Here is a 72,089-nt window from a genome sequence, read left to right as displayed (position 1 = left end):
TGCCTGAAGATGGTACAAGAAGCCACCCAAAGACATGTACGGTTTTCAACAGACATCATTGGCCTGCTTTTTTCTTTGAATAACACATATTTTCTAAATAGCTGTTTAGTGGTGAAACTCCAATCTCGTGAAGTGTGGTTGTCTCTTGTTGTTGAACATACTTCTATGAAGATTTCATTTTTTTTGAAAAAACTATCAATATAGGGCAAAGATATATACATCGTGGATATGTATGTGGTTCCTACCTGGAAGTCCAAAACAGCTGACGTGTTGGCCAGTTTTCCAGTAAGTTCCTGTTGCTTGAGACCTATGTTTCTTGAAATTGATATACAGCAACTTAAAATCCCTTGTTTAAAATACTAGGCTGACCAATTGGCCACCAAGGACATGGTTTTCATCCCTGCCTGGAGTCGGCAGCAAGGAAAGGCAGATCACTATTTGCTTTGCGTGAGTCTGTTCCAAATGATCTCACCAGCATGTACAAAATGAACATAAGTTGTGCTGTGTGGTTTTCTTCTGGTGTTTGATTATGTCTAATTTCAGCTATTTTGTCAATGGTTGACAGGTGATCAAGCCAGCAAAGAGAGAGTTATATTTGCTCGACCCTCTTAAGCCAGATGGCTTTGGGGACAATTCCTACAAGGACATATTTAGGTTTTTGTAACATGATTACCCCCCTCACCGTTCTGTGGCTTGTATGGGAGTTCTAAATAGTTTATAGTATTCTAATACTGCAGTAACCATCTTGTAGACCAGGGGTCTGAATCTGATCAAATTCATTTATAATATATCTCCATTTCCACAAAGTCTGGAGTGTCCTTAGTGGAACCAAAAGAAAAAGAGTCTGCAACAGGATGCTATGAATTATAATATTCATTTTGTTATAAGCCTTGTTCAAAGGTTGTTTTCAAGTTCAGCTTTGTTCAGCGGCTGGTAAACGTATTTTTGTTTGTTTTATTTTAGCCCCGTTCAGTGGCTTTCATAACTTTCCTCTTTTAAGGCATGCAATAGTTCAATGTAAGGAAATCCAAAAACATGAATTATATTGTGTATAGCGTTCCTTCACCAAATCAATTCCCATGTCTTATCATTTCTTTTGACAGTGACCTAGCGCACCGCATTGCTCCAGGTCAGTGGACAGTAAAGTTCGGCAGAGACGTCAAGGTACATTTCTCCACCATCTCATACACCTGCTTTCACATGTCTTTATTTTCCATTTGACCATGAACATCACTGTTATATTCCAAATTCTTACAGGGTTAGCCTCACCAAACCACGGGCAATGACTGTGGTGTCTTCATACTGATGGTAAATTCCTCCCTTGACACTTTTTTTTAAGGGGTTTTGTTAGTTTTTGAAACTCATAACTTAACAGATCTTTATCCTTTCACAGTATGCACTCAACTTCAGCACAGATGCTCTACTTTGGTTTACCGAGGTCAGTATTTATCCTCTGAGTTAGTATTTCAGGGGGAAGAGGGGGCTAACATTGAGTAGACAAATGATGAGGTTCCATTCATTTTCAACTTTATTATTGTTACATTTTCTTTTAGCGGGACATAGCACAGATCCGGAAATGGTGGTGCATTATGCTCATGGAACGGTACCAGATTGAAGGGTAAATCATACATTTTAAATGTTACTTTATAGACAACAGTTTCTTTGACACTGATTTACATTTTCATCCTGATATTATGTGATTTTTATAGCCACGGACAGATCCAGATTATTTAACACATGCATACATATTGATAATTGTATACACATGTAATTAAACAATCACATGACCCACACCTTATATTTTCCTTCAAAGGTCCAGTTTCAAAAGTCCGACATGTGCTTCATATTGGAGGTAATATCTTTCAGTGAAGCAGTAACTGTTTTTTGTTTAAAAAACGACCTGTGATCACGGCAGAATTTCCAACTATTATGTCTCACTGCTTTTTTTTAACTTTATTGATAGCTGTTTTTTACCTCAAGGAGAAGAATAACAAAACATAAGAAAAATGTGTGTGATATATTCAACATTAATATTAAAAATGTGTCTTTTTGCTACCTGAAGCCCAAAGAATCTTGGTATTTCGATTGTGCTGGCAACAGTCTAGTCAATGTGTTGTTAAATATGTTTGATCTAGTCTGACCAATACTTCACAGCTGCCAAACTGTCTTCTCTCGGACCTTCTGATGGAAGTGGTTCTCCAGGAAGGTGACAAAGCGTACTCATCACTCACTCTAGTGTGTACCACCTTCAGAGACACAATGTCCACTGTGTCTTTCAGAAGAGGGGCCCACTTTCGCTGGCTTGAGAGTAAGTGATTCAGTGAAGGTGCAGCAGTATACGACAGCTGTGGTGTCTATGCATATTTTTAATGGCTCTATTGAAATGCTTGTTTTACACAGGTGTTGCTACATGGAGTTTGTTCTCTGCTTCATACAAGCAGGATTTCAACGTCATGTACACCATTGACACCTGCCGTGGATGCTTGGAGCCTTACAAAAACTGCAAACCAGGTAGACTTCTTATTCTGGATAATAATGTTTATGTGTCATTACATATTTAGTGTGTTGTGGTCCTAGTGTGATTCAATTACAATATTTTCTTTTTCTATTCATAGGATATGTTGGGAAAGGTAAAAGAGGAGAATTGCAGGGCATCTACTCTGATGACCAACATCCAGGCTATTGCAGTCCCTTCTGCAACCAGATATCATAGGTAAAGATTAACTCACACAAACAAATGTCAGAATAGACTAAATTGTCACTGCAATTAATGAAGATCATCATTTGATATCTTACCTTCAAGTTTGGTTTTCCCGGACGCTGCCCGTCGTGGACTTCGGGTCGTGGACTTCGGGTCGTGGCTGAACCTGTCTCTGCAGTCCTGCCTTGGGTCATGCTGCTTCCCTGATGGCTTCCTCATATATTCTGAACAATCTGTGCTGTTTTCCTATCCACATGTAAAAGGAACTAGAAGGATTTCTTGATACTAAGGGCTGTAGAGAAAAGTTTGGAGCTTTTTCCATTAACGTTGAAGTTCAAATTCTCAATAAACACTTGAATGCTGTGCTGTCTTTCTATTTACTTGAATGTGTGAATTCATTCAGTTGGGTAGGTAAGCTTGGGATGGATATATGAAATATATACATACAAAAAATTAGAGACTCTTTCCAATGAAAGTAGCTAGCCGCAATAGCTCCAAGATTGCTATATCTAGTTTGTAGGTCGCCAAGTTGGCATCATTGACAGTTCGTCTCTTAAAGCCTCTAAAGCTCTGCAACAAAAAGGATCATTATGAATGTAAATACTATACATGGTAATGCAGCAGGGCATAGTGCGATGAGGCAGGCAGGCAGAACCAGATTTATTTCTAAATATTTGTCGATCAATATTAGGCTACACTAATATAAGGCTACTAGTATTATGATATTACTGCAATAATATTCCAGTGGCGGCTGCTTAAGGTTGTTTCTGGCTCGTTTGATCCAAACATTGTCCAAAGCTCAAAATGTATTGTAATAGATGTAAGAATTCTCAAAATGTACAATATGTTTTGATCCAACACAATATTCTGATTCAATCCATATATGTTAGGGGTTTTTTTTTCACCAAAATAAATAGACTGCCTTCTCTCCAGCTCACCGCACACAAAGGGGGGGGGGGGGGGGGGGGGGGGGGGCATCTGTATTAACGGGTCAGTCTATAAGCACTCTAATAGCACCATAAATTACATTTAAATAACCACAAAAAGACAATTATTGTTTCCGATATTGATTTAACGAGATGCTGTTATAACATGGAAACGGCTTAATTTAAAAAAATAAGCTTCAAAAATGTTTTATGAAGCACACTGGGTACAGCCCTGTAATACATGTGTTCCGTGTGTATATAGTCTTACGCAAGAAACACATAGCATGAACAGACTGCAACAAAACCAGTCTTACAAAACAGCCTTCTGCTAAACTGGTGCAGAAGCAAAGCATCTACCTTAGATGAAGTTCACACAGAACTGTGGAAAAGGGAGAACATCTGTACTTGCTTTCAACGACATGATCAGGCTTATATATTATAAAAGTGTTGGCTAAAGTAACGCAGAATATATATATTTTTTAATTGTAAATAATTAAGTACACACACATAACAAGCTGTACCGAGTTCCTCCGGCTGCAGTTCCGCAGACGGCCGGTGTGTGGCAGCATAGCGCTGGGAGCAGAGGGAGGTGAGTATATGACGGATATGACGGATGACGGATGCGACGGAAATACACCCGAACATATTTGGTAGGCCGAACATATCTGGTACTGACACCGGGATGCGGTGGTTTGTTGATATATGTCGTCTTCTTCTGTTTGCTTTAATCGAGGCTGCGTAGTTATGCAGCGCCCCCATCGTCAGTAAATGGAAGTACTACAAAGAACCCCTTTTAGTGCAGTTATTTCACAAGTTTTGTTATACACAGCTCGGAAAATATTACCGAGGTCCGGACCTCGGTGACCTCAATGGTGGATACGGCCATGTGTGACACAAGTGACGGTACGCATTTCAGATTGTTGCCTGGCATTCGTACCTGCGTACCAGTTATGTGCACCCCTGCATATACAGTAGAAAGGACCAGTGGCGTTTCTATATGTACACAAGTGGTGGGGCACACAAAATGTAGATGTCTAAGCTTCTGCAGTGAGGTTCATGGCTGGTGAGGCTCTGACTCTTCAGGTTTACAAATATTATATTTTGACCTAAATCAAAATATAATATTATTTTCAAAAGCTTTTTTTTTCTGATGCTTCAATTAATTTTAAACAGACAGTTCAACAGAAGGATACCCAAAAAATGTAATTGTATCATTTAAATATTGAATTGTTCTCTCTTAGTAAGATCCCATTTTCAATAAAATTGCAGTCTTACCTTGACTTGAAGATGAAGTCCATTTGCCTATCCTTCTGGACAAAAATATCTATTACTTTTTTGTAAAAGTCCTCCTTATGTTCTTGTAGTTTCAAAAGTCTATCATAAATCTAATCTAATCAATAGATTTATGATTCGAAAATTATAAAAGTAGGGTAGACATGTGGATATTATCCGGCTGAACAAAACGTGCATTTATCTAACAGCTACGTTTCCCACAGATCTTATTTTGAGCTATTTTCTAAAATCCTATGGAGAAATATCATTGCTTTTTTGTGGAGGGAAGCCATGCGCAGCTTACTTCCTGGTTTTAGGACGCGTCTCTCTCCTCCTCTTCACACACCACACTTTTCGCGGCACACGTACTTACAGCCAATCAGCTCTGAATGATGTGAGATGACGTATGGTGGGGATGGCAGCTCTATGCCCCTATGGTCATTATTTTTTGCCACACACATTAAATAGGAAAATACTCTGAGCATGCGCAGTGTAGTTTTTACAGTCACCATTGACTTAAACAGGGAGAGGGAGGGGCAGGATCGGGTTTTGTCCCACATGGCTCTAAACAGCTCAATAGGCACACACTGTAGACACTAATTAGAAGAACACAGACTAAAACAGCAATGAGACGAATCAGATGATTAAACATGATCTTAAAATATATTTGATATATATTTTAATTTATTTTTTGCATTTTGTTGTAATCATTATTTTAATACTATATGCTGACACTAGGTGGGGCTGTGCCCCACCTGCCCCTAATGACCAGTCGCCACTGGAAAGGACACAATGAATATTATAACATTTAATGTAGCCTTACTCTGAAGGCTAACCTAAATACGGTGCTTTTCTACAGATTACTTTATTACTGCACTGGTAAGGTAAAATTAGGCCGATTAATAAGATGTGAAGTGCTTTGTAACTTTGACCCGCTTGACTGAATACACAACACACAATGAAGAAAGAGTTTTATCTGGGCTGTTTCGCTGCCAGCTGCTCCCCCGGGACCCGAAAGTGGCGTAGGCTATATATAGCCTGTACTTCAACATCAACGAAAGTGCTCGATATATGGTATATTGAACCAATAAACTAACACAAACTAACTGTATCACTATAACATGATGATGATGATGATGATGATGATGGTGAAGTAAGAATGCATCTAACGTTCCGCTGTTCATTATAATAAAAAAACAGCACATTAAACAACCATCATGCTCTTACTTTGAAATCATGCGGAAATGTCCTCATCAGCGGCCATCACGTGGTTTCCGAAAATAACCGAGTGACACGAGTAGATTTTAGCGAGACCGGCGGAAAGTATGTCTCAAAATTCTGTGTGTGTAAAAAGACGATCCACAAGCAGAAATGTGAGATTCGCGAGCAGAGATTTGAGATCTGCAAGCGCATTTTTGGTCAACAAATACAAAATGGATTCACAAATGCCTGATCGAAAGTTGTAAATGTTAAAGAGATATTCAGATCTTTTTTTTATTTGTGAAAAATATTTAGCGTATTTGCAGATCCGTTTTACACTTGCACATTTATTTGTGAGTTTGCAAATCTTTTAAATGCATTTGTGGTGTTTTACAAATCACATATTTACACACAAATTATTTTTATGTTCACACAAATAATTATGAGACATATCTATGCCCATAAGTCCCTCTCTCACTTTGTTTTGTTCAGTGCAATAATTGAGCTGGAGCTTGTTGTCCTGCCAGGAGTTTAGATCTGGGCTGAAATGGTGTCAGGGCCATTCTCATACACATGCAGGTGCTCATTGGTTAGCCTCGGTTAGCTCATTGGTTAGCCTCGGTTAGCTCATTGGTTAGCCTCGGTTAGCTCATTGGTTAGCCTCGGTTAGCTCATTGGTTAGCCTCGGTTAGCTCATTGGTTAGCCTCGGTTAGCTAATGGATAGCCTCGGTTAGCTAATGGATAGCCTCGGTTAGCTCATTGGTTAGCCTCAGTTAGCTCATTGGTTAGCCTCGGTTAGCTCATTGGTTAGCCTCTGTTAGCGATGCCATGATCTTAGGGCAGGAATACCGTGAACATAGTTAACGTGACAGAGGAATAAATACACACATACACCATTATACGGTGGCCCTGAGAGCAGGGGCGGCGCCAGGGGGGAGCTAGGGGGTGCTGAAGCACCCCCCAGGATTGCCAAAGCACCCCCTAAGCACCCCCAAGAAATATGTGTTTTTAAAAAAAAAAAATTATTATTATTTTCATTAAATTAAATTAGAAATATTATTGATTACATCAATGCATATGTGAAACAAACACATTTTTGACCAAAAACATAAAGCCAACACAGGTGATATGATTAGGCCAATGGCCAGCACCCATTCGATTTTTGACCTACCCATAGGCTAAATTACTTTGTGACACTTGAGTGACTTCCTGTTAGCTAGAGCGCCAAATGATTTGCTAACAGCAAAGTGAAAAATTGATTGATCGTTTGTTAGTCCTTAAACGTCCACGTGTGGACACTCAATCAAAACCAACTGAAAGCGAGAGGGATTCTGCACATAATAGGTTTCGTGAGTACAAGTAGCTTACTTCTGGGTCTCTGTGTTTCATTCAAGCCCTGCTCTGTGTGTGTGTGTGTGTGTGTGTGGCACGAGCCATTTTGTGTGCGTGCGTGCGCGAGAGAGCTCGCCTCGCGCACCAGTGGGTATCTACCGGAGATCGTTGTGGTTAGCATCTGGTGCTAGCTAGCCAAGCTAATGGATATAAGGAGCTTTTTCAACAACAAGGTGGAGAGAGAACTCTCTCCTGTCAGACGGAGAGTCTCAGGTAACCTCAACTCAGGTGAAGTAAAGGACTCTCTCAGTGTTTAGATAGTTAACTTTAGTCTAGTTATCTCAGTGGGTCTCAAACGGTTTGATTTAAAAGGAGAGTGATTTGTAAAATGTCTATAAAGAAATAGAAAATCTGTTTACAGTTCTGTTTCATATGGGTGATGAGAGATGTATCCATAGATCTCTTAATGTTGCTCTCAAAGTGCACCAGATTGATGCTTTTAACTTCAATATTTAACAAAAAATCTTCCCGGGGGAGCTAGCCCCGGACCCCCCTAGAGGAGGTGAGGACCCTCCTAGAGGAGGTGAGGTCCGCTCCCCACTTGTAAAAATAGCACTTTACCCCTGCCTATATGCCGTGAGCTGATTATCGAGCCTTCATTGTAACAGTCGCGGGTGCACTGTGTGTGTGTGCGTGGGGAGTGTTGCAGTAGATAATTCAACTGTAGCGCTGGTGCATTAATGGGAAACCCTAAATGTTTAAGCACCCTCTATGAAACGTCAAGCTACCCCACAGCACCCCCTAGAGAAAATCTCTGGCGCCGCCACTGCCTGAGAGGCCAGGGTGCTGCAAATAAAAGAACGCTGCAAATTAAAAAAACGCTGCAAATAAAAAGAAACAGAAACGCCGTGCAAATAAAAACGCCGCGATGCAAATAAAAAAGCCACAACGGAAGTGAATTACCGGGGACTATTATTGCTGATGCACATGCGGTTTTTTATGCGAGAGAAGAAGAAGTCTGGGGGATCTCCAGGAAACATCTCTTGGGTAAGTTTATAATGTTAAAGTTACACAGGATGTAGATAATATCTGTCGCTGCCGTATTTATAACTTTAAATGACGTTATTTTGTGTGTGGGAGCAGATTATGTGTGTAGTGTATAATGTTAGTAGAACATAGCTTTGATCAAAACTGCAGAAAGCTATTTTGAAGTTGTTTACTTGTCTGTGAAAACTGATTCTGATTCTGCTCGATTTATCCGTGCAGCTTGAACCGTTTTAAATCTAGACTACCCCACACACACACACACACACACACACACACACACACACACACACACACACACACACACACACACACACACACACACACACACACACACACACACACACACACACACACACACACACACACACACACACAGTATTATTGCATGTTTAACTGCCTGAGGCTTGTCTTGCCCTTGTCAGTGGGGAATGTCGTGATTAAGACACACTTGCAATCCATGTTGGGATATTCCTTGTATTAAGCCAGCGTTGAAAGTAGTACTGATTAGTCTTTCCAAATGTGTTCGTGTTATTTACAAACTAGTGCAGTGCCCGTTCGGGGCATGGCCGTTCAGAGCTTGTGCCCGTACTAAGCGGACCGATTGTTTGGCTCCCATAATTGCTGCTTGCAATGTTGTCCGGGGGGCGTACCCGATCGGAGCGCGTAGATTCGTCAAAAATAAAGGTTTAGAAAAATTAATCCCAAAAAATTCTAAATGAAGGATGCACATCATCGTGCAATCCGCAAGCCATATACGAAAGTTTAGATCGATCTGACAAACAGTCAGAGAGATATGAGAGACACACACACAGACATTTCTTGCTTTATAGATAGATAGATAGATGTTCATGCAATTGAAGCGCAAAGCAACCTAATGATACTTTATTTGTTTTGTTGCAGGTCATAATGTATTGTCCTTTTTGTGGACAGCAGCAGGCTTCTAAATCAGCCTTTGCTGTTCATGTGGCAAGGACATCAAATTCCTGTGTGATGTTGATAAAACAGGCACAAGTGGAGGTCATTTTAAAAAAAAAAATTTTTTTTATTAGGCTTAGGCAATGTACACTCTATATCTTATGAGTATGGGTGAGAACACTGTATGTCTCTCTGTTCTTTGTCATTGACGATTGATTGGACTCTTATTTCAAGCAGAGGCTACAGGAAAAAGCACACTGGAGTTATTTCGGACTTTCCGGAGTGTAAAAGAGAATGAGAGACAAGCAGGTTTTAAGAAAAAAAAAAACACCATCAAAAGACAACCTGAAGGTTGTGAAGGTACATTTTTTTGCTGAGATATACTAATAATTTGCCGACAGTCCATTCTGTCATGTATTTATAGTGTCACTGAACTAGTTAACAGTCGCCTATTTCATTGTTTCTCTGTAGATTTCAGTAGGCCTTATGAGGCTGAAAGATGGTGTACTGAAGACTGTAAGAGGAACAGTACTTCCCCTTTTGATGCGACCAGAGTCGGATGCGGACGAATTGCAGAGAGCTGCTGAGCAAAAAATGAAGACCTTCGACAGAAATTTACATGGCGGTCCCTACGTACTGCTCTACCCTGACGGTACAAAGATAACTACTATACCAGGAACAGAAGTACCCTTCACTCTAAACGAGTACAAAGAAGTAGTGGGGAAGGCCTACCAACGTATCACACTGTACATTTGTACAGCTGAAGATTTCTTTACATCTTGTAAGTAATTGTGAAATGAATTACCAACCAAGAAGAGCTTTTTTAATTGATTTGTTTGTCAAGGAAAGCACTCTGTTGTTCTGAGTAGTCTAAAATCCTCTTATACCTGTTCTTGTATTTCACAGCTCAGGAAACCAGCTCTGAATCCAACTCATCGGATTCAGAGGTGATCATCATGAGTCCAACTTCTGCAGAATTCAATGCAGATTATACATTAGTGAGTACTACATTTGTTGTATCTTAGATCGCTTATATTATAAATTATATCTGGAAGTGAAAATGTTTCTAGATTTCACATAGAAGGCATATTTTTACGATGAAACATGTCCCAAAATAGCATTTTAAATTGCGGTAAATGTTGCAGCGTCCTGGCCTACACATATTTTACAAACTTAAGAAAACAACTTTATTTAGTGCAGATCCCTGCAAAATCACACCATAATAATTTGTATGTTTTTCACTGAAAGTGATGATGTAAGAAGGATCATTCCCCCTGTCGCAAATCACATACACTATCAGTCAGAATAATATAATTCAATATTTATGTTCAAATGTGTTAAGTTCTGTCAAATTTGAAGTGTCACACTGATATATTGTTTTTTACTTCCAGGTATGGGAACTTGCAGATGGAGAGTCAGGCACTGATTCAGCAGCTCCGGTAATTGTGGCTCCTAAACATTGTCTATTGTTCACATTCAGCCTTGTCTGAAAATATTGTCACACAATTAATGTCTTAAACTACATGAAATAATGTGTCACACTGACCCAGAGATCCACGTTTGTGTACATTAGAATAGTCTTTTCTTTCTAAATCAGCCCTCTGATAGCCATGATTTAAAATACTTCAACTTACCTGTCACAAACCATGGTTTGTGATTCAGGTCTTATTTTCTGACTCACAAGAGGGCCCAGGAACATCAGGAGGTGTGCTGGAAACTGCGTGCTATAGGTATCATACTTTCCTTTCTACAATTCAAGTATGTTTTATATGAAAACATCAACAATGTAAACTTGTGTATGTCAATTTCTCAGCAAATATACTCAGCTGTATGCGCCCATTGTAATAGAGGATAAGGATGACTCAGACAGTGTTGAGTGCAGTCATGACATTCCAGAGGATACAAAGTAAGAGAAAAGTTACCCTTACTTCAACTGTGGTTGTTATTTTTCCTGATCAAAAATGTGTGCTATGGTGTACCATTTAACATGGTCATAATTTATCTGATGACAGGGTGGACCAGCAATCACTTTCTGAGATAACTGCAAACCTGGCCCTAGAGATTGACCATCGAGCTGTCAGCAGATTTAACATCTGTCGCTCGAACATCTGGGATGGAGCAGTCAGAGGATTCAAAAGGGCAACATTCTCAGAAAAGAAAGACATCCTGATGAAATTCTCTGACGATTAAGGGAGGTTTGAGGAAGGTCTCGATACAGGTGGCCCCAAGAGAGAATTCCTCTCCCTTCTCATGAAAGAGCTGAACAAACGGCCCATATTTGATGGACCTGTGGAGAGCCGCTACCTGGTCTACAATTCAACAGGTTCTGTTTTGTGTATAATATTTTAAAAGAACCCATATTTCAATCTTGCAGTGTTTTCAAATATGGAAACTGATTTAATATTTCTTTATTCTGCATTATCTTGGACAGCTATCAGAGAGGATGAGTATTATTTAGCAGGGAAGATGATTGCTGTGTCCATTGTGCATGGTGGACCTGGTCCTAATTTTCTGTCAGAGGATCTGGTCAGCTACATCTCAGGGCAGAGCAGTTTCAAGGCATCTGTCGGAGACATTACAGATGAGGAGATAGGGAAAGTCCTACAAGAGGTATGAGAAGGGTGTGAAATTCTAGAATAGGTAAAGAGAGAGTTTTGTCCACTTAAACCATTCTTTCAAGATATACTTCTGGCATTACCATTTTTTATAATTACGTGTCATATTTGAAATGTGTGGGACTCTGTTATCTCTTCTTTTAGATTCAGAATTCACCCTCAGTGGAGATCCTTCAGGACTTGATGATACGGAACAGTGCCATGTTGCAGACTGCTGGGTGCTTCAGACATGTCAGGTCATGTGAAGAAAAAAAAATGATTGTAGAGGATTACCTGAAGTGGTACATAATCCACAGGAACAACACTGCAATCGAAAGGTAGGTTTTTGTATTTCATTGTTATTGCTAAAATAATTATGAAAAACGTGTTGCTGTTGTCCCATTTTCTTGCTTACATGATGCACATGTATCTTTGCATGCATCTTTTAATTGTATTTTAGATTCAAGGCTGGACTTGAAAGTTTGCAGTTTCTGACAGCTCTGCAGCAGCATCCGACGGTTCTGACCCCTGCTCTCTGTCATGCCGATGTGAAGCTGTCTGCTGCAGAGATGGAAAATCTGTTCCAGCCTGAATTTAGTCAACAGGGAAGCAACAGAAGGGCTCAGGAAGAGAAAGCTATGAGTTACTGGGCAGACTATCTTCTCGATTGTGAAGGTTAGTCAATTTGCTCTTGTCTGATTTTTATACACACAGATTATAAAAAGTTCCGGTGTTGATGTAGATAGTATTTACTGTCAATTGATTCCAATGTTCTCTACTTTTTAGAAAATGACAGCTCAGTGACCTTGGAGGAGGTGTTAATGTTCGCTACAGGTGTGCCATGTGTGCCTCCTGCTGGTATGAGTCCTCTGCCACGCCTTCAATTCCTATGTTCTACAACGTCAACATTCCCAATGGCAAATACCTGTGCCAACATTTTAAAGCTTCCTCTTTTGGACACTTATGGTGCCTTCAAAGCCAACATGAACTTTGGCATTAATAATTCCCCCGGCTTTGGGTGCCTTTAAACAATTAAATAACTTGTGGTAAAAGTTAATGTTGCCACACACAGTCCGTTGTTTTAATGTTGCGGTCTGTCCGACCAAAATGTTGTGACGTAAGAGAGATGAGTATTTTTCATGGCAGATTTGTCCTATTTCATATCTAACATGTGAACAACACCACACATTTGTATTGTATTGTTATTGTATTCTCGTTAGGTAAGGTAGACCGTGGTTAAATCAAGAGTTCAGAACATGTGTTAAGATGTTTTACAAATATTTACATAAACAGTAAATAAAGACTGCAAAAGGCACCTTATCGTGCAAATGTGCCAATTTTGTTTTGGCCATTTGATCATGTTTTTACATGGACTTTGTGAAAGAGTAAAGCTGAATGACTCTTCATTAAATGGTTTAAAAGTGTTTCATTTTAACGTAAGGACTTGTTTTCTACGTATAGCATATATGTTACACACTCGCTACAAAGATGACACGGCTGTAGCTGGTTCACAAGATTGTATTCTCAGATCCACTGTGAAAACAGAAATAACAGTAGCATATGTGACTGATGCAATGAATGTTATTGTTGATTCATCAATTTGTTATGGGCTGTGTCTGAAATCACTCACTACTCACTATATAGAATTCCCTATAGTGTGAATGAGTGATTTCGGACACGCCTTGGTCTTTAAAATGTCAGAAAGTGAAGCCTCACAGAGAACAAATTAATCCAGCAAATATTCACATTTTAGAGGCTGGAACCTGCTTATATTCAAAACAAAATTAAAATCAATTACCAAAATATTAGGTGTATAATTTTCTGACAATCGACCATTCAACTGATAACACGGATGTAACACTAAACATGTTTTACAAAATACATGAATATTCTGTATGTTTATTTAAACAAAGAAAGGTTTCAGTCTAATGACTTATGCAAAGATACAAGCTGAATATTTCACTGGACTTATCTACTCAGAATTGCAGCATTCTAAATAATATTCAACCTACATTGGAAACTTGTACACACAAAAAAGGTTCTGGGGGGCTGGTGGGGCAATGTATTCTACACTCCAGATATGTTTTTCATGGAAATGTAATTCTGAACAGCAGCTGTCCAGTTCACTGGTGGAGCCAACCCACTCCGTCTTTGCAAGTCCACAAAATGCATCTCCAGATTCTCATCACCACACAAATTGTACTGGGATGATGCTTGCATGATGCCATCAAAGTGGTGTAGGGCTTCCCAGGACACTGGAAATCCACACTCCCTTCCGCCAAACCTAAGACCAGTCATAAATTGAAACATAATGAGTCAAGTGATTACAAATGGATCATTTAACCCCCCCAAACATGCTAGATAAGCATTATAACTAAAACTCCATTGAGTCAGTTCTTCGTTAATGAAATCCTAAACAAAGAGCTTTGACTTGAGAAGTTAATCTCAGGTTGACAGCAGCTCTTTCAGTCAAATATGGTCATTCTACTCACTTTCTAACACAAGGTACTTTTTGGAATTGAGTAAGATAAATCGACAGAATAGCTTTGGACATTTTCTGATTTAGGTTGTGTTGGAATCCATTTTTAGTCGTTTAAGACTTGAAATCATTTTGAAATAATGAGTTTTCAGACTAAATGAATCACGTTATTTATCAAGTGACAAACTTGTCATATTGGGCTGATACACCAAATTATATGAAGTCAGATATATTTTAAAGTAATATTACCAAACAATTTCAATACAAACCTGTGAGGCAGGTGGTACATGGCATCAGGTTTACCTGATGGACACTGAGACAGGCGAACAGGTCGGATGGTGTGGTTGTTCCACAGCTGTCTGTACTCATCGAGGTCTTTTTGTAAGATGCCCAAAAACACATATCGCAGCAGACACTTGTGCTCATGGCTCCCATTGAAGAGGTGCCTCTCTCTAAGGTCACTGAAGAGCTCGATCCAGAACTGAGTCCTAATGGTGGAATTCAAAACTTTTGTATTTCATGAAAAAAAGACAACTTCAAGTAAAAAGTCACAATATTTTGCTAAAAAGTCACAATATTTCTAGAAATGTTGTACATTTCTTGGTGCGCTCCTACATTATTTCATTTGGGAGCACATAAACTCCCTTGGGAAAATGTTAGTGTACAGCTCTAATGTAATTTCACAATTTTTTCAATTGTTTTCATCCAGATAGATTTAAAGTATTTGGGCACCTCTGTACTATATACACACACACATACATTCTTGGACCTGACCTTAAAAGGCTATACCTTTGCTTTCTGAAGAAAGACCACCAACTCTCGATGCGCTGGTTTGCAGTTGAGGTACCATACATGTGACTGAGGGCTCCTGCAAAATCATCTGTGTGTTGAGATCGTAATGTGCAGTTAATGGCTGCCATAGTGCCGTTTTCAGTTCCACAGTCAGTGCGAAGGCGGGCTGGAAGTAGTCCAAACTCCGATACACACTGCAAGTAATACTGCGCAATGATGCCCGGATCGTTGTTAGTGCTGCCACTCCTGAGCCACATAACTTTCCTTGAAAAGCCGTCGATGCAGCCACTGATGGCAATACCAAAGGGTTTAAGTTTATCATATCCATCAGCGTGCCACACTTGGTTTGGTCCTGCTGTGACGTATCCCCTTCGGACAAACCTTCGCCTGGAACGAAGTTGAACACCAGATGGATCCAGTCTGGAAATCGTCTGTCTAAGATCCTCCCTTTTTACTGTCAGGTGATACTTTTGTTGCAATGTCTGCCACATAGCTCTGTAACCCAACAGCCGACCCGAGCCTCTCAGTTCATGTGCAACAGTTTGGTGTACAGTGCCAATGGGAGTGTAGTCTATCCTTCTTGTTAAGCCAGCGTTCTGCAGCCTCCTCTTTAAGGTCCTCAGACTAAGAACAATGTTGTGTCTTTCTTCTAGAAAATCAAGTATCATTTCATAAGCGTGTCCCTCTGTGAAGTACTTGTGGATGAGGCCTGCCTCGATTCCTTCATTCGATTCTGTGACTGAAGGGAAAAGACAACAGTGTCATTAGGAATGAAACTTAATAAGAACAAAATGAAAATGTATCAGTAATGAGGAAAATACCTGAACTGTTTGATGCATAAGTGTATGTTTTCAGTATGTTCAATGCGTGAACAATTCCAGACATGAGGAGCAAAAAATAAGAGAAATAAACAGGCAAAGGACAAAATATTGGGATACTTACATAATTGGTAAGGATAAAAAATACATATCAATCTAGAGGTAGCGAACAAAAAGGTACCCTTTTAATGCCTGTATTTGTGCATAAACGCATCAGAAGGCTCAACCCTCACATGAAGGAGCACATCATTGGTCAACTTTGGTATTTCACCTGATTTTTTTACTTGTTGGCATTTTTTTTTATCAGTAGTTCTAAATCATGTTGAAATTGCCATGACTGACAATAATATGTGTATAGCATATATTAAAATGGCAACAAATCATATACAAATAAGACATTATCACTGTACTGGTGAAATTCTTGACTTTTAAGGAGGAGCTTACCATCTTCGAGAAAGGGAGCCAAACATTCAATGTTGCTGCCACAGGAGCCGCAACACCTCCCAAAACACCCACCAGTCCCACAATATGGACAATACATTGCCTGTGGAAAAGGAGCAATGTGAATATTATTCATTTGCAATGAAGTAACAGCTACTTGGTAAGCTATTGCAGCAAGTAATGTTACCTGCAAACAGCTGACACTAATTTAACAGCAGATATCAGCTGCAATCACTTAATATCTGAACCATGCATCCATCTACAATGTCAAAATACATTCAAAAAAAAGAAGAAAGATTTAAAGCCAGTAAACTTCCCAAAGGAAGCACGTCTTGGACAGGATAGAGACCCTTCTCTATCTCTAAGCAGGATAAGAGACCATCATTTATCTCTAGACAGGCACATTTAGATAACATGTTGATAGAGTCAAGATTGACTACAGGATTCAATATAGGGCTGGGCAACGATTACAAGTTTTAATCGCGTTTCCTGCGATTAACGCGCTAATAACGCGTTAACTTGCCCAGCCCTAATTCAGTAAAAGTTGTTCCTTCAGAGCATGTTGAGGAGAGGACCCGAGCTCGTCTGTTGAATAAAGGCATATTCAACTTACTTTGTGTGTCTTAGCATCATCTTTAAGTCCCGGTCGGCTCAGATCCGTTTGTTTAGAAAACAGCTAACGTTAGCAGATAAAAGTAGCTATGTTCTACTAACATTATACACTACACACATAATCTGCTCCCACACACACAATAACGTCATTTAAAGTTATAAATACGGCAGCGACAGATATTATCTACATCCTGTGTAACTTTAACATTATAAACTTACCCAAGAGATGTTTCCTGGAGATCCCCCAGACTTCTTCTTCTCTCACATAAACAAACCGCATGTGCATCAGCAATAATAGTCCCCGGTAATTCACTTCCGTTGTGGCTTTTGTATTTGCATCGCGGCGTTTTTATTTGCGCGGCGTTTCTGTTTCTTTTTATTTGCAGCGTTTTTTTAATTTGCAGCGTTCTTTTATTTGCAGCACCCTGGCCTCTCAGGGCCACCGTACCATCAGCTGTGCTTCAAACGGAAGTGACACGTTTTATTGCGCATGTCCCTTTTATCACGGGAATACAGGAAGTGATTAGTATAAGAGTATTAAATAAACAGAATTCATATATTACATTTCATAATTCAACACCCCCACTTACTCTTATACTGCACAATTTCTCAACATGAATTCAAATGTAAACACCTTATACACCTGCACAATAACACAGTGTTTGAAACTTCTGGGGTTATTTACATTCCAAACAAATACTTTACAAATGTCTCACTTTTTACCTTTGTTGCAGGCTTAGTGAAAATATCAGCAACCATATCAGCTGTAGGGCAATAGTCAATGGTTATCATGTTATCACTCAGTACAGTTCGAACAAAATGATACTTGACATCCACATGTTTACATCGTTGACGACATACTGGGTTCTTGGATAGAGCAATTGCACCCTGGTTATCTTCAAAGATTTTTACAGGAGTATATTGACCCTCACTATCCATGCTCTCTATTAGCTGCACAAGATACACACTCTCTTGTGCTGTGGCAGCCAGTGCCATGTACTCTGCCTCACATGTCGACAAAGCTACTGTTTGCTGTTTCTTTGATCTCCAAGAAATAACAGGCCCATTGCTAGTTAGACTAAAACAGTACCCTGGTATACTCCGTCTGTCATTTTGGTCTGTTGCCCAATCCGCATCACAGTATGCAACAAGTTTCAGTTTTTCATCTTGTTGTTTAAAACATAGCTCCTGATTAATTGTGCCCTTTAAGTACCTCAATACATGTTTAGCAGTTAACCAGTGTTGTTCTTTTGGCTCTGAAAAATACTGTGACAGTTTACTGACTATCCAACTTAGATCAGGCCGTGTAGATGTCATTAAATATATTAAGCTGCCTACCACTTCACGATATTGTGTTGCATCAACAGCTTCACCATCATCATCAAAGTTGTGTTTCTGTTCACATGGGGTGGACCTTGGCTTACAGTCATTCATACCAAACTTTTCCACTATTTTTGTAATGAATTTCTTTTGACCCATCTTTATTTCTCCTTTTTCCTGAGTAAAGTCAATGCCTAGGAAATGTTTAAGATTCCCAAGATCCTTCATTTTGAATTTTGTGCTCAACATTTCTTTCACAGTATTAATTGTGTGAATATCATTAGCTGCGATAACTAAGTCATCCACCCAAATAATCAGAATGATCCTCTCATTTTCTATTCCTTTACTGTAGACACAGTGATCAGCTGGGTTTTGTGCAAAACCGTTCTCACAGAGATGATCATGCAACATTTTATTCCAGTTTCTTCCAGATTGTTTTAACCCATACAGTGATTTATTCAGCTTGCAGACTAGCTTTTCATCTGTGTCTGACTTGACCTCAAAACCTTCAGGTTGCTGTACATAGAGCTCACAATCAATTGGAGCGTGTAAATATGCAGTTTTAACATCCATCTGATGTAGGTGTAAGTCATGTTGAGCTGCCAATTGCATCAAACTTCGTACTGATGTCATGTTTGCAGTCGGGGAAAATGTCTCCTTATAGTCTATTCCTGCCACTTGACTATATCCCTTGGCAACATATCTGGCTTTATATATCTCAGTCTTTTCTGTGTTTTCTTTGATTGTATAGACCCATCTACCCCCCACTGCATTTTTGCCCTCTGGTAGTGTGGTCAATGTGAATGTGTCATTTTCCTTAAGAGAATTCATTTCCTCCTGCATAGCATCAGTCCAGAGTTTTGACTCTGCTGAATTCATGGCCTCTTTAAAGGTGTTTGGTACATTACACATTACTCTGTAGCAGTAGTCAATATTTACATACTTCTGGTCGTCACACTGTACTTTACATTCATAGTCCTGTAAATACTGAGGTCTCCTCCTTTCTCTTTGGGGATAGCTTCTATTTTGACCTTCTGCTCCCTTTCCTGTCTGAGTGTTTGTGTCATCTGTCTCAGTTCGAGCCTCCTGTGTCTCTTTTGGACACGAGTCAGTCCCCTGGGTTTCTGGCTTGGTGGATACAAACCTTTTCTCATAAAAATCATCATCACTTGCCTCAAAATCAGTCTGTGTATGTCGCTCGACTATACTTTTTGTGACAAACTTCACTTGCCTGTGTTTTCGAACACTACCAGTGTCTGGGTTGTAGACTAGGTATGCTGGGCTGTTTTTATCATACCCTACAAAAATACCCTTCTCACACCTCGAGTCTAACTTTTTCTTTTCCTGCTTGTATGCATAGCATACAGATCCAAATATATTCATTTTCGAGAGGTTCGGCTTACGTCCTGTCAGCATATAATAAGGTGTCTGTCCTACACGTCTGTTGTAACATCTGTTACGTATTACAGCTGCAGTCATGACGGCATATGTCCATAGCTTCTTTGGTAAATTGCTCTCAAGAAGCATGCATCTTGCCATTTCAAAAAGTGTTCTCCAGTTTCTCTCAGCTGTCCCATTTTGATGGGGTGAGTAAGGTGCTGAAGTTTCATGTCGTATTGCATGTTGTCTAAGGAGCGATTGAAAGTTTGTCCCGGTGAATTCTGTACCGTTATCAGACCTTATACATTTGATTTTACCATAAGGTGCGACATCAGCAATGAATTTTTCTGTGGCTTTGAAAGTATCACTTTTAGCTTTTAGGAAATACACAAATACTGCCCCTGGAAAGTCATCTGTAAAAGCCAATGTGTATCTGAATCCCTCCTTAGCCTCTGGCTCAATGGGACCTGCTAAATCAGTGTGCACAAGATTGAGCGCTGCTTTAGCTCTTGCATCTGGTTGTCTGTTCCTACTCTGAGCAAATTTACCTAGAGTACACACTTCACAGTTAAGGTTAGATTTATCAATCCCACCCTTAATTTTCATCCCCTCAGTGACTTTTTCCAGTTGTGACACATCATCATAGTTACAGTGACCAAGTATTTCATGCCATGTTTGAATGTCATAACATCCATAACATGCATCGTCCTCAGCTTCACAGTCCACAGTGTTTAAAAAATAAAGTCTATCATATTCCTTGATGTCAAATATTTTACCTCTCTGGTGAATCAGCTGGTTACAACCCTGACGAAAGTTCACTGATGCTCCGTTGGCTGTCGCTGCTTTAACAGAGAAAATGTCTTGTGGATAGGACGGTATATAGAGCGCGTCCTTCAGCATCGCTGTCACTCGTCGTCCCTCCGTGTCTTGCAGGCAGACCTCCGCCTCTCCTTTCTTCAAAGCGACACCACTTGTTCTTGTCCCGTCAGCCAATTCAACAAAGTGGTCTTTCGGTTGAAAAGTCTCATCGAACCTTTTAAACTTGTTGATGTTCGTTATTATGTGTGACGTTGCTCCGGTGTCGACCATCAGCCCTTTATGTGTAACTCCGGTTACTGGACTGTCACGTACTTTAAAAACAAATGAGTGGTCCTCAACGTCAGTTGCTTGTTTAGCATTGTCTCTCTCTTTGCGTCTGCAGTTTGCATCTATATGTGTGGAATTTTTGCAAAAACTGCACCACTGTCTCTGGTCTTTGCTGCTCGCACTTCGACACTCACGAGCCCGGTGTCCTTTCTGACCGCAGTTGTAGCAGGTGATATTGGGGCCATCTCTCCACTTCACCCAGCCACTCGCTTTTCTTCCGTTGTCCGCTGCTTCTCTCATGATCAGTGAAAGGCTTTTATCGTCCAGTACCTGGATCAATTCCGCATAGGCTTCTTCGTTTTTCTGATCATCAGCCTCATCCTCTTCACCTGGCTCCTCTAGGATGGCAGCCTTCAATCCTAGCAGTCGCAGATGACCCAAAAACTTTGTCTCCCATAACTCGTAGTTCTTCTCATCTCCGTCGAAACACAAACGGTTCCACCGGCTTCCATGGTCCCTCCTGGGCCCATAACCTGTTAGCGATGCCATGATCTTAGGGCAGGAATACCGTGAACATAGTTAACGTGACAGAGGAATAAATACACACATACACCATCAGCTGTGCTTCAAACGGAAGTGACACGTTTTATTGCGCATGTCCCTTTTATCACGGGAATACAGGAAGTGATTAGTATAAGAGTATTAAATAAACAGAATTCATATATTACATTTCATAATTCAACAGCCTCGGTTAGCCTGCGCTGGAACCATATTTAGTTTCATGTTGATCCTGGTGGACTGATCATATCGGGCTCTCAGACTGCTCATCTGACCTCAGTTCTGACTTGAGAGGGAACGTTTGGTCAAACACTTTGTGTTCTGTCTCATAGTGGCGTGTTGTCTCTTTTAATGAGCGCCACGGTCTCTGAACAAATGAGACACACTGGCTCTGAGCTCCCAGAGGGCAGGAGGAACATGAATGAGTCCACTCAGTGTTCAAAGCTCTGTTCTCACTGTCCACGTTCCTCTTCTTGGAGAGCGCCATGTGTCATTATGTGTCTCTCCCTGTCTGCCGCTAACGGCCCGTACACACAGCAGCTTTTGGCGATTTGTCCACCGCTTCCAGCGCGTCTCCGCCCATTGACTTTGAATGGGGATGACGTCACTTTCCCTCGCTTGTTGCCGAACTGCATTGTGGGGGGGCGAGGCGAAGATTTCCAGGATTTCCAGGATGTTCAGGATTCCAAAGTTGAACAATGTTCAACTTTTGAGGCTGAGCTGGAAGCGACAGCCAATCAGATCCGTTTATGCAAATCTGACAGTTCAAGTGCTAGCCAATCAAACCGCGTGCAAGCTGGGAGAACCAGACCCGCAGTTCATTTCTATATTCCACAAAAATGGAGGAGAACTTAGTTATTGCGGTAGCAAATCACCCGGTTCTTTATGACCAGTCCCTATTTACTTACCGGGATACAAACCGGAGGAACCAGGCATGGAGGGATGGCATAGAGGGGTGGCAGAGGCAGTGGGTGAAACTGGTAGGTTTTCGCTTGTTTGGGGATTTTATATCCAGTTTACTTCGTTGCTAGTTTACTTCGTTGCTAGCAAGCACAGACAGTATCATTAGCCAGCATGGAATGTAGCATAAAATAGCACCATAAACATTAATCTCATAAATGTTCAAAATGTTAAAAAAATAAATGTTCATCATAGCCCTTCCCACACTTTACCTCTGCCACATCATAGACTATATCTGCATCACATTAATGCACACAATGTCATATTCCTTTATGCACATATTCTGATTTCACATTTCTTAGTTTATATGCAAAAATGCATTCATAGCATTCTATTTCCATGTAAATTACTGCTTAATGTAATTGTTATCTTATTGCAATTTAACTGTATTTTATTACGGTGTAAAACATTGTGTTTTATATTAGATTTCTTGTTTTTTATATATGCACCATGACATCAAGTCAAATTCCTAGTATGTGCAACCTACCTGGCAATAAACCTGTTTCTAAAGTGTGACAAAACCTTTTATGCAATTGACAGTGATAAAGGGATTAGGTTTTCATTAATGGAGGAATAATTTTCGTAAATTAAAGAAATTAACTGTATTCTTTCATTTCATTTTATTAGACGAAGTGTGCAGAAAGAAATGGAAGACACTGAGGGACAAATACAGGAAGGAGAAACAAATTGAAAAGGAGGGGAAAAGAAGCGGTGCAGGGTCTTCGGGGGGACATAAGCCCTGGCATCTCGCGGCAGTCATGACTTTTTAAAACCCATTCATGATTGACCGTGAGACGTCCAGCAATGTCCCCCGGCAAACCCTTCCTCCATCCACCCTGGTGCCAGAGGAAGAGAGCCAGGAAAGCCAGCCAGCCAGTCCAGCCAGTCAGCCAGCCAGCAAGTCCAGCCAGCCAGCCAGTCAGTCAGTCAGCTAGTCAGCCAGCTAACAGCCAGCAAGCAGAGCAGACAGGACAGGAGGAGGCGAGTGTTGCGATCCGGGGGAAAAGGAAAAGGGGAAGTGAGATGTCCTCCTTTCAGCAAAGTTTGCTGTCTGCCGTCGGTCCTATTCTGGCCATGCCACCACCACCCCCACCAGTGGTGGTGGAGGAGGACGAGGACCTGTCATTCTTCAAGAGTCTCTTGCCCACCATGAGAGTGATGTCAAGACAGAAGAAGTTAAGAGTCAGATTTTACATTCACAAGGTGGTTTTAGAGGCAGACCAGGAGGAAAATTGATTACTGATACTGATCCACATTACATGTTTTTACACTCATCACACACTTCACTGACAACATTACATAAATAAAAGTTATTTAAAGTATGTTATGGCTCTACTGTGTCTTCACTTGTTCATCTGGTTTGTCAGTTGCAACATACCAGAAGCTTCATGTATGTCCATATATAATGTGCCGTCTTCTGTAATTGTTCAGGTGAAAACCTTTTGTAATCATGGGTGGTTTATCAGTAAAAACAGGGCTGAAGGAAAAAGGTTGTTAGTCATATCATAATATAATAATATCAATTCAAGAAACATGTTTATTAGGAATGTTTGATTTTAAAATGGCTCATTTGGAATATTTGCTTTTTAAAGAAAATATGGGTAGCTCTTAAAAGAGCTTTTGGTTTGTAGACAATGGTGACCCTCACCCTACACCACATTCTTCTGCCATCGCACTGCACTCTCCTCATTGAAGTAGGAGCTGAAGGTCTCCCTCAGTTGGATGGATCTGCGTGTGGCATTGTTGGAGCCCATCCTCGGTGCATCACGCAGGGTTGAAGGAGCTGGAGCTTCATCTGTGGACTCTGCGATAGGTGTGCATGATGGCCTTCCCATCGTCTTCCTGCGGAGGAAGTTGTGCAACACACAGGTGGCAGGGCTCGACATTAAGGACTGCCCGATGGCCCGGGGCCATCTAGTATTTAGCTCGGGCAATGAAGCCTCACCTGCTGGTTGCCCGATCGGGCAATCTATTGTGCCAGTATCATGCAGCTTGCGGATCCAGTAATGAGTGACCCGACAGTACAACTAAACATATCTATAACTAGTTTAGGTAGTTTGAGAGGTAATTAAAATAGCTACGTGTGTGTTTTGTCCGCTCACCGCTGCATGTGATCATGCAGAGCTGCGTGTCCACTCGTCAGCCTGCTCAGCTGATCTCTCTCTCCCGTCAGATTAGACTTCACTCGCGTTCATGTCCATATCGATCAGATTCAGCTAGTTCTAGCTAATGATATGACTACCTGTTTATTAAAAGACACCTACACAATAAGTGTCGCTATGCAACCGGGTGAGGCCACAAAGTATAGCGCAGCATTATGTATTTGTTTACATGCCCACCGGAACCCCGAGGCATTACCAACAGATCAACGCACAATCAACCCACACAGGACATCTCTTTCTCCACATTACGTGCTAGACATTAGAATTGACTATTCTCGTCTGTCACATACTCTTTTGTCTGTCACATAAGTGGCGCAACTGAAGCGGTATTGCGCTAAAGGGAAATTATTTTGACCGGACATTTAGATTTGCCAGCTAATGGGAACTATGACGTCGCCATTTTGTGTGCTTCGCGGATGCGCTCGGCTCCTCTCGACTGCTGCTCGGGTCTGCTCGGTCAGCTTCCGGATGAGGAGGCATTCGTTCGACCAACTTACAGTAGATAACATTACAAACATTTTTAACAGGGGCCATACTAGTGTAAATAATGTTTGTTTTGGCAGTTATAACTGAATGTAATGTTTTCTACTTTTTTACATCTGGGAAGGCATTTGCCTTCATCAGATGGAAAGTGTCTTGACCAACAACTTAAGTGTTTCTTATAGCTATGCAGGGGATGCAAGCGAGCAAACACAAACAAGAACAAACAAACAAGTGAAATGAAGAATACAATTGAAATTGTACAATACAATATTGTGGTGGTTCATCTTATAATTCAGTCTAGAGAATGCACCAGACAGCATCTAAGACCTGCAAAAATCTAAATGTTCTAGGGGGACGGAGGCCCCCCAAACCCTTCGTGCCATTTCGTCCGCGCGCATTTTTCAGGGCAATCTCTATTGGGCTCAGGGCCATCTGTAAATTAGCTTAGATGGCCCACAGGGCCATCTCCCAAAATCCTTAATGTCATGCACTGAGGTGGCCTTCACACACAACTCTACTACCTCCGGGCTGGTGGTGATAACACGCCTGAACATTCTCCACTGGGATGAGAGGATGCCAAACGCACATTCAACCACCAACCTGGCACGGCTGAGGCGGTAGTTGTACATCCTCCTCTCGCGTGTGATCTGGCGTCCAGGGAACGGACGCAGCAGGTTGTCCAGCAGCGGAAAAGCCTCATCTCCTACAAACACATGGGGAAGAAGGCCGAGCCGCTCTGCTCCTGGGATGACGGTATCAGGTGGTAGCTGCAGACTACCATCTCGGAGGCTCTCTCCAAAAGTGGAATTCCGCAGGCTCCCACCGTCGCTGCTCCTTCCAAAACCTCCGACATCCACTACCCTGAAGAGGTACTGGGCATCCACGACAGCCAGCAGTACCAAGGAGTGGGTGGACTTGTAGTTAAAAAACAGGGACCCAGAATTTGCCGGAGCCTGGATCACCACGTGCTTCCCATCAATGGCACCAACGCAATTCGGAAAGTTCCAGCGCTCCTGGAACCCAGCAGCGATGGCTCTCCAGTCCTCGGTCTGTGGTACCGGCATGGTCTCCTCAACCAGGGCGGTCCAGATGGCACCCGCAACCTCCCTGACGATGACAGCCACTGTTGAATGCCCGACCCGATAGCTGAATGCTATTGTCCTGTATGAGTCACCGGTTGCCAGGTACCTGAGAAAAAAAAATATATACATGATTAAAATAAATATGTCAGACCCCACATACACACACACACACAGATCCCCCCACACACAGACCACAGACACACACACAGAGATCCCCCACACACAGACCACAGACACACACACAGAGATCCCCCCCACACACAGACCACAGACACACACACAGAGATCCCCCACACACAGACCACAGACACACACACAGAGATCCCCCCCCACACACAGACCACAGACACACACACAGAGATCCCCCACACACAGACCACAGACACACACACAGAGATCCCCCCACACACAGACCACAGACACACACACAGAGATCCCCCACACACAGACCACAGACACACACAGAGATCCCCCCCACACACAGACCACAGACACACACAGAGAGATCCCCCCACACACAGACCACAGACACACACACAGAGATCCCCCACACACGGACCACAGACACACACACAGAGATCCCCCACACACGGACCACAGACACACACACAGAGATCCCCCACACACAGACCAGACACACACACACACATATATCCCCCCCCCACACACACAGACCACACACGCCATGTACACAGGGGAGCAAGACTGTGTTTACCTAGCTATCTAAATTAATGTCATCCATCTGAACTAAATCAAAGACTTCAGTCATCATTCATCCATGGCATGCATTCTCTCTCTTTATATACAGAGTCATATTAAAGAAGTAGAAATACACAAAACGTACCGTAGGCAGATGGCGAGTCGCTCGGCGGGTCCAATTGAAAAACGCATATGGGTGTCAGCCTTTGTAATCAGTGGACCCACTTTCTGGAGCAACTCGTCAAAAACGTGTTTGCTCATCCGAAAGTACTGCTGAAACAGCAGGTCATCCATACGGAGTTCTTGGACCAGAACGTGGTATTCCCCCCGTTGCAGACGTTTTCGGAGTATTGGATGTACCCAACAGCGACGAAAACTACATGGCCTCCAGTGAGACATTGCATCCACTAAATTCACCCTTGCTACTACACTTGCTACCCTTGCTACATAACCGGCATCCATTTTGACAATAGTGTAGAAGAACCGGGTTTTTTTGCTTTGTATGTCGGGGGCGGGATATTCATTTGATTGGTTGTTGGTCGCGAAATCCCCAAGCTGTCAGACACGCCCAGCTCCAGGATTTTCAAGATTTGGTCAAAGCTGCTGTGTGGACACACCGTAACTCGCCTGTTCTCTCTCCTCTCTTCTTCTATCCCTGTATCTCTCTCTCCTCTCTTCTTCTGTGTTTCTCTCTCTGTAAGGCAAAGAGGAGGCAAATCCTAGTCTGATTGAGCTGGTGTCTTATTTCTCTTTTCTTTAGTTTTCTAGCCCCTCAGGCTATAATCATGTGTATTTTCTCCATTCCTGTTCATGTGTCTTCTCGCAATTATCACTGGCCCCGTGTATCTCCTAATCGATATAACCGGCCTGCTCTCATCTATCCCACATGCTCCACTGAGATCCAACATCTAGTTTCAGGTGGCCTATGGAATTGCTAGTCAGCTATTCCTAAGGCTGACTTCATCTCTGGCTACGCCTCCCTGCAGTCTCTGGATTTCCTTGCTCTCACTGAGACCTGGATTACTCCATCCAACACATCCACCCCAGCAGCTCTCTCCACTGCATATTCCTTCTCCCATACACCCAGACCCTCTGGCAGAGGAGGTGGCACTGGTCTCCTGCTCTCTCCCAAATGGAGCTTTTCCCTCTTCAAGCTACCTAACTTCACTCCTTCCACCTTTGAATTCCATGCCGTCACAGTAACCCATCCTATACAATGAACCCTTGTTGTTCTCTACCGTCCACCAGGCGCCTTGGGGGACTTCTTGGAGGAATTAGATAATCTCCTCTCACACATCCCTGAAACTGGCCCTCCCGCTGTACTTCTCGGAGACTTCAACTTCCAGACAGGGAAGATAGACGAACTAACATCCCTGTTAACCGCCTTTGCTTTCTCACTGTCTCCATCCCCACCGACTCATAAAGCTGGCAATGTCCTTGATCTCATATTCTCAAGGAACTGCGCTACTTCTAACCTCTCTGTAAACCCGCTCCACACATCCGATCACTTCTTCATTTCATTCTCTCTACCCCTTTCCAAACATAACAAACTAATCTCTTCTCATCCTGCACTTGTCCGCCGTAACCTTCGTTCCCTCTCCCCCTCTACCTTTGCCTCGTCGGTGCTCTCAGCCCTCCCTTCCTCTGACTCGTTCCAACTCCTGCCTTCAAACTCTGCTGCAGAAACTCTCCTCTCTACTCTCTCATCCACTCTGGACTCTCTCTGTCCTCTCACATCTCGGCAGGCTCGTCAGTCCCCTCCTGCTCCCTGGCTAAATGACGCACTGCGTGCTAATAGAACCGTCCTAAGGGCAGCAGAGCGGAAACGGTGGAAATCCAAACACCGTGACGACCTCCTAACCTATCAGGCTCTCCTCTCCTCTTTCTCTGCTTCGATCTCTCAGGCAAAAAGCACTTTCTTTCAAGATAAGATCCAATCTTCCTATTCCAATCCTAAAAAAACTATTTTCCATCTTCTCCACCCTCTTGGACCCTCCCCCCTCCTCACTTCTGTCAAGCGACTTTGTTACCCACTTTGAAAAAAAGGTTGATGATATTCGCTCTTGTTTTTCTGACTCACCTCTACTCACCGCTGGGTCACCAGAACCTCCTTCCACCAACACACTAACCTCCTTTTCCCCTCTCTCTCCAAGTGAGGTTCTTACCCTCATTACCTCTGCCCGCCCTACCACCTGTCCTCTGGACCCTATCCCTTCAAACCTCCTTCAGACTATCGCTCCTGATATTCTACCGTTTCTCACCCATTTCATCAACACTTCTCTAACTTCTGGTCACTTTCCAAACAGTCTCAAGGAGGCAAGAGTAAACCCTCTCCTAAAGAAACCCACTCTCAACCCGTCTGATGTTATAAACTACAGGCCTGTCTCTCTCCTCCCGTTCCTGTCTAATTCACTTGAACGTGCTGTCTTTAAACAACTCTCCTGTTATCTCAATCAGAACAACCTTCTGGATCCGCACCAGTCTGGTTTCAAGGCAGGTCACTCCACAGAAACTGCTCTCATTGCTGTCACGGAGGAACTGCACACTGCCAAAACTGCATCCCTCTCCTCTGTCATCATCCTGTTGGACCTGTCTGCTGCATTCGACACGGTGAATCATCAGATCCTCCTTCGCACTCTCCAAAAACTTGGAGTTTCAGGCTCTGCACTTTCCCTCCTCACCTCATATCTGAAAGACCGTACCTACAGGGTGACTTGGAGAGGGTCTGAGTCCGACCCTTGTCAATTAACTACAGGGGTCCCTCAGGGCTCTGTTCTTGGTCCCCTCCTCTTCTCCCTGTACACAAACTCACTCGGATCAGTCATTAGCCCGCATGTTTTTTCATACCACTGCTACGCTGACGACACCCAATTAATTCAGTCCTTTCCCCGCTCAGAGACCCAGGTCGTCGCACGCATCTCTGCTTGTCTAGCTGACATCTCTCAGTGGATGTCTGCTCATCACCTCAAGCTCAACCTTGACAAGACTGAGCTGCTCTTCCTTCCGGGAAAAGATTGTCCCACTCTTGACCTAACAATCAACATCGGCACCTCAGTTGTTTCCCCGACTCAGACTGCAAGGAATCTTGGTGTGACCCTAGATAACAACCTGTCCTTCACTGCAAACATAGCTGCTACAACCCGCTGCTGCAGATACACGCTTTACAACATCAGGAAGATACGTCCCCAGCTGACCCAGAAAGCGACGCAGGTTCTGGTCCAGGCTCTCGTCATCTCACGCCTAGACTACTGCAACTCCCTCCTGGCTGGTCTACCTGCATGTGCCATCCGACCTCTGCAGCTCATCCAGAATGCAGCGGCTCGCCTGGTCTTCAACCTTCCTAAATTCTCCCACACCACTCCGCTCCTCCGCTCCCTTCACTGGCTTCCGGTAACTGCTAGAATCCACTTCAAGACACTGGTACTTGCTTACCATGCTGCGAATGGATCTGGCCCTTCGTACATCCAGGACATGGTCAAACCGTACACCCCAGCGCGTGCACTACGCTCTGCATCAGCCAAACGACTCGCTGCGCCCTCGCTGCGAGGGGGACCCAAGTTCCCATCAGCAAAAACACGTGGGTTTGCTATCCTGGCTCCAAGATGGTGGAATGAGCTCCCCATGACATCAGGACGGCAGATAGCTTACAAACCTTCCGGCGCAGACTTAAAACTCATCTCTTTCGACTCCACTTCGAGCGATAGAACTATTAACGAAGCACTAATAAAGGACTGGCTTATCTAAAGCCAGTTGAGTAGCACTTGAAATGTTTGGCTCTATGAAACCTGATGTACTTTATGATTCTGTTTTCTTCAAGGTTGTGTCTTCCTGGTCGAATGTACTTATTGTAAGTCGCTTTGGATAAAAGCGTCAGCTAAATGCAATGTAATGTAATGTATCTCTCTCCTCTCTTCTTCTGTGTTTCTCTCTGTATCTCTCTCTCCTCTCTTCTTCTGTATCTCTCTCTCCTCTCTTCTTCTGTGTTTCTCTCTCTGTATCTCTCTCTCCTCTCTTCTTCTGTGTTTCTCTCTCTGTATCTCTCTCTCCTCTCTTCTTCTGTGTTTCTCTCCCTGTATCTCTCTCTCCTCTCTTCTTCTTCTGTGTTTCTCTCTCTGTATCTCTCTCTCTCCTCTCTTCTTCTGTGTTTCTCTCCCTGTATCTCTCTCCTCTCTTCTTCTGTGTTTGTCTCTCTGTATCTCTCTCTCCTCTCTTCTTCTGTGTTTGTCTCTCTGTATCTCTCTCTCCTCTCTTCTTCTGTGTTTCTCTCTCTGTATCTCTCTCTCCTCTCTTCTTCTGTGTTTGTCTCTCTGTATCTCTCTCTCCTCTCTTCTTCTGTGTTTCTCTGCCTGTATCTCTCTCTCCTCTCTTCTGTGTTTCTCTCTCTGTATATCTCTCCTCTCTTCTTCTGTGTTTCTCTCTCTGTATCTCTCTCCTCTCTTCTTCTGTGTTTCTCTCTCTGTATCTCTCTCTCCTCTCTTCTTCTGTGTTTCTCTCCCTGTATCTCTCTCTCCTCTCTTCTTCTGTGTTTCTCTCCCTGTATCTCTCTCTCCTCTCTTCTTCTGTGTTTCTCTCTCTGTATCTCTCTCTCTCCTCTCTTCTGTGTTTCTCTCCCTGTATCTCTCTCTCCTCTCTTCTTCTGTGTTTCTCTCTCTGTATCTCTCTCTCCTCTCTTCTTCTGTGTTTTCTCTCCCTGTATCTCTCTCTCCTCTCTTCTGTGTTTCTCTCTCTGTATCTCTCTCTCCTCTCTTCTTCTGTGTTTCTCTCCCTGTATCTCTCTCTCTCCTCTCTTCTTCTGTGTTTCTCTCCCTGTATCTCTCTCTCCTCTCTTCTTCTGTGTTTCTCTCTCTGTATCTCTCTCTCCTCTCTTCTTCTGTGTTTCTCTCTCTGTATCTCTCTCTCCTCTCTTCTTCTGTGTTTCTCTCTCTGTTTCTCTCTCTCCTCTCTTCTTCTGTGTTTCTCTCTCTGTATCTCTCTCTCCTCTCTTCTTCTGTGTTTCTCTCTCTGTATCTCTCTCTCCTCTCTTCTTCTGTGTTTCTCTCTCTGTATCTCTCCTCTCTTCTTCTGTGTTTCTCTCCCTGTATCTCTCTCTCCTCTCTTCTTCTGTGTTTCTCTCTCTGTATCTCTCTCTCCTCTCTTCTTCTGTGTTTCTCTCTCTGTATCTCTCTCTCCTCTCTTCTTCTGTGTTTCTCTCCCTGTATCTCTCTCTCCTCTCTTCTTCTGTGTTTCTCTCCCTGTATCTCTCTCTTCTCTCTTCTTCTGTGTTTCTCTCTCTGTATCTCTCTCTCCTCTCTTCTTCTGTGTTTCTCTCTCTGTATCTCTCTCTCCTCTCTTCTTCTGTGTTTCTCTCTCTGTATCTCTCTCTCCTCTCTTCTTCTGTGTTTCTCTCTCTGTATCTCTCTCTCCTCTCTTCTTCTGTGTTTCTCTCTCTGTATCTCTCTCTCCTCTCTTCTTCTGTGTTTCTCTCCCTGTATCTCTCTCCTCTCTTCTTCTGTGTTTCTCTCTCTGTATCTCTCTCTCCTCTCTTCTTCTGTGTTTCTCTCTCTGTATCTCTCTCTCCTCTCTTCTGTGTTTCTCTCTCTGTATCTCTCTCCTCTCTTCTTCTGTGTTTCTCTCCCTGTATCGCTCTCTCGTCTCTTTCGCCCCCTGTCGGCGGCGGTTAAAATAGAATCGCCCCGTCAAAATTGAAATCTCCTATTAATGTATTGATTATAGGTCCGGGTCCGTATAGGTCGGCGTCTGGGTCCAGATCCGGACCGCAGTCCGCCTGTTGCCGACCCCTGCTCTACACTATCCAGAGTCCACCAGAGGACTACAGTACCCAGAGTCCACCAGAGGACTACAGTACCCAGAATCCACCAGATCACTACAGTATCCACAAGAGAACTTATAGATTTGAAAGTTGTCATAGTTTTTGTAAATAACATGTCAATAAAGTGTGCAAAATGTAAGTTATTTAGTTTTAGCTGGAGTAATCTGACCTGGGGGTTGGGGTCCCCTCTCCTGGGGGGGGGGGGGGGGGGGTCCCCGCCTGTCAAAAACACACTGAATGCTAATAGAGGGGGGGGGGGGGTCCACACACTTTCACAGGATGTCAGCTCCTGATCTCAGAATAACATTCCTGAAACTTTGTTTACGTAAAACAGCAAAAATCTTTATTGATCAAAAAGTTCAAACACAATATCTAACTTTTATAACTTCTGATTAAAACACATACGGAAGCAGAAATATAACGCAGTTTAACATCAGCATTTTATTTATCTTAATGTCCCTGAATTTAAACTGGATTACAGTTTGTGTCCTCAAAAATATATTTACACTGGATATTCATCAAAGATGACTTAGATCATGATTCAAAGTTATATGTAATAAACTTGATAACACATATTTCAGGTTGAGTTAAATCCAATTTGGGCAGCCAATCAGGTTATAGTCGCACACCTGACTTCCTGTTACCTGGATCACTGCGACAGAAAACAAACTATTCAATATTATAGAGTTTTTTTTTCTGAATTTGTGAGTTTTTTCTTGTTCTTGACTTTGATTTTCAGAACTGCCTTTATTTATTCATTATTAGATAGCCTCGGAGAAAAATAAGCATTTGTCTCATGTATATGTATTTTTTGTGTGAGTTTGTAATCTCAGTGAATATTGAAGTTTTATATTTATATAATTACTTCTTGTAAATGTACAAATTTAAAATCATCAACTTAGCATTATTTCTGTGGAATTCCACCCCCTGTCCCACACTCATGATGTCACTGGCAGTCAGGACCAATCACAGCTCTGATCCTCACGATGCTTCCTTCTCATTAGCCGGCTCATAGCCCTCTTTGTTCTTCATGGCTCGTTTCCTCCTCATGCAGAGCGCCACCGTCACCGCGACAACCACCATAAGCACAACCAGCGCTGCCATGGCAACCAGCAGTGGAAACAGTAAGCCAAGAGTAGGAGCGCAAACCGGCGAATCCTCGGCGTGGCGCTCGCCAGCGTCATCGATACAGAAACACCTGCAGGGGGCGACAGAGAGGTAAATACGTATTAATACAATCTGACAATGAAAACATGAGAAACACCTGCAGGGGGCGGCAAAGAGGTAAATACGTATTAATACAGTCTGACAATGAAAACATGAGAAACACCTGCAGGGGGCGGCAAAGAGATAAATACATATTAATACAGTCTGACAATGAAAACATGAGAAACACCTGCAGGGGGCGACAGAGAGGTAAATATGTATTAATACAATCTGACAATGAAAACATGAGAAACACCTGCAGGGGGCGTCAGAGAGGTAAATACGTATTAATACAATCTGACAATGAAAACATGAGAAACACCTGCAGGGGGCGACAGAGAGGTAAATACGTATTAATACAATCTGACAATGAAAACAAATGAGAAACACCTGCAGGGGGCGTCAGAGAGGTAAATACGTATTAATACAATCTGACAATGAAAACATGAGAAACACCTGCAGGGGGCGTCAGAGAGGTAAATACGTATTAATACAATCTGACAATGAAAACTTGAGAAACACCTGCAGGGGACGGCAGAGAGGTAAATACGTATTAATCAAGCGGCAAACTGTGGGGTAGAGCCGGGAAGCCAATACGGAAGTGCCACACACTGCAGTTCATATATTGGCCGATAGGCGATGGCTGCAGAAAGGAGCAATTTCCATAGACCCTCATGTTAAAATGCCCAACTTCACAGCAGAAAAAAAACATGTTTCTACCCCTGGCTCCATACATTTTATTATCGATATAGTTAGATTCCACCTTCATGATTATGGATCTGTGAGTGAATTGTTTTCTAATGCGACCCTTTTATTTATATTAGGTCTTAAAGTTTGTGCATAAATTAGGGCGTGGTCACATTGAGTGACGGCTCTGTGAAGTGCCTGCCGCTGTTAGCTTCTTGTCTCTCTGCTAGCTGCTCCGTGAAGCTACAGGGACTCTGCCTGCTCAGCTCATCCAGGAAACACAACTTGTAGCCGGCCGTGGTTGTTTGTTCTTCATGCTTATATATCGGACTATTGTGACTCGCTCTGCGGTTAAAACAGACGGTGCATGAATGCGGTTTTGCGGTAAGTGAAATTCTAGTGCTTTATTTATGTGTTAATGATTTTAATCAGCCACGTAATGAATGGTAAGGCTTGGGTTAGCATGTAAGCTAGTGGTAGCTACATCGGTGCTAACGATTGTAATCGTAGCCTCCAAGTTAAAATCATAGACTGTATATATAAAGGTTAAAACTAAATAGACAAGTGTTAAGTGGGATAATACTGTTGAACAAACGGCTTCTGTTTGAGGTTGATAAAATAAGGTTACATCCTTGTAACTTAGAGATATTTTATTATGTAGGTAGAACTGTATGCATCTAAGGTTAATTTAAATTGGCTATGCTCAAGTATGTAGACAAGCTAATGTCGAAGTAGTGTATGTGAAATCAACCTCACAATAAGATGTGTGTATATTACAATTATTAATGTCATATTTCAAGATGATTACTTAGATATTACAATATGGTTGGTTGAGCTGGAGTTCATTATCGAGCTTACACGTTAACGTCACAGTCATCTGAAGAACGAACCCAAACCTTGTTTTTATTAATTGCATTACCAAATGGGTATCAAATAAACAGTAAGCATTGGTAACACAACTTCCAAAGTTACAGTAAAATAAAAAGGCCCCTGACTCGGACAATACACAATCCAACATGTTCAACAGAAGAGAATCAGTTATATTGTTTGTACACATGGTTCTTTACATATATATCTGTTTGTTTAAGGTGTCCAGGTGATGCAGACAGGCTGGACCAGAGAGTGAGAGACAGAACTGGACTCCTCACAGCAGTGAACTTCAGCACAGGTGCAAAGACTCTTTTTTCATACTGTACAAAGAATCAAGAAAGATATTGGTTTAAATGAATGAAGTATTGACTTGAATACACTGATATACATTCCATTAAACAATACTAAATACTAGATCACCTACACATCAGTGAAGTTGAGGGTTTTTTCCATGCAAAAAGTTACATTTAGATATTTAGCAATATGACTTTGTCAGCTTTCTAATTTAATGTATTGAAGGCAAAGATATTTAACACAGTGAGAACTGCTGCTATTTATCTCTCAATATTGTCTGTAAAAAACGTCGTAAAAGTTATTCTTTCAGTGAGACAACAGAGCAAGCTTCTACAGTTGCACTACGTTTTGATAACAGTTAAATACTATTTTGATAATAACATATATTTCAATGATGAACTTCATACTGTTCATTCATAATCTGATTGTCTTTGTAGCTCATTGTTGAAATAAAAAAAAACATTACAATTACAAAATAATGATATCTACAGCCCCTAAACACACAAACACACCGCTTTCATAAATAACACACTTGTTCTGTAATAATATGTTTTATGTTTCCTGTCATTTTTGTTAGGAAAGGACATGCCTGAAAGACACGACATGCTCTCCTTCTCTGAGGGTCAAGAAGAACATCCAAGAGGAACATTAAAAGCTGATGTTATGAGATTTTAAGACCAGTACAGGACATTCACTAAGAAACTACTTTTATTGTAAAAACAGTCAGCTGATCAAATGCAGCTATTTCCACATCTACACTCCATCACCTGATTATTTCTATTTGCCTCACTTTATGAGCTTCACAACATGTACCTTGTTTTGCAACGTCACAAATAAATGGGGCCAATCTTCAGTCAGATGTGAATGTGTAATCTAACATTTTCAGTAAGAATAATGGACAAAAGGAGTGCAAATACAAATAGAATTTATTGAAATGTGAACCAAAAGTTAATCAAATGTTTTAAATATAAAGCACATATGGACAGAAGGTGTAAACCTATTAAATGTATTAAACACATTTAGTCAAATAAAGTGACCGACTAGGCCTGTGCAGTTGGTATCAGCTTTGCCCAGCATGGGCTCCTTCATCAGGCCTGGTCCTCCTCGCAGAGGAAAGACCCTCAGTCCTCTCCAAACCAACAGACAGGACATCCATCACACGGAGGTTTCTCCCTGAAGTCTCTGCAGCTCTCTGGACACCATGCTGTCTCAATCCGTCCACACTGAATATGAGATTGGGAAAATGAAAATAATAAATGCTTTAGACAATAAGAAACATAAAGTTGACTGTTGAGTTGCTCAGTTTTTTTAGATTGTCAATACTATTACTGTATAACTAATATCTCAGGTTAAGAGGCACATTCAAATAAAGATTGGTCTTTAAATACATGTTGTCTTTTGAATTGTTTGTCTAAAGTCAAGGATCTAGAACTGGTACTTAGTTTTAATGATACAGTCTGGTTATTATGCTGTTTGGAGGAGGCCTCACAGGTAAGAGCGCTAACTAGCTACCATCACATGTACCTTAGCTTGACTTAAATGTATTAAACGTATAGTTAAGTGATATCAAAATATAAATAACTAATGTCATGCAAACATATTCATATTTGCTTGATTCCAGTGTTGAATTTAGCACAATTGCATACAAACGTTAAGGGGTTTTAAGATTCTGAAGTATTATGCTAAAAGCTCAATAACTTAGATTATTATTTATAGTTTTGCTGAATAGTTTCATGTCCGCTTACCTTAGAAACGTAAAATGCGACGGCAGCGTGCAGATGGGGAGCATGTTAGCTTAGCTTGGTAGCTTCGGCTAGCTCTGGAACTTCCAGCTCGGTGGCAGCAGGCTCCGCCTCTTTGCCCTTATTTGGAGCAGGCTGGAGAAGGCGGGAGTTGAACTCTGGCGTCACTGTCGAGCCGTTAGTGGCCGACTCCGCCTACTAAGGGCGTCTCTGCAACTCTGCAGAATCCTATGGGTGACGTCACGGACCCTACGTCCATTTATATATACAGTCTATGGTATTAATACAATCTGACAATGAAAACATGAGAAACACCTGCAGGGGGCGTCAGAGAGGTAAATACGTATTAATACAATCTGACAATGAAAACATGAGAAACACCTGCAGGGGGCGGCAGAGAGGTAAATACGTATTAATACAGTCTGTCAATGAAAACATGAGAAACACCTGCAGGGGGCGGCAGAGAGGTAAATACGTATTAATACAGTCTGTCAATGAAAACATGAGAAACACCTGCAGGGGGCGGCAGAGAGGTAAATACGTATTAATACAGTCTGTCAATGAAAACATGAGAAACACCTGCAGGGGGCGGCAGAGAGGTAAATACGTATTAATACAGTCTGTCAATGAAAACATGAGAAACACCTGCAGGGGGCGTTAGAGTGGTAAATACGTATTAATACAGTCTGTCAATGAAAACATGAGAAACACCTGCAGGGGGCGGCAGAGAGGTAAATACGTATTAATACAGTCTGTCAATGAAAACATGAGAAACACCTGCAGGGGGCGGCAGAGAGGTAAATACGTATTAATACAGTCTGACACAAACATGAGAAACACCTGCAGGTGTTATATGGTTGGGGGTTTTATTACATTTCTTTCTTAACCTGTTTAGCCCGAGAGCCCCCGGTGGAGGGGGCTGCAGGTTTTTTGTTTCACGAAACTGTGTCTCAGGGCTTCTTAATATTTCAAAACCTATTAATGTGTCAAACCAGATTAACGGGAAGAAACTCAGCTAACTGACAATACGAACCATTTTTACCAAAACAAAACACAAGTCTCATAAGAAGCGTCTAAATGACCCCTGAGCGGAAAAATGCTAACGCATTTGGCACAGAACTCAAGGTAAAGATACCCTTATTACTTATCGTAACTGCACATACAAGATATCCGATTAAAGCTGAGATATCCACAGATTATATAGGTATTAGTATCATCACTGAGCGATCAGAACTCGCGACAGAGGAAGCAAGCACAGACATCACAACACGTAGCATTACGGAGCAAACACGGGAGATCGTCTCACCTTAGCTGTTATTCTGATCAAAAGTTGTGTTCAATGGCATTACAACGATAAAAACGCTGCTGAGGGTTCATCCATAGGTTAATCCAATGTGTCTGTCACTTTGAACAAATTATTAAAATCCATAATTAAATTTTTAGCTGCTAATGGTAGCCACCAGAGAGCTTCCGGTTTTTACCACTCGTCACTCTCACTCCTTATTTGGTAATGTGTGTGTGTATGTGGAACCTCCCCTCAATTCCATTGGCTCTAGCAGTTAAAAAGAGATGTCAATCATCAAAGTCGACCAAGGGGGGCCAAAGATATGGAAAATCCACGCAAATGACCCTAGAAGTGTTTTTTTGTTGCTAAATCTCTCTAAAAAGGTCAAATTTCACTTGTTTTGCATCAATCTTGATACAGGGTACTTATTATATGTTATAGTTTAGATTCCTAAAGCTTTTAGTCTTCTATCCCATCATTCAAGGGTGGTTTTCACTATAAGTAATGTTTTTTTTACTGTGTTCAATCTGAATTTACCTTAAAATAAAAACATCTTCTACACCCAACTCACAGGTGTAACCTTGCTTTGAGAAAAAAGATTATTAATTTACCACTTTTAGAAGTGAAGATACGGTAATTTGTTCTGCGAATGTAATTTTCGAGCCCGAGACCTGAAAAACAGGCTCGGGGTTAAAAATTCTGATATTTTTCCAAAATTCAGGTTTTTCTCTGAATTTGGACCTTTGTCTTCCGTCAGTGAGGGTTATTCTAAACATGAGCTTTAGTCTACAGGCTCATATGTTCTGGTTCTTCTCGTAGCTCCTCGTAGCAGAGCATCTTCACAACAAGACTCTTATCTCCAATAAATCTCACTGTTAATAATGCTAAATTCCAATTTAGCTTTGTTTAAATTCTCAAAATATTTTCTGAAAACCGACCTTCGTTTGCTACACAAAGTGACTAGCGTTAGCGTAGCATTAGAGTAGTGTTAGCTTTAGTGGGTGACCTCTGACCTGTAAGACCCTGGTGTGTTGAGGCAGGAGGTTCTGCAGGGCCTGGCCCCAGCGCTGCACTCGTCGATGTCCTCACAGTCTCCGGACCCGGTTCTGATGAAGCCCGGCTCACAGAGCTGGCAGGCGGCGCTCTGGTTGGCCACAGATCCGTCCGTCAGGCGCCAGGCGGGGGGGTGGCCCGAGCAGACCAGGTCCAGCTGCAGACCAGACCAGCACACCACGAGAACCCGGGTCCTGTTGTCCTCGCGGAGGGAGCGGGTCCCCGTGATCTGAGGCCATGGACAAGGGTCCGGTTCTGTTGCAGAGTCAGGCTTCAGGTCCGGTTCTGTTCCATAGTCAGGCTTCAGGTCTGGTTCTGGTCCAAACTTAGGCTTCAGGTCCAGTTCTGGGTCTTGGTTTGCAGGTGTAGGTTGTGGTGTATCAGGTTTTGATGGTTGAGGTTGTTCATTTTCTGAAGGCTCTGGTGCAGCTGATTCTTTTTGTGGTGTAGGTTTTGTTTCTGGTGCTAGTGCAGGCTCTGGTTCCGGTTCTTGGTTTGGTTCTGGTTCTGGTCTTTTTTCTGGTTCTGGTTCAGCTTCAGATCCTGGCTCTGTGTCAGGTCCTAGTCCTGTTTCTGCTTCTGCTTCTGGTCCTGGTTCAGGTCCGGGTTCTGGTGCCACCCACGTCCCCCGGCCTTTACAGATGTAGGGGTTTTTGCTCCTGCAGCTGACGGGAATCAGGCCCCAGCTGGTCCCGCTGGTCCCGGTCTGGTTCAGCCTGATGGCGGCGCAGCGTAAGGTGGTGCAGGTCTCCTGGGGCTCCTGGGCCCAGCGGATCACCTGCGGGGCCCAGCTGCCCCCCCCGGTCCAGCTGAACCCCCTCAGAGGCAGACCTGGATCCACACAGGCATCCTTCACCTTCCGTAGCCCGACCCAGAACACGGACCCGTTTGACCCTGAGACCAGATCCAGCACCGCAGAGACCTCCTGGTCCGAGGACAGGGAGGCAAGTCTGCCGGGGGGGCAGGCGGCCTCTGCCACCGAGAAGATGGCGGGGGAGGGATGCAGTGAGAACAGGGATGGGGAGGACAAGACCACGGGGCCCAGAACCCAACAGAACCAGAACCACATCATCTTCATCTGATCCTGATGAGAGATATCAGGGTCTGATTAAAACTTTATCCATCAAAACAAATACAACCAAATACATTTGATTAATATTCATTTTTGATTATTATTTATTACATGTTGATACAGCAGCCTTTACTGGAGCAGACAAAGTGAACAGTTACTACATCTTTATAAAGTTATTATACTGATATTATATCTACAGGTATATACATTTACTATCAGCTGACCAGTGTTAGAGAGGGTTATTACATGATGGTACTTCCCTCATTACACCTGAACATCAGCAGGAGAGGACTCTTTAAAGTAGAGACACTACATACTGATATACAGCTGAACATCAGCAGGAGAGGACTCTTTAAAGTAGAGACACTACACACTGATATACACCTGAACATCAGCAGGAGAGGACTCTTTAAAGTAGAGACACTACATACTGATATACACCTGAACATCAGCAGGAGAGGACTCTTTAAAGTAGAGACACTACATACTGATATACACCTGAACATCAGCAGGAGAGGACTCTTTAAAGTAGAGACACTACATACTGATATACACCTGAACATCAGCAGGAGAGGACTCTTTAAAGTAGAGACACTACACACTGATATACACCTGAACATCAGCAGAAGAGGACTCTTTAAAGTAGAGACACTACATACTGATATACACCTGAACATCAGCAGGAGAGGACTCTTTAAAGTAGAGACACTACATACTGATACACACCTGAACATCAGCAGGAGAGGACTCTTTAAAGTAGAGACACTACATACTGATATACACCTGAACATCAGCAGGAGAGAACTCTTTAAAGTAGAGATACTACATACTGATATACACCTGAACATCAGCAGGAGAGGACTCTTCAAAGTAGAGACACTACATACTGATATACACCTGAACATCAGCAGGAGAGGACTCTTTAAAGTAGAGACACTACATACTGATATATACCTGAACATCAGGAGAGGACTCTTTAAAGTAGAGACACTACATACTGATATACACCTGAACATCAGCAGGAGAGGACTCTTTAAAGTAGAGACACTACATACTGATATACACCTGAACATCAGCAGGAGAGGACTCTTTAAAGTAGAGACACTACATACTGATATACACCTGAACATCAGGAGAGGACTCTTTAAAGTAGAGACACTACATACTGATATACACCTGAACATCAGCAGGAGAGGACTCTTTAATGTAGAGACACTACATACTGATATACACCTGAACATCAGCAGGAGAGGACTCTTTAAAGTAGAGACACTACATACTGATATACACCTGAACATCAGCAGGAGAGGACTCTTTAAAGTAGAGACACTACATACTGATATACACCTGAACATCAGCAGGAGAGGACTCTTTAAAGTAGAGACACTACATACTGATATACACCTGAACATCACCAGGAGAGGACTCTTTAAAGTAGAGACACTACATACTGATATACACCTGAACATCAGCAGGAGAGGACTCTTTAATGTAGAGACACTACATACTGATATACACCTGAACATCAGCAGGAGAGGACTCTTTAAAGTAGAGACACTACATACTGATATACACCTGAACATCAGCAGGAGAGGACTCTTTAAAGTAGAGACACTACATACTGATATACACCTGAACATCAGCAGGAGAGGACTCTTTAAAGTAGAGACACTACATACTGATATACACCTGAACATCACCAGGAGAGGACTCTTTAAAGTAGAGACACTACATACTGATATACACCTGAACATCAGCAGGAGAGGACTCTTTAAAGTAGAGACACTACATACTGATATACACCTGAACATCAGCACGTCCTTATTTTTATCCTCTCTCTTGTTTGCTCCGCCTCTCTCGGACAAACCCTGTTTCTGAACAAATACCGGATTTATTCCAGAATATTCATCGGTATTATTCATATATGTGAAGAAGTAAATGTGATTTAAGGTATATTTATGAAAGTATTTCATATGAATTGAACACAGACTAACCAATAGTAGTTAGTATAACCAGTAGAGACAGGAGGAGGAGGAAGAGGAGGAAGAGGAGCTTCCTGTCTGCAGAATCTGTATCTCTATAATTATATTTATCTTTAAAACACTTACCGTACCGTATGTGGTTCCTCTCTTCTGGTTCCTCTCCTGTGGTTCCTGGTTCTCTTTTAGTATAGAGAAGTTTCTCACACTCCTTCTTCTGCAGCTTTCCTCACCTCCTCCTCCTTCTCACCCTCCACTTCCTCCTCCCTCTTCTTTTGTCAGTTTCTCCACAGTAGCGTCCCCCCAAACAGGAAGTGTGTTCAGTCTCTGAAGGAAGCAGAATCTGTATCAAGACTGAACACACTTCCTGTTTGGTCTGATCTCCACAGTTTATTCAGAAATACTGCGCTATGATTGGCTGAGAGCTGGAGGGACAGGTAGTTAGGTCACCCGTTTCACATAAACACAGAAGATTACTGTAAAGTTGGAGACGTGAAAACATTTAATGTTTTAATTAATGCACTTTGTTTTGATGTGACAGGAAGAGGGTGCTGAATGAAGCTGCCTGCCTGCCACACACACACACACACACACACACACACACACACACACACACAGGGGAGGATAATTGTTGTCACAGCATCACAGATGCTTCCTGGAGGAATTGGATAAAGAATGGCAGGAAGTAGAAGGTCGTAAAGGGCGGAGCTATGACTAATAGAGCTGTTGTCAGGGTAACGCTGCAGTGACCTGACTGTGTGTTTGTATGTGTATGTGTGTGTGTAGGTTATGGGAGCTGTAATCTCTGTGCGACCTCAAGGCCTGGCCCTGTGACGCTCTCTGTTGTGCGACAGCCTCATAAGACCTGGAAGACATGGGTTAGGGTTTATAAACAAGTCCTCCAACTCATATGACCAAATATGCCGATTGTTCAGGCCCAATTATTACGACCAAATATGTCGTTTGTTCAAGCGCTTAATACGTCCTGCTCCCGTTGAATGCAAACGTTACAGATGGTCGTTTATTCACAAATAACCCTCTCTGTAAAATCCTAAATTGTAGGATAGTTTGGGCATTAAAATGCTTTTTGATTAGATTTCTAGCGAGAAGTGTATATTGTACTTTTAGAATCCACGTCCAGTCGATATGTAGGATCTATAGTTCCATAGATATTAGGAAGATGATTTGAGGTATGCGGCAGCCTCCATGTAAAGTTACGGGTTGAAAACAGTATTTCCGGTCTCTACGTTTTCATAATAAAACCAATGATCAAATGAACATTTAATATTCATTACTAAAGGTACAGCCGAATCATCACAGCGCACAAAACCTATGACCGCCGCAGATGGACCAAAAAAGGGAGCATTTGGAGAAAAACAAAGGGGCGGGTCCGCTCAGTGAAACGATAACGAAACAGAGGAACAGAAGTCTGCGTTTAAATTGTGTGTGTGTGTGTGTAGAGGTATGTGTGGTTAAAACACATCAGCCTGCAGTCGCTCTTAGCCTTTCTAATGATTCTGAAGGTAAACACAGGGAAGGCGGTGCGTGAAAGGCACTGCGCGCTCCTCTTCTCAGAGGCTGAGTGAACCCTCCCGCTGCCTCCTGGCGCTGCAGAGATTTCATGAAGTGAAGGAGGTGTTCCTTCCATAAAGCAGCTGTGGGCAGCAGATACTGTGAGAGTCACAGACATGAATACATAGATCAAGGCAGACTGGTGCACACTCTCCTGTTTTGCCAATCCGGTGGTTAAACAAATATAGCTCTACACCCCTGGCCGAAATGTCCTTAAAATGAAGTCAGAGTTCGACATGTTAATTAATTATTTCATTAATTACCTTTCCAACTCCTCATGCAGTTGACTGTTACAGGTCTATACAGGTTCATGGTACAATGCATAAGCTTCAAATCGAGAGACTGAAACTGTGTTTTCCTTTACCGTTCTGTTTTCATTTCACAATAAAGTTAATAGTCATATTATGTTTGATATTATTATGTTTTATTAACTACACCACTGGTTTTTTAACCCACGCCGCCTAGTGGTTAAAGCACGCTATTGAATGTTGTTGTTGAATACGTTTTATTTGATGAAAACATTTAAATATTAAGAGTAGCCTACATACACAATTGAAAAGATCAAGAAGACACTGTAGTGATCTCTACAATAAAACAGTTGAGTGCAGGACGTCCAAAGATATTAACAGGAGGATGCAAAACAGACCAACTGATAAGGCTTTATTCAAACATTAAAGATTACTTTAAGTTAAGGTCTTCTTTTGAAAAGAAAAAAACGTTGGGGTTATCCACAGATAAATATGAAGTCTGACAAAGTACTTAATGTCCAATATATTGCATAGTTTATGTTGGCACTTGACAATCACCTTCCCTGAATTTGACTCAGGTGTAACTAAAGTCTGATTTAAGGGTTGTTTATATTTCACATCATTAATCAGAATCTGCAAAGTAACTCAAATAAATGTAGTGGAGTAAAAATACCAGGTTAACCTCTGAATTGTAGTGGAGTAGAACAAAGTAGTATGCTGCTGTAACAAAAACATTTCCCAACTTGGGATCAATAAAGTATATCTTATCTTATGATGATCGATGGATACTGCCATATTTGCAAAATGTGCCTCTGAACCTTGACAAGTGCATGTTTCAGGCTTATCAATGAACAACAGGAGGGGTCACAGACATAAGACCAGCTGTTAAATAAAGCTCTTCTGACCTTAGGTGTCATGTGGGTATATTATGTCACCCTTTATTAATTATATGTTTTAAATTTGATAACACCACTGTGTTTCGTATCCCCTAAACCTCCAGGGTGTACACAGTTGAATACTGGCAACTTCTAATTGTGGGAAATACGAAAACGTCTTATAAAGAGACGTGCCATATAATGTTGCGAAACACACAATAGCCAGCATGTGTAGTTCTGGGGGGGAGTGTCTAAACTCCTAAAAAACTATTTGTTTCTCTGAATCAAAGGTTAAAAACACTAAAGCATTGTACACAATTTAAACCATTCAATTTTGTGTAATTAACAAGGACAAACTCATGTTTTTTAGTGGATGAGTAATGCAGATATCACTGTGTAATCATTTGACAGTGAGGGGAATATTAGATTTCTAGCGAGAAGTGTATATTGTACTTTTAGAATCCACGTCCAGTCGATGTGTAGGATCTATAGTTTGATAGATATTACGAAGATGATTTGAGGTCTCGCCAGGATAACAGGCAGCTTCCATGTAAAGTTAGCGTGGGTGAAAACAGTTTTTCCGGTCTCAAAGTTTTCATAATAAAACCGTTTTAATGGCCAAACTATTCCACAATTTAGGATTTTCCAGAGAGGGTTATTTGTGAATAAACGGGAGCATGTTGTTTCTTACACGACCACTAGAGGTGCTACACTTTAAAACGTGGCTATGGGTCGTAATCTAAGGTGCGTAAACAATCGACCTATTTGGTCGTTTTTTGTAGGAGGACAGGCTGTTTATAATATACCTCATGGACTTCCCCACTCAGTCCATCAAGACCCGAGCAGTTATACAGAAGTCCAAGGCAAGGCACGGGCCGGCGCATCTCGGTCAAAGTAATCCCTAGCCATCTCAACTTTGACCCTAAGAGATAGATGTAGTGGACAGAGGTGAAGAGGCACAACGTTTCTACGTAAATGCACTCCCCTGCCGGTCTAGGCTTCTCTGTACCCCATTACCCTCTACGAGGCCATAGACCAGGAGAGGGAAACGGGGGGTGAGGGATAAGGGGTTTAAGGTAAAAAGCAGGGGTAAGAAGTGGAAAAAGATGTTGAATAAGGTACTTTTCTTTCCTTTTTAAAAATATTTTCTTGTTGTCTTATCTCTTTTTGTCGGGTATATAGGTGAGGAGGAATAATACAAAAAACGCTAGTAAGGTCCGTCCAGTCATAGTGATGTTTGACTTCAAGATTGGAAAATATGGGAACCAAACTAGTCATTTTATATTTATTTTATTGTGTCCATTTTATTACATTACATGTCACTTGTTAGACACTTTTATCCAAAGCGACTTAAATACTCAATTTGGGGTGAAGTGTCTCAGGGACTCAACAACATGCTGACTGCAGTGGGGTTTGAACCTGAACACCAACGCTCAATCCACTGCACCACACGCCTCCCTTTTATCAGTTATATTTATTTGATACATTTAGTTTTTTTAAATTGTTAATATTTAAATGTGTTATATAATTGTATTTGACACATCATCAGTAGTGGACCTCGGGATCATTGAGTGTTTCGGCCATCATCACTAGACACCCTAACCCTATTTAGAGAGAATGGACGTCCATTCTCAGGAGACGTCTGACAGTGGTGCGGTTACCCAAAGTGACAGAGCCCCAAACGACGGACTGTAAGCAGGGTCCCACACTCACAGGCAGAGATCCAGGGTGATGCACATGGCTTTCTTACCCAGGAATGAGTGTGTGAAAGCTGGGTAAAAGTTATGTGAATACAGGGGGAGAGAGCAGAGACCCAGAGAGCTCCTTCCAGCACCTCGCTCTCCCACCCAGAGGACAGGCTGCTTCACAGCACTATGTAACCCAGGAAAGAAGCTTGAAACCTGTCCATTTCATCCACATTTGACTCATGAAATGTACAGCAGAGTCACTGCTGTAAGCAGGGTCCCACACTCACAGGCAGAGATCCAGGCTTTCTTACCCAAGAATGAGTGTGTGAAAGCTGGGTAAAAGTTATGTGAATACAGGGGGAGAGAGAGAGAGCAGCAGCAGCAGCAGCAGCAGCAGGCTGTGACCCAGAGAGCTCCTTCCAGCACCTCGCTCTCCCACCCTAAGAAGCTTGATGTCAGTGTTAAAAAGTGCATTAAACTGGTTTAATTACCCAGCAATAAGTGTGTGAAAGCTGGGTAAAAGTGATGTGAACATAGGCAGAGATCCAGGGTAATGCACATGGGTCAGAAAAAGTCTAAGTTAACTTTTGGAAGAACCAGAGAAAAGGGTCAAAATGGACAAAATGTTTCCCAAAATAGTGTCTCTTAAAGCGGATATAGTCCCCTGACAACTCCCGTTACATTCCTCCATCCATCCATCCATTCATCTTTTCCCGCTTATCCGTGGTCGGGTCGCGGGGGTAGCAGTTCCAGTAGAGAGCCCCAAACTTTCTTTTCCCTGGCGACATCAACCAGCTCTGACTGGGGGATCCCAAGGCGCTCCCAGGCCAGCGAAGAGATATAATCCCTCCAACTGGTCCTAGGTCTACCCCTTGGTCTCTTCCCAGCTGGACGTGCCTGGAACACCTCCCTAGGGAGGCGCCCAGGTGGCATCCTAACTAGGTGCCCGAACCACCTCAACTGGCTCCTTTCGACGCGAAGGAGGAGCGGCTCAACTCCGAGTCCCTCCCTGATAACCGAACTTCTCACCTTATCCCTAAGGGAGACACCAGCCACCCTGCGGAGAAAACACATCTCGGCCGCTTGTATCCGCGATCTCGTTCTTTCGGTCATGACCCATCCTTCATGACCATAGGTGAGGGTAGGAACGAAAATGGCCCGGTAGACAGAGAGCTTTGCCTTCTGGCTCAGCTCCCTTTTCGTCACAATGGTGCGGTAAAGCGACTACAGTACCGCTCCCGCTGCTCCGATTCTCCGGCCCATCTCACACTCCATTGTTCCCTCACTCGAGAACAAGACCCCGAGATACTTGAACTCCTTCACTTGGGGTAAGGACTCATTCCCTACTTGAAGTGGACAGTCCATCGGTTTCCTGCTGAGAACCATGGCCTCAGATTTGGAGGTGCTGATCCTCCTCCCAGCCGCTTCACACTTGGTTGCGAACCGATCCAGTGAGTGCTGAAGGTCGCAGACCGATGAAGCCATTAGAACCACATCATCTGCAAAAAGCAGTGGTGCAATCCTCAGTCCACCGAACTGCAGACCCCCTCCCCCATGACTACGCCTCGAAATCCGATCCATGTATATTACAAACAGGATTGGTGACAAAGCGCAGCCCTGGCGGAGGCCAACCCTCACCGGAAATGGGTCCGACTTACTGCCGAGGACCCGGACACAGCTCTCGCTTTGGGAGTACAGAGATTGGATGACCCTGAGTAGAGACCCCCTCACCCCATACTCCCGCAGCACCTCCCACAGTAACTCCCTGGGAACTCGGTCATACGCCTTCTCCAAGTCTATAAAACACATGTAGACCGGATAAGCGTACTCCCAGGCCCCCTCCAGGATCCTTGCGAGAGTAAAAAGCTGATCCGTCGTTCCACGACCAGGACGGAATCCGCATTGTTCCTCCTCAATCTGAGGTTCGACAGTCGGCCTGACCCTCCTTTCGAGTACCTTAGAGTAAACTTTCCCGGGGGGGGCTGAGTAGTGTGATGCCTCTGTAATTGGCACACACCCTCTGATCCCCCTTTTTGAAAAGGGGAACCACCACCACGGTCTGCCACTCCTTCGGTACAGTTTCCGACTTCCACGCAACGTTGATGAGACGTGTCAACCATGACAGTCCCTCAACACCCAGAGCCTTCAGTATTTCCGGGCGGATCTCATCCACCCCTGGGGCTTTGCCACTGTGGAGTTGTTTGACGACCTCAGTGACCTCCCCCCGGGAGATTGGTGTTGATCCCCCGTCATACTCGAGCTCTGCCTCTAACATAGAGGGCGGAGTTGTCTGGTTCAGGAGTTCCTCAAAGTGTTCCTTCCAACGCCCTAACACTCCATCAGTTGAGGTCAACAACATCCCATCCTTACTGTACACAGCTTGGATGGTTCCCTGCTTACCACTCCTGAGGTGTCGGACAGTTTTCCAGAACAACTTTGGTGCCGCCCGAAAGTCCTTCTCCATGTACATTCCTCCAGAGTCAGAAAAAGTCTAAGTTAACTTTTGGTAGAACCAGAGAAAAGGGTGAAAATGGATAAAATGTATCCCAAAATAGTGTCTCTTAAGGCGGATATAGTCCCCTGACAACTCCCGTTACATTCCTCCAGAGTCAGAAAAAGTCTAAGTTAACTTTTTGGAGAACCAGAAAAAAGGGGTGAAAATGGATAAATTGTACCCCAAAATATTGTCTCTTAAGGCGGGTAAAAGTTATGTGAATATGGGGTGACGTATATGGACACTTGAGCACAAGCAAGACCCCCACCTCCATAACCTTGTGCACCAGGCGAACCTGTGTACCCACACTGAAGCACTCCCCCACGGACTAAACCAAGAGGGATGTTGTGCACCGTCAAAAGTGCTAGTCAATCATGTTTCATGTTTATTTTGTATTGTTTTTCACTTCCTGTTTTGTTTTTGTCACGTCTCATTTCAGGTCCCTTGACTCCCTTTCCTCAAGTCAGTCAAGTGGCTTCAGCTGATTCAAAATGCTGCAGCTCGTGTACTAACCAGGGATAGGAAAAGGGACCACATTACTCCTGTTCTGGCTGCCTTACACTGGCTCCCTATAGAACACAGGATATAATTTAAAATTCTTCTTCTCGCCTACAAAGCCCTTAATGGGCAGGCGCCATCTTACCTTAAAGAACTCATTATACCCTACTGTCCTACTAGGGCAATGCGTTCCAAGAATGCAGGGTTGTTGGTTGTTCCTAGAGTCTCTAAAAGTACAATGGGAGCCAGAGCCTTTTCTTATCAAGCTCCACATTTGTGGAATCAGCTTCCAGTTTGTGTTCGGGCGGCAGACACCCTATCCGTTTTTAAGAGTGCGCTTAAGACCTTCCTTTTTGATAAAGCTTATAGTTAGGGCTGATTAGATTCAGCCCCTAGTTTTGCTGATATAGGCTTAGTTTGTCGGGGGACATCTTACTTCTTCCTTCTCTCTGTCTATACCTGTGTACTCTCATGTTCCCATTAACCCAGGTTCCCCAAATGTCTTTCTTTTTGGTGTCTCTATACGCTGGGATCCGGAGTCATGGATGATCCTGCGGTCCTGTGTCCTGCATCGCGCACCCTGGATCTTGAGTCGTGGCTGTGGTCCTGGATCATAGGTCCTGGATGGATATCCTTGTGGATTCATCTTCCTATTATACACACAAGCATTTCCAAACATTTGGACTACCTATGTTGCAAATGTATTATCTTTTCAATTTACACACGGCATCTATTGCACGTCTGTCCGTCCTGGGAGAGGGATCCCTCCTCTGTTGCTCTCCCTGAGGTTTCTCCCATTTTCCCTTTAAACTGTGGGTTTTCTTCGGAAGTTTTTCCTTGTACGATGTGAGGGTCTAAGGACAGAGGGTGTCATATTGTCATTAGTGTTAATTTCGTTGACTAAATCTATGACGAAATATGTTCGTCAACGACCTTTTTTTCCATGACGAAAACCAGACGATGACGAGACGGCACCGACGGCAGTAAACAATAACTGTAACGAAATCATCATGCAATATCGTTGACGAAAAGTGACGAGACGAAAATGTAGTTCATTAAATAAAAACTATGCCAAAATCTCTCTTTACTTTCGTTGACGAAAAATGAGGAGACGAAATATTATCAAAGATAAAGTTACATCTCTGATAGTCAGTTTTTCTCCCAGCAGTTCCATTTCCGGGGCTGCGGCAGGGCAGCAGCTATGTGTCTGTGCTGCGCGCGGCGGTAGATTTGAATTACACCGGGCAGCGGCACACTGTGAACTGTCAGGAAGACTCGGGTCTAACTCATGGTCTAACTAACCTTATTTAACAGAAAATGAAATGGCAACAGGGCTTGGGAGCAGTGGTCGCACTCGCGTTAACCGAATACCCCCCCGTCAGCGCGAGTGATTGATAAATTGTGCACTCGACGGTTAATAATGGATTATGACGGAAATGTTACGATCCGTCAAAATGACTGACAACGAAAAAGTCTAAAGCCACCACTGCTTGGGAGAAAGAAACGATGTGATATTTGGGCCCATTTTCGCTACAATGAGGCGGAGAAAAAAAGCGAATGCATTGTTTCATCAGAAGGGAAGCAATGTGGCCAAAACACAGCTGGTAAAAACACCACAAACCTGAGCAGATACTCTCTGCAAAGCTGCTTAATCATTCAACCTGTGTTTTTCATCAAATAAGGACAAGATATAATCTTATTTATTTATACATACTAAAATGACAAATTATTGGTTTTGGCTAGACTAGTTTGACTGAAATGTTCTATATAATCTGATGACTAAAAAATACTCAACAGTTTTTATTGACAAAAAGTAGACTAAAATAATTAGTTTTCTTTGACTAAAATAAGACTAAAATGCTCAGACTTTTAGTCGACTAAATCTTGACTAAAATGTTTACTGTTTTAGTCGACTAAAATAAGACTAAAATGCTCAGACTTTTAGTCGACTAAAACTTGACTAAATAAAAACAGGATGAAGGTGACTAAATATGACTAAAACTAAAAAGGAAATTTAACACAGGACTAAGACTAAAACTAAATTAAAAAATAGCTGACGAAATTAACACTAATTGTCATACTGATATTTTTGTACAAATTGTGAAGTCCGCTGAGACAAATGTAACATTTGTGATATTGGGCTATATAAATAAACATTGATTGATTGATGTGTTCTCCCGCCCTCATCAGTATCAGCCCCGCCCCTGATTGTGTTCACCTGTGTCTTGTTGTTGAGTGTTTAAATTCCCCAGTCTCCCAGCGTTCAGTGTCAGTTCGTCTTGTCCTGTCCTCATGACAGAGCTATGCTCTTCAGCTCGTTTTGATTCAAAGCCTATGTTGGCTCCTGAAACTTATTATAAGTTTAGTTCCTCACGTTGTGAGTGATTTTCTGTTTTGCCTTGCTCAAACCTTTTTTGTCATCTCTTAAGAGTGATCTTCTTTTGTTACCTTTTTTGTGCAAATAAAGTATCTTAATTGTACTTTACCTTTGGCTCCCGGGTCGTGCATTTGAGTCCTTATCCTTGTGTAACCAAGTTCATAACAAGGTAACACCGGTCAGAAGTTCGTGCCCCTGGTAACAATGAATAACAAAAATGCCATTAAAACTGCTATGCATTGAGGATTTTAGTCCGAGATGAGTGCTTATCTGCGGGTATCTTGTGTCAGCTTCGTGGACCCCAATTTAAAAGGAAATGTCCATGATATTGACAAACATATTTATATACAGAATGATGATTATTTTACCCTCAGACACATGCATAGAGCACCCCCAAGTGTTGGTTTACAGTTGGTAAAATTTGTCCTGCCGGTGGCAGGAACTTTGCATTGGAAGTTGACATCACATTTCCATTGTGCGGACATGTGTACATTTGAAGGACAAGTCCCATGTTAACTCTGTCCATAAGGCAGACCTTTTCCTTACATGAGCAAACAGGCTATGTCAGACTTCCATGAAATACACCAGGAAAAGCACCTCTCTGTGGCGGCTCACAGAGCCCCAAATGGCGGACTAAGCAGCTCCAGCATCGCTCCCTGACATGGCACTCTGATTATTTCACTCCTTCAGGACACATTCAGAATGTGTTATTTCTGAATAAATAGCACATTCTGAACATATGTCAAACAGAGATTTCTATTAAAAGTTATCAATTAATAGCAAGATTTGACATGGACAAACAGGCTATTTCACAGGACACAGGCTACAGATGAAGCACTCCAGATCAGACTCAGATGGGTGTGTCCCAGTCAAAAGCCCAGCGGATGCCAGCGGCTGGGGGTGTTGCCAAATTGCTAGAGGGCCTTGCCCAATTTCCCCATTTGTTCAATTACAGAATTTAACCATGAGATGGCGCTTCATTCACAAAATACACAAAGACAACTGGGTGTTGATGAACTTTTGTCTGTTTGCAATTTTTGCAGCTCTGCAGTTGTGTTTTGCTGAATACTGTAGCATTTAATCACTTATTTGTTACTGTATGGTTTTCACAAGCTACTATAATGAAAAAAACATCAATATTTTAGATCAAATAAAGTATATAGTTTGCTTTATGCAGTATATTTCTTGTAATATTGTTGGGGTGTTTTTACACAGTACAGTAGATTGAAGTAAATCAACTTATACATTAAGATAAGATAAGATGGACCTTTATTAATCCCGTGGGGAAATTCAGTAGTTCAAACAGCAACAGGGTGACAGTGAAAAACAGGACAGCACAGATTCACACAGATTAATAAAATCTAAAATAAGATGAGCGATACAAATAATAATAATGAGAAACTATGAAATAAGAAATGAATAAAACTAAAATATAATTATCATATATTATAATGTATTGTATTATTAAGTAATATCATACATTAACCCCATTATAGCAGATGCCACATTGAATGGATGAACACATTTATGCATAAATAATTACAACAGAGTATTTCTAAATACAAGTTGTAAAAATACTTATATGTATTTAATATTAACCCTTTGGAGTCGACCGTCACGCCGGCGTGATCAGATCACATGACCTGTTCAAGCCGGTGCCGCATAAAAACAACAGTCCGGACAACATTGCCGTGTGTTTCTGTCGAAAGTACTGGCTTGAAACTATATCCCAGTCTTTGTTTCATGCAAAAAGACCCAGTAAACACGATGATATAAAGTTAATACATTTCAAAAGTATGAAAAATGGAAGCAGATATTTGAATATATTCGCCGCATTTCATCATTTTACGAAACGGAAAATACTGGAAACTGTAGATCCTGCTCAACAGGATGTATATGTGTATTTCTGTCGAAAGTACTGGCTTGAAACTATATGCCAGTCTTTGTTTCATGCAAAAAGACCCAATAAAGAGACCCAATAAACACGGACATAAGATGATATAAAGTTAATACAGATATATTTCAGAAGTATGAATAATGGAAGCACATATTTGAATATATTCGCCGCATTTGATCATTTTACGAAACGGAAAATACTGGAAACTGTAGATCCTGCTCAACAGGATGTATATGTGTATTTCTGTCGAAAGTACTGGCTTGAAACTATATGCCAGTCTGTGTTTCATGCAAAAAGACCCAATAAACAGACACAAATAAACACGGACATACGATGATATAAAGTTAATACAGATATATTTCAGAAGTATGAATAATGGAAGCACATATTTTAATATCTTCGCCGTATTTGATAATTTTACGAAACGGAAAATACTGGAAACTGTAGATTCTGCTCAACAGGATGTATTTACCAGGGAGGGGGTGAGGTAATCAGGTAAACGGAGTGATACGAAACGAGACGAAAAGAGACGAAGAGGGACGGCGGGAACCGAAGAGAGACGGCGGGAAATGAGAGAGACGAAGATATACGAAGACAGGCGGCGGGAGACGAAGAGAGACGGCGGGAGACTGGATTGAAATAAAGTGACAGACAAACATTGAAAATTTTGATATAGTTAGATAGATTTAGAGTTTTGAAGATTCAACTATGATGAAGAGAACTCTGAACGTGAGTCAAGCTTTAAGCTTGTTTTTTGACATGGAGGAGGAACCTGTGATGTTGCCCTCTGTGTCGTATTGACAGAAACTGCTTTGAAGCGTGGCACAGATAAAGACAGAAAAAACTGATTTTTGTACATAATGTGTATATATATATATATATATTTGTATTATATTTATAATAACACTTTTGCCTTATCAGAATGAAATCCCATGCTACCTCAATCAAACTTTCACATTATCATAGTGACATCCCATGTATATATTTCCAGCTTTGAAATGGTTTCGTTGTGTATGTTTGTGTTACATATGAAAAATAATATCATTTTCAAAATCTGTTTTTACGTTTTTTTTGTGATTTTGGGTCCAAAATGTTCATATAGTAGAAGATCACTGCTCTAAACAAAGTCAAAAATCCTACATCCAAACGAAATAAATATAATTAATTATGATGAATACGTTAAGTCTTGTTCATTGTTTTTCACTTTTATTAAATGTTTGATATTTCCGGTGGAAATGGTGGACTATCGGACATTCAAAATGCAGCATATTTTCAGTCTTACACACATATATTCTCCTTTTACATACATACATCTTCACTCTACACACATATATTCTCCTTTTACATACATTTTCACTCTTACACACATATATTCCCCATTTACATACATACATCTTCACTCTACACACATATATTCTCCTTTTACATACATACATTTTCACTCTCACACACATATATTCTCCTTTTACATACATACATTTTCACTCTTACACACATATATTCTCCTTTTACATACATACATTTTCACTCTTACACACATATATGCTCCTTTTACATACATACATCTTCACTCTTACACACATATATTCTCCTTTTACATACATACATTTTCACTCTCACACACGTATATATTTACACTCACACATTCATACATCTTGCTCTCATATTATCATATTTCAATGCACACATTCATATATTGTCACTCACACATTCATGCATTTTGTTCTCATATTCATATAATTTAATGCTCATATTTATACATTTTGCTCTCATGCGAAATCTACTAAAACAAAGTATGTCATGGTAGTGGTCAGCTGTTAAACACAAAAGTGTATCTTAAGGGCTGTAAATATAATAAGCCTGTTGTCAATTTTAGACACAGGCTTATTATATTTACAGCCCTTAATAACATTCATTTTCTGGACTCAATGTGTGTCTTGGCCGTTTTCTTTGTTCCAAGCAAACAAGTGCTTTTTGTTTTGAAATCACTTCCGCGAGTTTCGCGGGCCTCCCCCCTCGCTCCACTGACCATTAGACCATTTAGTAAGGTAACAAGCAAAAGGGCAAAAACGCCTCTCAGACGCTCTTCCGTTAACTTGTTTAATAAAGAAAAACAAATGGTCCGTAGATACACGGACTCATATAGCCTATGTATGTATACTGTAAGGAGAATGTATGTGCGTGAGAGGACCAGTATGAATTACGGGATAGAAATATGCAAACACAAACCTACAGACTGGGGGATGGGAGATCACAGGAGGGGGGAGAGCTGTGGAATGTGACCCTTGGGAGAATTCCTCCACACATTCCGATGGCCAATTCGTTTTAAACAAAGAGTTCGCAACACAGGACAGCATAGGCAACATGGGGGGTGGGGGCTGGTGAACGGTCTGGTCAATGTTTGTAAACACAATCCCCAGGATGTGTCCTAATCAAACCAAAAGAGAAAATGCAGATATCATTCTCTCTCTCGACTCGCTGGTATCTCGAGCTGAGCGCTCATTGGTGTTCATACTGCTCACAGGCTGGGCTGCTGTGGATATCTAGTGTATTTATACTGTTTCGTTTATTTTTAACGAAATAAATGTGATTTAATCCACATAATTTACTGTATTAATTGTTTACTGTAGTATTGTTTAACTTGAAGGTGCCTGATGTGAACATTTCCAGAATGTATTGTCTTAACTTTTTAAATGCCTCTGTGATGTGCTGCTACCCATTTCCCCCCCGGGACTAATAAACAAATACTATATATTGAAGGTCTATTGAATGGCTTTTGTATGTATTCAGTACAGTCTAGCCCAACCATTTACACCTTCCTTTTTTCCCGTCAAGAGTTTGAATTGGAGAAAGGTAATCGATGGTGCTTTTAAAGCCTATTGCATAATAACTGTGATTTATATTGCTTTTCAAATGCATGTGGCCACCCATTTACACTGCTCTTCCCGTCAAGAATACTGTATGAATATAACTTAGTTAGATCACTTTACATTTCTGCAAATTAATTTGTAATCAAACACGTCTCCCCACCCCGAAAATAAAAAGAGGAAACTATTTTCAAGTTAAGTTAAGTTTTCACTGAAAAGTCTATGTTAAAAAGCCTCAATCACCTTAATTCATGTAATAAAAACAAAAGCACATTGGCTGATTTTGGACCCCCTCACTAGCCTACTTTAATTAAATGTTTGATAAGTGCATGCAGATCACAGTACAGCTCAAGAATACTGTATGAATATCAATTAGTTAGATCACTTTACATTTCTGCAAATTAATTTTTTATCACACACGTCTCCCCGTCCCGAAAATAATAAAGAAAATCAAAAGAGGAAACAATTTTCAAGTTCAGTTTTCAACGTTTTATTTAAAATAACTGACATAACAGACACCATGCTGCAGCCTATCTGCTGCGGAAGGGTTAGGGGTTAGGGTTAGGTTAGGTAAAAGCCACCAGATCTCCCCATGTCGCCCGACGACTTCATGGTTATACAGAGATCCAAGGAGAGGCACGCGCACTAGAGGCATTGTCGGCTCATGCTCTAGCTCAGCATCATGACTGAATCATAGGTGTGTAAAGGTGAAGTAGACAGAGTAATTTAAGCTTGAAGGACAGAGACACGGGGGAGGGTAGCGGGGTTACCGCGGATGCCACCCCTTGCCGCTTTGGCCGTATCTGTTTATAACCCGTTTCCTTTCGTTAACCCCCAAGGAGGCTCGGACCAGAAGGGGTTGGAAGAGCAGAATGAAAAAGTGGAGAGAGAATGTGGTTTAGATTTAGGCAAAGAGCCAAAGTGATCCAGGTTAATGGTCAGATTAAAGGCAAACTGGTCTTCTTAGGGAACAAAATAGTCTGCAGTTAGACTGAAGATGGTCTATTATTTGATATTTAGTTAAGAGTGTACCATGAGTTAATTTTAGTGGTTTTAATTGAGAGTCAGAAAGCTCTTTGTGGAGATGTATTTTAGGATTAGATAAGTAGCCAGAGTGGTTAGGTTTAGAGATAACAATACGGATAAGAAGGTCTACTGTTTGATGGATATTAACTTAAGTTTAGGCATCAAGTCTTAGTGGTTAAGCTTAGGAGTAAGATTAAAGATAAGGTGCTACATTTATTGCTGATAAATGGAGGATTATTATTCTCCCATGCTGAGTAGTCTGTATAAAAACAGAAGGAGTACGCTTTTTGTAGTGAATGGTCAAAATAGCCATAATGAACAGTTAGAAGTCTGTATAAATACAGAAGGAATGCGCTGTTTGTAATGAGTGGTCAAATTAGTCACAATGAACGGTAAGTAATCTGTATAAACACAAAAGGAGTACGCTTTTTATGGAGATTTATATTAGATTTAGACCAGCAGTCAGAGCGGTTATGTTTAGAGGTCAAATAAAGGATAAGATGGTGCACTGTTTGATGGATACTAACTTAAGTTTAGGCATTAAGTCTGAGTGGTTAAGTTTAGGGGTAGGATTAAAGGTAAGGTGCTACATTTATTGCTGAAAAATAGAGGAACATTAACCTCACCTCCTTAGTGGTCTGCTATAAGAGAGGAGGAATACGCTGTGTGTGTTTTGAGTGGTCACACTAGCCACACTAAACGGTTAGATCTCTGCCTGAAGACAGAAGGAATACGCTTTTTATGGAGATTTGTATTAGATTAGACCAGTAGTCAGAGCAGTTAGGTTTAAAGATTATGGAACTAACAAATAGTTCCATAGCCCTAGTGAAAAATAGTCAGTAGTTTTTTTGTACTCCCAAATAGAAGTATTTGGGGAACAAAATAGTCCTTTATATTGGTTGGAACACATCGTCAGTAATGAACCTGGAGGTCACAGGGGGTTTCAGCCATTATCACTAGACACCCTACTCCAGGAGGGCCACCCCAGGTTGATCAGGACCTGGTGTTGTGTTTTTTTCTAAAAGATCCCAACTAGGGGAAAAGGACTGGTAGGTAAGTGAGCAAGAGAAAGAGAGATAGACTGGGTTAAGTTGTTCTTACTTTAGAAGTATGGAATGAACCAATAGGAAAGTATATCAATTGTACTATTATTAAACCTTATTCATCTTAAGCCAGGAAGTACCTTAATTAAAATGAAAAATTGTATTGTGACCAACCAGTGGTATTGCAACATTTATAATTATTTGTACCATGGGTTCTGTGGCCGAAAGGAGATATTGTACAAATAGGAACGTATATAAATTATACTATTATTAAACCTTATTAATATAAATTGTATTGCTTTGTAAAGTCAGTTATGGTGTAATTTTTATTTAATTTGAAAAAGTGATATTTTATGATACTATCTTGTTCTCTGATATTAGTAAAAAGGTTATTTATAAAGACATATGTAAGTTTGTACTTGTCAAATACGTTTTAATCCCTTATTAAAAGTCAAATAATTAAACCCTGAGCCTTCTGGGTAATACCTCAAAGGACCAGGAAGTAAATTGATTAAAATGAAAAAATGGTGTTGTGGCCAATCAGTGGTTTTGCAACCTTTATAATTTATAGTATCATGGGCTTTGTGGCCGAAAGGAGGTATTGCACCAATAGGAAAGTATTTAAATTGTACTATTATTAAACCTTATTAATATTAATTGTATTACTTTGTACAGTCAGTTATGTTGTAAATCAAAATTAACTTACCAGCCAACTCACTTAAAACCAATTGTTTGCACCATTTCTGGTTTCCCCAGTTTTAAACCAGTTGGGCCCGAAGAGCAGGGCGATCCCCTCAAAAGAAAGGGTCTTCCAGCCTCACACCAGTCCAGATAGAATCTCCCAAAGCCGGGGGAACCAGGTTCGATCATCATCAGCAATGATGGGGCACTGCCTAGTCAAAAAGAACTCTACCTCCCCTTAATCAGCCCCGGTGTCAGTACCAGATATGTTCGGCCTACCAAATATGTTCGGGTGTATTTCCGTCGCATCCGTCATCCGTCATATCCGTCATATACTCACCTCCCTCTGCTCCCAGCGCTATGCTGCCACACACCGGCCGTCTGCGGAACTGCAGCCGGAGGAACTCGGTACAGCTTGTTATGTGTGTGTACTTAATTATTTACAATTAAAAAATATATATATTCTGCGTTACTTTAGCCAACACTTTTATAATATATAAGCCTGATCATGTCGTTGAAAGCAAGTACAGATGTTCTCCCTTTTCCACAGTTCTGTGTGAACTTCATCTAAGGTAGATGCTTTGCTTCTGCACCAGTTTAGCAGAAGTCTGTTTTGTAAGACTGGTTTTGTTGCAGTCTGTTCATGCTATGTGTTTCTTGCGTAAGACTATATACACACGGAACACATGTATTACAGGGCTGTACCCAGTGTGCTTCATAAAACATTTTTGAAGCTTATTTTTTTAAATTAAGCCGTTTCCATGTTATAACAGCATCTCGTTAAATCAATATCGGAAACAATAATTGTCTTTTTGTGGTTATTTAAATGTAATTTATGGTGCTATTAGAGTGCTTATAGACTGACCCGTTAATACAGATGCCCCCCCCCCCCCCCCCCCCTTTGTGTGCGGTGAGCTGGAGAGAAGGCAGTCTATTTATTTTGGTGAAAAAAAAACCCCTAACATATATGGATTGAATCAGAATATTGTGTTGGATCAAAACATATTGTACATTTTGAGAATTCTTACATCTATTACAATACATTTTGAGCTTTGGACAATGTTTGGATCAAACGAGCCAGAAACAACCTTAAGCAGCCACCACTGGAATATTATTGCAGTAATATCATAATACTAGTAGCCTTATATTAGTGTAGCCTAATATTGATCGACAAATATTTAGAAATAAATCTGGTTCTGCCTGCCTGCCTCATCGCACTATGCCCTGCTGCATTACCATGTATAGTATTTACATTCATAATGATCCTTTTTTGTTGCAGAGCTTTAGAGGCTTTAAGAGACGAACTGTCAATGATGCCAACTTGGCGACCTACAAACTAGATATAGCAATCTTGGAGCTATTGCGGCTAGCTACTTTCATTGGAAAGAGTCTCTAATTTTTTGTATGTATATATTTAATATATCCATCCCAAGCTTACCTACCCAACTGAATGAATTCACACATTCAAGTAAATAGAAAGACAGCACAGCATTCAAGTGTTTATTGAGAATTTGAACTTCAACGTTAATGGAAAAAGCTCCAAACTTTTCTCTACAGCCCTTAGTATCAAGAAATCCTTCTAGTTCCTTTTACATGTGGATAGGAAAACAGCACAGATTGTTCAGAATATATGAGGAAGCCATCAGGGAAGCAGCATGACCCAAGGCAGGACTGCAGAGACAGGTTCAGCCACGACCCGAAGTCCACGACCCGAAGTCCACGACGGGCAGCGTCCGGGAAAACCAAACTTGAAGGTAAGATATCAAATGATGATCTTCATTAATTGCAGTGACAATTTAGTCTATTCTGACATTTGTTTGTGTGAGTTAATCTTTACCTATGATATCTGGTTGCAGAAGGGACTGCAATAGCCTGGATGTTGGTCATCAGAGTAGATGCCCTGCAATTCTCCTCTTTTACCTTTCCCAACATATCCTATGAATAGAAAAAGAAAATATTGTAATTGAATCACACTAGGACCACAACACACTAAATATGTAATGACACATAAACATTATTATCCAGAATAAGAAGTCTACCTGGTTTGCAGTTTTTGTAAGGCTCCAAGCATCCACGGCAGGTGTCAATGGTGTACATGACGTTGAAATCCTGCTTGTATGAAGCAGAGAACAAACTCCATGTAGCAACACCTGTGTAAAACAAGCATTTCAATAGAGCCATTAAAAATATGCATAGACACCACAGCTGTCGTATACTGCTGCACCTTCACTGAATCACTTACTCTCAAGCCAGCGAAAGTGGGCCCCTCTTCTGAAAGACACAGTGGACATTGTGTCTCTGAAGGTGGTACACACTAGAGTGAGTGATGAGTACGCTTTGTCACCTTCCTGGAGAACCACTTCCATCAGAAGGTCCGAGAGAAGACAGTTTGGCAGCTGTGAAGTATTGGTCAGACTAGATCAAACATATTTAACAACACATTGACTAGACTGTTGCCAGCACAATCGAAATACCAAGATTCTTTGGGCTTCAGGTAGCAAAAAGACACATTTTTAATATTAATGTTGAATATATCACACACATTTTTCTTATGTTTTGTTATTCTTCTCCTTGAGGTAAAAAACAGCTATCAATAAAGTTAAAAAAAGCAGTGAGACATAATAGTTGGAAATTCTGCCGTGATCACAGGTCGTTTTTTAAACAAAAAACAGTTACTGCTTCACTGAAAAGATATTACCTCCAATATGAAGCACATGTCGGACTTTTGAAACTGGACCTTTGAAGGAAAATATAAGGTGTGGGTCATGTGATTGTTTAATTACATGTGTATACAATTATCAATATGTATGCATGTGTTAAATAATCTGGATCTGTCCGTGGCTATAAAAATCACATAATATCAGGATGAAAATGTAAATCAGTGTCAAAGAAACTGTTGTCTATAAAGTAACATTTAAAATGTATGATTTACCCTTCAATCTGGTACCGTTCCATGAGCATAATGCACCACCATTTCCGGATCTGTGCTATGTCCCGCTAAAAGAAAATGTAACAATAATAAAGTTGAAAATGAATGGAACCTCATCATTTGTCTACTCAATGTTAGCCCCCTCTTCCCCCTGAAATACTAACTCAGAGGATAAATACTGACCTCGGTAAACCAAAGTAGAGCATCTGTGCTGAAGTTGAGTGCATACTGTGAAAGGATAAAGATCTGTTAAGTTATGAGTTTCAAAAACTAACAAAACCCCTTAAAAAAAAGTGTCAAGGGAGGAATTTACCATCAGTATGAAGACACCACAGTCATTGCCCGTGGTTTGGTGAGGCAAACCCTGTAAGAATTTGGAATATAACAGTGATGTTCATGGTCAAATGGAAAATAAAGACATGTGAAAGCAGGTGTATGAGATGGTGGAGAAATGTACCTTGACGTCTCTGCCGAACTTTACTGTCCACTGACCTGGAGCAATGCGGTGCGCTAGGTCACTGTCAAAAGAAATGATAAGACATGGGAATTGATTTGGTGAAGGAACGCTATACACAATATAATTCATGTTTTTGGATTTCCTTACATTGAACTATTGCATGCCTTAAAAGAGGAAAGTTATGAAAGCCACTGAACGGGGCTAAAATAAAACAAACAAAAATACGTTTACCAGCCGCTGAACAAAGCTGAACTTGAAAACAACCTTTGAACAAGGCTTATAACAAAATGAATATTATAATTCATAGCATCCTGTTGCAGACTCTTTTTCTTTTGGTTCCACTAAGGACACTCCAGACTTTGTGGAAATGGAGATATATTATAAATGAATTTGATCAGATTCAGACCCCTGGTCTACAAGATGGTTACTGCAGTATTAGAATACTATAAACTATTTAGAACTCCCATACAAGCCACAGAACGGTGAGGGGGTAATCATGTTACAAAAACCTAAATATGTCCTTGTAGGAATTGTCCCCAAAGCCATCTGGCTTAAGAGGGTCGAGCAAATATAACTCTCTCTTTGCTGGCTTGATCACCTGTCAACCATTGACAAAATAGCTGAAATTAGACATAATCAAACACCAGAAGAAAACCACACAGCACAACTTATGTTCATTTTGTACATGCTGGTGAGATCATTTGGAACAGACTCACGCAAAGCAAATAGTGATCTGCCTTTCCTTGCTGCCGACTCCAGGCAGGGATGAAAACCATGTCCTTGGTGGCCAATTGGTCAGCCTAGTATTTTAAACAAGGGATTTTAAGTTGCTGTATATCAATTTCAAGAAACATAGGTCTCAAGCAACAGGAACTTACTGGAAAACTGGCCAACACGTCAGCTGTTTTGGACTTCCAGGTAGGAACCACATACATATCCACGATGTATATATCTTTGCCCTATATTGATAGTTTTTCAAAAAAAATGAAATCTTCATAGAAGTATGTTCAACAACAAGAGACAACCACACTTCACGAGATTGGAGTTTCACCACTAAACAGCTATTTAGAAAATATGTGTTATTCAAAAGAAAAAAGCAGGCCAATGATGTCTGTTGAAAACCGTACATGTCTTTGGGTGGCTTCTTGTACCATCTTCAGGCACGTGTTTCCAATCTGAAACAGTAACAACAGTAAGTTACCTGTGCCATTTATTTGAGACAAGATGAAGTTGGGAGGAAAGCTCAAGTATACCTACATTTGACTCCATGCACTGAGGAAGACCCAGGCTCCAAAAGTCCTCTCTGGTCAGGCACACATCACCCTCCTTCACAATGACCTCTGCTCCAGGCCTATTGTGGTCTAGCACATAGCTGAGCTGCAAATAACAGATTGCAAAACATACTTCAAGCCAATAGAAAACATAGAAAAATTAAAATCAAAACAATGCACCTCCATCACTGTGCATGAAGTAAACATATATCTACCAGCTTGTCTTGAATCGGATGTAGATCCTTTGCGTATTTCGCACCAGAGAGGGCATACTGGTGGTCAGCAACAGACCCCTCCGAATCCAACTTCGGTTCAGCTGTTATTAGATAGACACAAAATAAACAGTATTATTGAAGTACCACACATGAAGTATACCTAAAATGTGTCCTTGTATTGATAATCAAAATACCTCTCAACATAGGCCTGATAAAGGGCTTCAGCTGAGACACATTCACACTCTGTCTCAGCTGAGCTCCTGTTGAGCTCAACAGGGTTGCCACACCCTTGTTGGTGATTGAGGAAACCACATAAGGGCCAAACCAGTTGCACTCCAGTTTTCCACCTTTTCGGCCCTCCTTCCTCTTATTCGCTCTTAGGACCTCATCTCCAACGTTAATCAGGAAAGATTTCACATTCTTTCCCTTGCGTTTTTCAAAAGAGATTTTCTGTCTCTGTTGTGCTATTTGGATGTTCTGGTAAATCTGAGAAAGATATGTAACAGTTATCATTTACAGTCCTTAACATACGCTTGCATTTTTTAGGAGTTATTATGTTTTAAATATTGCCATTTTATTCTCACCTTCGAGTGCAAATCTGCAATGGTTGCAGCCTTTGCCTCAAGCTGCTGTTCTGCCTCATCAGCAGGCACCAAAACAGAGGTATCATCCCTGTCATTGACTGTAGCATTTATAACACCCGGGACGCGAGGGTGCCTCCCAAACTGGGCAAAATAGGGCGTGCACTTGGTTGACCTCTGAAAGCATACAAATTCCTTTTAGTATCTCTGTTGAGTATTGTTTCCATCTGCATTTGTTACAACATTGTACCTGCTTTGAGGTGTTAATGCTCGCCACAATGCCCCTCAGATGTAAATCCCAGTCATTCTGGTCCTCTCCACAGTACTTTGCAAGTGCTTTTTTTATGTTTTGGTTTGTACGCTCATCTTGGCCATTGCACTGGGGATGGTACGCTGAAGTGATGCAGTGTTTTACACCCAGTGCATCAAAAACACCACGGTTGACCTGCAGATGGTTTAGTGTACACCAATTACCAAATTACCTGAAAAATCGTATTACATTGTTACACATAACACTTACACTGTATTAGATAGATTATTGTACCTCATTGACAAATTCCCGTCCTTGGTCGGTAATGATCTTCTCGACAAGACCGAAATCGAGAAGAATATTTACAATCTTTTTTGAGACCTCAACAGCTGTTTTGTGGTAGAGCGTTTTTGCTACCACCCACTTCGTGAACAGATCAGTCGCTGTTAGAATGTATCTGCAATATAAAATGCAGAATGTTGTAAATACATACAGAATCACTGTAAATGATTTCCTTTCTTTTTAAACCAGATTCTTCACGTTTAGAACCTTTAAAGGAGGTTACACATGCTTCAGCCCATCATGATAGTACCTTTTGCCCTTAGCAGTGGAGGGAAGTGGGCCAATGAGATCCACACATGTCTCACTCTGTTTCAATGTACACATACAACACATTTCTGTAGATCAATAATCAGTCAGTCAGTCAAAAACTCCCACCCATTTCTTCACGTCCTCCCGCATAGTGGACCAGTGGTACGTTGCCAAAACCTTCTCGGTGGTGCGCCTTCTCCCTGCATGACCTCCGGAACCCAGGTTATCATGGCACTCCTTCAGGACATTGATAATTTGGTCCTTGGTGCACACAACCATCCTCTCATTGTCCTTGTATGTGTAGTACAAATCTCCAGCTGGCACAACAGGAACAAAAAAACAATCATTTAGACATGTGTAGAGATGACATTATGACTAAAAGCTGTTCAAGAAATCCAGTGGCAAATGTGGTTTAGACGTAACAACTACAGTAATGTAAAGTGTGTATAAAAAGAAAAAGGAGAAACAAGCTGTGGAGTCCTTGCGATTTACTGAAAAATGTTGGAATTGCAATATGATAAACCATTAGAGGTATGATCACTTTTGCACCAAAAAACACCATTAGATAAATAGATAGATAGATATATACTTTATTGATCCCTATAAGTAAAGGGATGTGATGATGTCACATGTACAGGGGGTTTATACCTCATAATAAAAACGTATGTTCGTGACTTAACCATGGTCTTATTCTGTTACTTACCTTTGATCAGGTATTGTTTGGATGCCCTCCGAATTAACGCCTTCCTTTTATCATGCTTTTCAGCGGCGATGGTGAGATTGTGGTAACCACCATTGAGCACGTACTGCTTTATCTCAGCATAAAAGCTCTCCATTTCTGTCATGAAAGTTAAAATGTTCGCGGTAATTATGGGGAAGCGGAGGGATCTAGATCGTTCACACATAACAAGCTGTACCGAGTTCCTCCGGCTGCAGTTCCGCAGACGGCCGGTGTGTGGCAGCATAGCGCTGGGAGCAGAGGGAGGTGAGTATATGACGGATATGACGGATGACGGATGCGACGGAAATACACCCGAACATATTTGGTAGGCCGAACATATCTGGTACTGACACCGGTGTCAGTACCAGATATGTTCGGCCTACCAAATATGTTCGGGTGTATTTCCGTCGCATCCGTCATCCGTCATATCCGTCATATACTCACCTCCCTCTGCTCCCAGCGCTATGCTGCCACACACCGGCCGTCTGCGGAACTGCAGCCGGAGGAACTCGGTACAGCTTGTTATGTGTGAACGATCTAGATCCCTCCGCTTCCCCATAATTACCGCGACCATTTTAACTTTCATGACAGAAATGGAGAGCTTTTATGCTGAGATAAAGCAGTACGTGCTCAATGGTGGTTACCACAATCTCACCATCGCCGCTGAAAAGCATGATAAAAGGAAGGCGTTAATTCGGAGGGCATCCAAACAATACCTGATCAAAGGTAAGTAACAGAATAAGACCATGGTTAAGTCACGAACATACGTTTTTATTATGAGGTATAAACCCCCTGTACATGTGACATCATCACATCCCTTTACTTATAGGGATCAATAAAGTATATATCTATCTATCTATTTATCTAATGGTGTTTTTTGGTGCAAAAGTGATCATACCTCTAATGGTTTATCATATTGCAATTCCAACATTTTTCAGTAAATCGCAAGGACTCCACAGCTTGTTTCTCCTTTTTCTTTTTATACACACTTTACATTACTGTAGTTGTTACGTCTAAACCACATTTGCCACTGGATTTCTTGAACAGCTTTTAGTCATAATGTCATCTCTACACATGTCTAAATGATTGTTTTGTTGTTCCTGTTGTGCCAGCTGGAGATTTGTACTACACATACAAGGACAATGAGAGGATGGTTGTGTGCACCAAGGACCAAATTATCAATGTCCTGAAGGAGTGCCATGATAACCTGGGTTCCGGAGGTCATGCAGGGAGAAGGCGCACCACCGAGAAGGTTTTGGCAACGTACCACTGGTCCACTATGCGGGAGGACGTGAAGAAATGGGTGGGAGTTTTTGACTGACTGACTGATTATTGATCTACAGAAATGTGTTGTATGTGTACATTGAAACAGAGTGAGACATGTGTGGATCTCATTGGCCCACTTCCCTCCACTGCTAAGGGCAAAAGGTACTATCATGATGGGCTGAAGCATGTGTAACCTCCTTTAAAGGTTCTAAACGTGAAGAATCTGGTTTAAAAAGAAAGGAAATCATTTACAGTGATTCTGTATGTATTTACAACATTCTGCATTTTATATTGCAGATACATTCTAACAGCGACTGATCTGTTCACGAAGTGGGTGGTAGCAAAAACGCTCTACCACAAAACAGCTGTTGAGGTCTCAAAAAAGATTGTAAATATTCTTCTCGATTTCGGTCTTGTCGAGAAGATCATTACCGACCAAGGACGGGAATTTGTCAATGAGGTACAATAATCTATCTAATACAGTGTATGTGTTATGTGTAACAATGTAATACGATTTTTCAGGTAATTTGGTAATTGGTGTACACTAAACCATCTGCAGGTCAACCGTGGTGTTTTTGATGCACTGGGTGTAAAACACTGCATCACTTCAGCGTACCATCCCCAGTGCAATGGCCAAGATGAGCGTACAAACCAAAACATAAAAAAAGCACTTGCAAAGTACTGTGGAGAGGACCAGAATGACTGGGATTTACATCTGAGGGGCATTGTGGCGAGCATTAACACCTCAAAGCAGGTACAATGTTGTAACAAATGCAGATGGAAACAATACTCAACAGAGATACTAAAAGGAATTTGTATGCTTTCAGAGGTCAACCAAGTGCACGCCCTATTTTGCCCAGTTTGGGAGGCACCCTCGCGTCCCGGGTGTTATAAATGCTACAGTCAATGACAGGGATGATACCTCTGTTTTGGTGCCTGCTGATGAGGCAGAACAGCAGCTTGAGGCAAAGGCTGCAACCATTGCAGATTTGCACTCGAAGGTGAGAATAAAATGGCAATATTTAAAACATAATAACTCCTAAAAAATGCAAGCGTATGTTAAGGACTGTAAATGATAACTGTTACATATCTTTCTCAGATTTACCAGAACATCCAAATAGCACAACAGAGACAGAAAATCTCTTTTGAAAAACGCAAGGGAAAGAATGTGAAATCTTTCCTGATTAACGTTGGAGATGAGGTCCTAAGAGCGAATAAGAGGAAGGAGGGCCGAAAAGGTGGAAAACTGGAGTGCAACTGGTTTGGCCCTTATGTGGTTTCCTCAATCACCAACAAGGGTGTGGCAACCCTGTTGAGCTCAACAGGAGCTCAGCTGAGACAGAGTGTGAATGTGTCTCAGCTGAAGCCCTTTATCAGGCCTATGTTGAGAGGTATTTTGATTATCAATACAAGGACACATTTTAGGTATACTTCATGTGTGGTACTTCAATAATACTGTTTATTTTGTGTCTATCTAATAACAGCTGAACCGAAGTTGGATTCGGAGGGGTCAGTTGCTGACCACCAGTATGCCCTCTCTGGTGCGAAATACGCAAAGGATCTACATCCGATTCAAGACAAGCTGGTAGATATATGTTTACTTCATGCACAGTGATGGAGGTGCATTGTTTTGATTTTAATTTTTCTATGTTTTCTATTGGCTTGAAGTATGTTTTGCAATCTGTTATTTGCAGCTCAGCTATGTGCTAGACCACAATAGGCCTGGAGCAGAGGTCATTGTGAAGGAGGGTGATGTGTGCCTGACCAGAGAGGACTTTTGGAGCCTGGGTCTTCCTCAGTGCATGGAGTCAAATGTAGGTATACTTGAGCTTTCCTCCCAACTTCATCTTGTCTCAAATAAATGGCACAGGTAACTTACTGTTGTTACTGTTTCAGATTGGAAACACGTGCCTGAAGATGGTACAAGAAGCCACCCAAAGACATGTACGGTTTTCAACAGACATCATTGGCCTGCTTTTTTCTTTTGAATAACACATATTTTCTAAATAGCTGTTTAGTGGTGAAACTCCAATCTCGTGAAGTGTGGTTGTCTCTTGTTGTTGAACATACTTCTATGAAGATTTCATTTTTTTTGAAAAACTATCAATATAGGGCAAAGATATATACATCGTGGATATGTATGTGGTTCCTACCTGGAAGTCCAAAACAGCTGACGTGTTGGCCAGTTTTCCAGTAAGTTCCTGTTGCTTGAGACCTATGTTTCTTGAAATTGATATACAGCAACTTAAAATCCCTTGTTTAAAATACTAGGCTGACCAATTGGCCACCAAGGACATGGTTTTCATCCCTGCCTGGAGTCGGCAGCAAGGAAAGGCAGATCACTATTTGCTTTGCGTGAGTCTGTTCCAAATGATCTCACCAGCATGTACAAAATGAACATAAGTTGTGCTGTGTGGTTTTCTTCTGGTGTTTGATTATGTCTAATTTCAGCTATTTTGTCAATGGTTGACAGGTGATCAAGCCAGCAAAGAGAGAGTTATATTTGCTCGACCCTCTTAAGCCAGATGGCTTTGGGGACAATTCCTACAAGGACATATTTAGGTTTTTGTAACATGATTACCCCCTCACCGTTCTGTGGCTTGTATGGGAGTTCTAAATAGTTTATAGTATTCTAATACTGCAGTAACCATCTTGTAGACCAGGGGTCTGAATCTGATCAAATTCATTTATAATATATCTCCATTTCCACAAAGTCTGGAGTGTCCTTAGTGGAACCAAAAGAAAAAGAGTCTGCAACAGGATGCTATGAATTATAATATTCATTTTGTTATAAGCCTTGTTCAAAGGTTGTTTTCAAGTTCAGCTTTGTTCAGCGGCTGGTAAACGTATTTTTGTTTGTTTTATTTTAGCCCCGTTCAGTGGCTTTCATAACTTTCCTCTTTTAAGGCATGCAATAGTTCAATGTAAGGAAATCCAAAAACATGAATTATATTGTGTATAGCGTTCCTTCACCAAATCAATTCCCATGTCTTATCATTTCTTTTGACAGTGACCTAGCGCACCGCATTGCTCCAGGTCAGTGGACAGTAAAGTTCGGCAGAGACGTCAAGGTACATTTCTCCACCATCTCATACACCTGCTTTCACATGTCTTTATTTTCCATTTGACCATGAACATCACTGTTATATTCCAAATTCTTACAGGGTTAGCCTCACCAAACCACGGGCAATGACTGTGGTGTCTTCATACTGATGGTAAATTCCTCCCTTGACACTTTTTTTTAAGGGGTTTTGTTAGTTTTTGAAACTCATAACTTAACAGATCTTTATCCTTTCACAGTATGCACTCAACTTCAGCACAGATGCTCTACTTTGGTTTACCGAGGTCAGTATTTATCCTCTGAGTTAGTATTTCAGGGGGAAGAGGGGGCTAACATTGAGTAGACAAATGATGAGGTTCCATTCATTTTCAACTTTATTATTGTTACATTTTCTTTTAGCGGGACATAGCACAGATCCGGAAATGGTGGTGCATTATGCTCATGGAACGGTACCAGATTGAAGGGTAAATCATACATTTTAAATGTTACTTTATAGACAACAGTTTCTTTGACACTGATTTACATTTTCATCCTGATATTATGTGATTTTTATAGCCACGGACAGATCCAGATTATTTAACACATGCATACATATTGATAATTGTATACACATGTAATTAAACA

At 41.5% G+C, this 72,089-nt stretch overlaps 3 protein-coding genes across 18 annotated transcripts; 1 reads left to right on the top strand and 2 right to left on the bottom strand.

The window, feature by feature from the left end:
- The first annotated feature begins 8,268 nt into the window (after window positions 1-8,268).
- LOC117548989 (G2/M phase-specific E3 ubiquitin-protein ligase-like) lies at window positions 8,269-13,200 on the top strand. 7 transcript variants are annotated; one of them, XR_004569402.1, is made up of 9 exons: window positions 8,269-8,479; window positions 9,632-9,754; window positions 9,866-10,175; window positions 10,301-10,392; window positions 10,786-10,833; window positions 11,057-11,124; window positions 11,208-11,300; window positions 11,407-11,717; window positions 12,154-12,273. XR_004569402.1 is itself a non-coding variant. In XM_034220522.1 (8 exons), exons 2-8 carry the CDS (start codon window positions 9,689-9,691, stop codon window positions 13,014-13,016), a joined length of 1,146 nt encoding a protein of 381 aa, XP_034076413.1. In that variant the 5' UTR covers window positions 8,288-8,479; window positions 9,632-9,688; the 3' UTR covers window positions 13,017-13,200. The 7 variants fall into 7 exon arrangements, 5 of the variants coding, with proteins under 5 accessions (XP_034076416.1, XP_034076417.1, XP_034076413.1 ...); XR_004569403.1 differs by lacking the exons at window positions 11,208-11,300; window positions 11,407-11,717 and adding an exon at window positions 12,449-12,459 and having other exon boundaries at window positions 8,270-8,479; window positions 12,154-12,326; XM_034220522.1 differs by lacking the exons at window positions 11,057-11,124; window positions 11,208-11,300; window positions 11,407-11,717 and adding exons at window positions 12,449-12,663; window positions 12,775-13,200 and having other exon boundaries at window positions 8,288-8,479; window positions 12,154-12,326.
- Window positions 13,201-13,490: 290 nt separating this feature from the next.
- On the bottom strand, window positions 13,491-17,572 carry LOC117548988. Of its 4 annotated transcripts, none has more exons than XM_034220518.1 (5): window positions 17,350-17,572; window positions 16,522-16,621; window positions 15,257-15,998; window positions 14,737-14,955; window positions 13,491-14,272 (listed from the first exon to the last, which is right to left on the bottom strand). In XM_034220518.1, the coding sequence occupies exons 2-5, from the start codon at window positions 16,616-16,618 to the stop codon at window positions 14,056-14,058; spliced, it is 1,275 nt and encodes a 424-aa protein (XP_034076409.1). In that variant the 5' UTR covers window positions 16,619-16,621; window positions 17,350-17,572; the 3' UTR covers window positions 13,491-14,055. The 4 variants fall into 4 exon arrangements, with proteins under 4 accessions (XP_034076409.1, XP_034076412.1, XP_034076410.1 ...); XM_034220521.1 differs by having other exon boundaries at window positions 14,771-14,955; XM_034220519.1 differs by lacking the exon at window positions 17,350-17,572 and adding an exon at window positions 17,132-17,324.
- A 15,413-nt stretch (window positions 17,573-32,985) lies between these two features.
- LOC117548986 lies at window positions 32,986-60,375 on the bottom strand. Of its 7 annotated transcripts, none has more exons than XM_034220510.1 (5): window positions 60,149-60,375; window positions 52,719-52,804; window positions 42,987-43,184; window positions 39,767-40,890; window positions 32,986-33,867 (listed from the first exon to the last, which is right to left on the bottom strand). In XM_034220510.1, exons 4-5 carry the CDS (start codon window positions 40,882-40,884, stop codon window positions 33,651-33,653), a joined length of 1,335 nt encoding a protein of 444 aa, XP_034076401.1. In that variant the 5' UTR covers window positions 40,885-40,890; window positions 42,987-43,184; window positions 52,719-52,804; window positions 60,149-60,375; the 3' UTR covers window positions 32,986-33,650. The 7 variants fall into 7 exon arrangements, with proteins under 7 accessions (XP_034076401.1, XP_034076405.1, XP_034076403.1 ...); XM_034220514.1 differs by having other exon boundaries at window positions 42,992-43,184; XM_034220512.1 differs by having other exon boundaries at window positions 60,161-60,375.
- Window positions 60,376-72,089: the final 11,714 nt, after the last annotated feature.

Source organism: Gymnodraco acuticeps, unplaced genomic scaffold (assembly GCF_902827175.1).
Source record: "Gymnodraco acuticeps unplaced genomic scaffold, fGymAcu1.1, whole genome shotgun sequence".
NCBI classification, from domain to species: domain Eukaryota; kingdom Metazoa; phylum Chordata; class Actinopteri; order Perciformes; family Bathydraconidae; genus Gymnodraco; species Gymnodraco acuticeps.
This window is presented reverse-complemented; position numbering and strand designations above follow the sequence as displayed.

Coding starts and splice junctions, on each gene's coding strand:
- LOC117548989 (XM_034220525.1), top strand. CDS start 8,414: ATGCACATGCGGTTTTTTATGCGAGAGAAGAAGAAGTCTGGGGGATCT. Junction 12,327..12,448: donor AACAACACTGCAATCGAAAG/GTAGGTTTTTGT, acceptor ATTGTATTTTAG/ATTCAAGGCTGGACTTGAAA. Junction 12,664..12,774: donor CTATCTTCTCGATTGTGAAG/GTTAGTCAATTT, acceptor TCTACTTTTTAG/AAAATGACAGCTCAGTGACC.
- LOC117548988 (XM_034220518.1), bottom strand. CDS start 16,618: ATGTATTGTCCATATTGTGGGACTGGTGGGTGTTTTGGGAGGTGTTGC. Junction 15,999..16,521: donor GGCTCCCTTTCTCGAAGATG/GTAAGCTCCTCC, acceptor TTTTCCCTTCAG/TCACAGAATCGAATGAAGGA. Junction 14,956..15,256: donor TCTTTCTTCAGAAAGCAAAG/GTATAGCCTTTT, acceptor TTCCACCATTAG/GACTCAGTTCTGGATCGAGC.
- LOC117548986 (XM_034220510.1), bottom strand. CDS start 40,884: ATGAAGATGATGTGGTTCTGGTTCTGTTGGGTTCTGGGCCCCGTGGTC. Junction 33,868..39,766: donor AACACACCAGGGTCTTACAG/GTCAGAGGTCAC, acceptor CGCCCCCTGCAG/GTGTTTCTGTATCGATGACG.